This window comes from Phaenicophaeus curvirostris, chromosome 7 (genome assembly GCF_032191515.1).
Source record: "Phaenicophaeus curvirostris isolate KB17595 chromosome 7, BPBGC_Pcur_1.0, whole genome shotgun sequence".
NCBI lineage: Eukaryota > Metazoa > Chordata > Aves > Cuculiformes > Cuculidae > Phaenicophaeus > Phaenicophaeus curvirostris.
This window is the reverse complement of record NC_091398.1, coordinates 25,296,596-25,364,982: the sequence shown is the minus strand read 5'-3', so window position 1 is coordinate 25,364,982 and position 68,387 is coordinate 25,296,596. Positions and strand designations below refer to the sequence as shown.

General features: G+C 57.9%; 4 protein-coding genes across 5 annotated transcripts in view; 2 read left to right on the top strand and 2 right to left on the bottom strand.

The window, feature by feature from the left end:
- The window catches only part of WNT10A (Wnt family member 10A), a 16,998-nt gene extending 6,260 nt beyond the window's left edge, over positions 1-10,738 (top strand). Inside the window, 2 exon segments of the mRNA XM_069861320.1 lie at positions 4,887-5,263; positions 9,931-10,738. Of these exon segments, the coding sequence (XP_069717421.1) occupies positions 4,887-5,263; positions 9,931-10,398 (845 nt within the window). The 3' untranslated portion in view covers positions 10,399-10,738.
- Positions 10,739-40,271: 29,533 nt separating this feature from the next.
- CDK5R2 (cyclin dependent kinase 5 regulatory subunit 2) lies at positions 40,272-41,693 on the top strand. The gene has a single exon (XM_069861331.1). The coding sequence runs from the start codon at positions 40,440-40,442 to the stop codon at positions 41,397-41,399; it is 960 nt and encodes a 319-aa protein (XP_069717432.1). The 5' UTR covers positions 40,272-40,439; the 3' UTR covers positions 41,400-41,693.
- Positions 41,694-50,182: 8,489 nt separating this feature from the next.
- FEV (FEV transcription factor, ETS family member) lies at positions 50,183-54,080 on the bottom strand. The gene is made up of 3 exons (XM_069861093.1): positions 54,029-54,080; positions 52,954-53,109; positions 50,183-50,714 (listed from the first exon to the last, which is right to left on the bottom strand). Exons 1-3 carry the CDS (start codon positions 54,078-54,080, stop codon positions 50,203-50,205), a joined length of 720 nt encoding a protein of 239 aa, XP_069717194.1. The 3' UTR covers positions 50,183-50,202.
- A 4,008-nt stretch (positions 54,081-58,088) lies between these two features.
- Positions 58,089-61,077, bottom strand: CRYBA2 (crystallin beta A2). Of its 2 annotated transcripts, none has more exons than XM_069861334.1 (5): positions 60,996-61,077; positions 60,294-60,467; positions 59,758-59,899; positions 58,559-58,701; positions 58,089-58,303 (listed from the first exon to the last, which is right to left on the bottom strand). In XM_069861334.1, exons 2-5 carry the CDS (start codon positions 60,452-60,454, stop codon positions 58,156-58,158), a joined length of 594 nt encoding a protein of 197 aa, XP_069717435.1. In that variant the 5' UTR covers positions 60,455-60,467; positions 60,996-61,077; the 3' UTR covers positions 58,089-58,155. The 2 variants fall into 2 exon arrangements, with proteins under 2 accessions (XP_069717435.1, XP_069717436.1); XM_069861335.1 differs by having other exon boundaries at positions 60,294-60,470; positions 60,996-61,035.
- Between the last annotated feature and the right edge of the window lie 7,310 nt (positions 61,078-68,387).

Below are 68,387 nucleotides of genomic sequence, written 5' to 3'. Positions count from 1 at the left end.
GGGACAGTGGCAAACAAGTGCCTGACTCCTCATCCCACTGCTCTACCCCCAGAAGTTTTAGTGAAAGCCCTGGGGAGTCAGGAAGGAGCAAGGAGGGTTCAAATCAGGCAGGGCTGGGGATCTGGCAGGGCTTCTGGGTGGGGATAGGGATCCTGACAGCATCTTGGGCAGAGCAGGGGTGCAGGACATGGTGGCTGTGAGGCACAGTGACAGGTTAGCAGAGGGCGAGCAGAGGGAGTTCCCAGGGATTTACTGCCGCTGCTCTTTTTCCTTCTTTTTTATATTATTTTTTTCAGATATCTCCCATGGGCTGCGGGTTTTTTTCTGGTTTTGCCTTTTGGTGCTGCAGCCTTGGGGTATGGAGTGTCCCTTGTGCCCCTCACTGAGCCCCCAGTGTCATCTGCACTGCCCCCATCCCCCTTGGCCCTCATCCACTCCAGGTGATCCAGGCTCAGCATTTCCACTGGAAATCCTCCTCCTCTCCTCCCTGGCTGGCTGCTTATGTCCTTGCTACCCATTCCATGGCACTGTCACCCCTGCCAACACCCTCTCCCCAGTTCTGTCCCTGGTCCCATCTCTCTCTGCTGTCCCTCCCTCTCCTTTCAAGTGCCCACAGAGACATCCTTTCCTGGCCCTGGAGCTATATGTAGGAGAAGTGAAGTGGAGGTAGGTGGCTGTGTTAGCTGAGGGATCCCTCTTCCCTGAGCATTCCACTTGGGTCAACTCAACCCCATCTATATCAAGCTCTGAAAGAAATGGGACCCTCACGGAGGGGCTGGTGTCCTCGGAGGCCCCAAAGGTGCAGGGATGGACGGGACATGGCTCTGGACTGCAGCATCTCACTGTTCCTTTTGCAGCCTTTTGAGGGAGGAATGATGTCTGCATGCCCCGTGCCCTCTACTTACAAGGGCTCCCTGGTGCCAAAGGGTCTGTGTGGCCACGACCAAACCTTGATTTTGTACAGCAAGGAGACGGGAACTCCCTGCAAGGCAGGAAACGCCAGGTGCTGGGGCTCGGCCAGCTACAAGCTGGAACTTGGGGAATCTTTGCCATGCAGTGAGGGAGGCAGGTGCTGTTACATCTGTCCAGGGAGATGCTGCTGAGCTCAGGACCTCGATGCCCAGCTTGGCAGAGCCCCAGCCAAGCTCTGGTGCCTGTAGACCACAGCACCTGGCCTGGCACAGCTGCATCTGGACTGGTGGCAGGGTTTTGGGTACCCCCAGGCAAGCCAAAGGCTTTGTCCACCTGGCCTCAAAGCGCGTGTGGGTGCTTCAGATGCTCAACTGCATCCCTGTGGGTGCCCCCTGGACCTTCTTCCAGCTGATGGGTGCAAGTGAGGCCCTAGGGGCAGGTCAGCATCTCTGGAGGTGCGAGCCGCAGCCCGGCTCCCTGCAGCCCACAGAGCAGCTCCGACTCCTGGCTTGGAGAACCGTGGGCGGACAGGGAGCAAGGGCTGCGGGCTGTCCCCGGCACGCTCAAGGTGGTGCAGGGAGGCAAGTCAGGATCTGCAGGGAGGCGTTTAGTGCCTGGCGCAGGGCCAGACCCTGGCAGGTTCACCTGCAGTTTAATTAGGGAGAGGGAAGTGGAGGGAGCGGGGCTGGGGGAGAGGCAGCATGTTGGGACTGGCCGTCTCCACGGGCCTTGCAGGAGGCAGCAGGGGAAGCTCTCCTCCACCTTGCCAGCCAGCAGGGCCGGGGCAATGTGCCCGTGGCTGGTGGCAGCTGCCTAGCACTCCTGGGAGTGCTGACCATGGACAGGGCTGCTGAGCATCCCTGGGCTACTCCAGGGTGTTCCCGGACCAGACTGTACTGCCTGCTCCCTTGGCGCAACACAGACCCTGTGGTGGTGGTTACTGGAAGAGTGTCACCACCCAGGTGCGACCATGAGCTGTGGAGGAAGGCCATGACTCCAATTCTCTCTGCCCCAGCAGACTATGGATCCCACAGCTGCACTTGAGCCAGATCTGCTACCTTGCATCCACATGAGAGACAGAAACTGCAGCATCCATGGCAAAGCCAGTGGCAGCGGGAGCTTCGAGTCCTACAGAGTAGTCCTCCATCTCCTAGGTGTACCTTGACAGGGAAAATTTTCTCCTGCTAAGAAAGCTGTTTTGGGATCTGATCTAGGGCTGACATTTCAGATCCATCCTCCTCATCCAGCACAGTCCTTTAATATACAGCAGGCTGGATACCAGCAGTGGTGTTGGGGTGGTGTCATCCATTCCCTCTTCCCTGCAGGATGCAAAACTTGTGGCACATCCCACAGCTACAAGCTCTTCTGTGGTCTCTGGAGGGATCTGGTGACTCAAACATCACCACTGAGGTCTTAGGTGGCTGGAGTAGCCGGAGAGCCTCCCTCCAAAAGGCTCGGGGCTGGCTGCCACACGCCACACGTGCTGTGGTTCCTGGAAGCTCCCACCCTCACCAAGCCCATGAGGCCAGTGGTTGTCGCCTGCAGCCACATTGTTTGCTGCTTTGCTGCAATCCTCTGGGCTCTGGCTTGGCCAGGGTAGAGCGAGGAATGTAAACTGAACCTCCAAGCAGAACCACACTGGCATGGCTGTTGCGGTCCCAGCAATGCCCTGGCCCTACGCAACCCGTTGCTCACAGCTCCTCATCAGCGTGGGGCAAAGGAAGGAGGTGAGAAGGCAGGGAGGAGCAGTGGGGCCAGGCAGGCTGATACTGAGCAGGGAGATGACCACAGTGAGATGAGGACAAGACTTCCAGAGAGCTGGGATGTGAAGTCCTGGCAACCAGACCCTTCCCTGCCCGCAGCCAGGGGGATGGCAGCTCCAGGGCCAAGGACTCATGCCTTATCCATCTGCTTGCATGTGGCTCTAGAGCAGCAGAGGAAGGAGGAGGGCTGGGGATTGACCGCAGAGATTTCCCAGCCATGGAGGGCACCTGATGAACCTGGGCTCTTTACCTGTATGGCGATGGGCTTACTAAATGGACTAGGTGGGGTAGAGTTTGTTTGTGCTCCAGAATGGATTTTTAAGGAGGTGCTGCATGGGAAGCTATTAGTTAGGCTGGGAAAATGTGTGAGAGAGGCTAACAGAAAGACAGGGCCAACAGGAGAGTGTTGTACCAGGTGGAGGGTTTGCTGCTGCCATCCCCAGGCACCAGCTATATGAGAAGCTGGGGGTGCCAAGCAAGGAGGCAGCGACAGATCCCTGTTCTTGGGCTGTGCCTGGCCTTGGCTCCTGAAGGGCCCATATTGTGGGGACAGAGAACTGATAGGAGGGGATTTGGGGATCATGGAGACCTCGCAGTGCTGGTTCTCCATTCTGCATCCCTCACTGGGGTGCTGAATTCCCCAGATTTGGGCTGTCCTGCTTTAACAGGGTGTGTTGCAGGCACTGCCTGCCAGCACTCTCCCTGGGGAGGCTGTGCAGCGTACACAGCAGCAGCCCCATTACCTGCCCACTGAAAAATGTTGTTCAACTTGTGCATTGAAAGACGCAAGCTTGTCCCACACTGAGGGGAAGCTGGGAGAGGCTCCCACTGGCTTTTAAGCAGTGCCTCGTTAATTTTTTAAATGCACTAGTGTCAAATTAACACACAAAAGAACAGAGTGACTTTAAATGCAGGTTTCTGAGCTGCATTTCATTTCCCTTTAATAAGATCATAGCGTTTGCTTGGCGGGCAGCAGCGAACCACCGAGGAGACATGCGTGATGGGCAGCATTGCCGAGGATGGGCGACAGATGTGGGGAGCGGTTGTGCTCTCACCTCTCGTGACTCTGTAACGCAGGCAGGGAGCTGGCAGAGCCCCTGCCTAGGATCTGTGCTTTAGGGTTCTTGATGGCATAGATCTGCTGGAGAAAACGCCCCAAAACCTCTCATTTGCTCAGCTGTAGTAAACCAAGGCTGATCAAGTTGCTCTTGTCCAACAAAGGGAGAGAAGCCTGTGAATACTGCCTATGTATTTATTCACGTGTGAAGTCACAGCAGAAAATCTGGCTCTCCCTCTTTCCTCTCCTTGTGCTGAGACCGGTCACTGCACACCAAAGCAAAGGGCACTGTGAGTTCCCTGCTTGGCCTGGCATCCACAAAGATAAATATTAATTTGTGTTTAAAATAAAATAGGATTTCCTGGGGAGGGGGGAGGCTCATCTCATGCCTGGCTGCACAGGAAACGAAGCCAAGCAGCCCTCGGAAAGACCCCTCTGGCAGCCCTGTGGAGCCCCTGCTGCAGGACTCATCCTTGTCCCTGTCCACCCCATCCCCAGCTAATGACACTTGTGGACATCCTCGCTTCCTGGCGTGTAATGACAACCAGCTGCCGGCCCTGGCAGTGCACAATGCGGTCACAGCATGCTCTAACTAACTAGAGATGCTCAATTTTTCCAGCACCGTATCACATTTAGAGGAGGTTTCAGGGACTTGCGGGAGCTGGCAGGGCTTGGGGAGGGACAGGGTACTGGCAGATGGATCGGGCTGGACAGGCAGCACTGCCTGCTCCTGTTATTGCCTGATCCTGCACCCTGTGGATAAGCAGGAATGGGCCATTCCTCAGCAGAAATATTCCTCAGCCAGTTTTATATTTAATATACTGGGCAACTCTGAGTGGAGGAGGGAGGAGATACTGCCTTTCCCATCAGCCCCATAATGCTGACTCCAGAGCAATGCTGTGTTGGCGTCTCCCAAGGCAATGTGAGAGCAGGGTGAAGGTGGGAGCTAGGACCCTGGCCAGGGTAGGGACAGGGATGGAGGGCACCGGGTGGAGATTTGCTTATGGTCCAGGTGGCATCTGGTGTATCAGGATGAGGCAAGCAAGTCACAAGCTGAACCTCAGGCTCCCTGCACCCTGGCATGGTGCTTGGCTTATCCAGGTACCCATGGGGGTTGACCACCAGACTAAGCCCTGCTTTCTCCTTCCTCACAGGCTTTCGGGAGAGCGCCTTTGCCTACGCCATCGCGGCTGCTGGTGTGGTGCACGCCGTCTCCAACGCCTGCGCTCTTGGCAAGCTGCAGGCCTGTGGCTGTGACCAGAAACGCCGGGGCGATGAGGAAGCTTTTCGGCGCAAGCTGCATCGTCTCCAGCTGGAGGCCATGAACCGCGGCAAAGGAATGGTGCACGGGGTGCACATGGAGCACATGCCAGCTGAGACCCCCGGCCTTCAGGACTCCTGGGAGTGGGGAGGCTGCAGCCCCGATGTGGACTATGGGGAGAAGTTTTCCAAGGATTTCCTCGATTCCCGGGAAACCTACAGGGATATTCACTCGCGCATGAGGCTTCACAACAACCGCGTGGGTCGGCAGGTGAGCAGGGTTCTGGGCAGGGGTGCAGGGTGATAGTGGTGATGGTGGCAGGGACAAGGTCCCTGGGACGCATGTGGGAGGGCTCTGAAGGGCTCATGCTGGCTGGGTGAGAGAGGCTGGTATTGCTTTCAAGGCACTCCCTCCCCCCAGTACTGTAAAGACAGTGTCTCAGCCCTGCGGCTGAGCCTCTCTGCTGAGGAGGGCAACTCTGAGCATCATTGCTGTCCCCCTGCCAAGGGACACTTCCCTGTCACCTACCTGTGCTGCGACAGTGCAGGTGAGGTAGCGTGGCAATGAGTTTCTGCTCCTGCCTCTCAGGAACTGGGTGAACTGGAGTCAGGGAGCTGCAGTGGGAGGAAGGCATGGACAGGCAGGAGAAAGTCACTGGCATCATGGGGACACAGCACAGGCTCCACAGCACCCAGCTGTGTCTCTGCCTCTCTGGAGAGGGAGATAGTGACCTGGTGAGGTGGATGTGAGCAGGACTGAGCCAGACAGCATGTGCCCACGGCTGCTGGGAAGTATGGCATCCCCTTGGGAGTGGAGGTGACAGCCCACAGCCTCATCCTCTGGCTCTGAGGGGGTACCGGATCTTGCCTGGGTGAGCAGGGCAGCCTCCCCTCCGTTCTCATGATGTCAGGATTTGTTAAAGGTGCTAATTAGTAGCTCACTCTGTCTGGACGCCAGTGTTTAAAAGCAGACTGATATTACAGACAAGAAGCGTGCAGGCAGGAGGGGCTGGGAGGATAGCTGCACTTCCCTGCCTGGCTTTGCTCCCAGCAGGTGCCAGGGAGACCCCATCCCATGGATCCAGTGGGATGTTTGTCCCCAAGACCCTGGTCACACACTTCCAGGACACTTCCAGGAGAGCGTGTAGTGGCTGCAGGAGTATGTAATGCAAGATCAGGATTCCACAGCAAGTGTTTCCCTGGGCTGGCTCAGACATTTGGGTGTGCTTTGAGTATATTTAAAGCCAGTCAAGAGATGGGGATGCTGCAAAGCAGGACCTTGATGTGTGCCCTTCCCTGGTGCTGGAGCTGAGCTTTACTGCCCACCACAGCCATCCCAGCTTAGCCAGGCTGTAAATGCCTGGGGAAAGCCAGAGGTTTTTGCTTGTTTGGCTTTGCTTCTGCATGGTGAAGTCTCGCTCAGTGTTAGGTAGCTAAATTCCCAGGCTGTTCTGCCCCAAGCCAGGCAAGACCCACCATTCCAATTCTGTCTGCAGGACTCATCCTGGCTCTAGCTTTGTGTGCCCCAAACCACTGGGACTCTTGGCAGTGCTCAAAAATATGGGGTCTGTTTTGCTCATTTCCCAAGGGAAGCCCCGTGCAGAAGGAGGGGAAGGTGAGAAACGAATATTTGTGTGGGGGGAATGTCACCAGGTGGTGCCTGTGGGATCCAGCAACAGCAAAAACATCTGGGGTTTGCTCGTCCTCAAGGGCAGGCAGGCATGGGACTGGCAATGTCAACTCTTTGTGGCCTCAGGGACAAGAGCTGGACTGACAGAAGATGCCTGGGAGCTGGAAGCAGAGGTAGGAGAGGACTGAAGGGATATATGAGGCTGTGGTACCAGTGCAGGTGGGGAAGCAATGGCTGGACAGGCTGCCCAGCTCAAGGACTCTGTTGAGATAAGGGGTGAGCCCATGTGTGGGGTAGGTTTTCGTGGTTGTGGGTGCCATGCATTGGAGCAAGGAGATCTTGTACCTGGTGTGTGCCTGTTGGTGCTATGCTTTCTGCCAGGGCTGTACCTGGCTGTCCACATTGCCTGGGGATGAGTTCTCCAGTTCCCTGCCTGCTCTTTTAGTAATGATGTGGGTCCCACCACCCATCCAAGCCCTCCTCACAGCCAGGACCATCTTTCTGTTGTAATAAAGAGCAATCTGCCGGGATTTCCTGGGAAAGAAGTGGCCACGCTGGATGCAGCAGCTCTGTGGTCCTGCCCTCCAAGTCCCAAGGCTTGAACCCCTTGAGCAGAGCAGTGATGTGGAAACCCACACCATGTACCATGCCCTGCCACACATCGTTGCTCTCTGTGCACCAAGCAGGTGTGGCACCAAGTGCTCTCCAGCATTTTGCTGATACCGAGCATCCTTTCCGTGGTCCCTGTGCGTCCCAGGTGTGGTCTGCATGTGGGTAAGACTGACTCCAAGCTCAGACCCCCACAGTGCCCAGGGGAGATGACAATTCCATCAGTGGACACATCCAGCAACAATGGGATGTGGGTTTCTGTACTGTAGTGGTTATCACGTTCACCTGACATGCAGAAGATCCCTGGTTCAAAACCAGGCAGAAACATGCTGATTTTTCCCTCTTGCACCCAGCTACAAAGCTGGGAAGGGGATTGCAGCTGCAGAGGATGCACAGCAGTGGTCATCTTACTCTTGACTTGGAATAGGAAGCCCTGGGGCAACCATTGCCCTGAGTGTCCTGAGTCCCTGGGAGGGAGCAAGTTCCCCAGCTAGACTTTGCAAGTCCTCCTAACCCAGATCAGAGAGCAAGAGAGGATGAAAGGAAGCCAGGAACTACCTATTACCCTCACAACAAAGACCTACGATAAAGCTCTTATGGTCTGGGAGGAGCTGGGAATGTGCGAAAGAAAGCACCAGCGAGTCCAGGCATGTGCTGAACCGTGTGTCTGTGAGACATGGGAAGGACAATTGGGTAGAGGTGCGTGGAGGAGATCTCATGGCAAAAGCACAGGCGCCACGGTTCAGATAGGTCTTTCTCAGGTCGCTTAGTTCTGACAGGACTCTGTCCCCCCTGAGCTGTCCATGCAGGAGGAGGAACAAGCTGTCCCTGGGAAGGGATGGATTGATGCCCTGGGGCTTGGAATGGTCAGTACTGATGGCTTGGGTGACAATGACAGCACACACATGCTGCCTTCTCCAGCCCCTGCTGTGACCAGCTGTAATCCCAAGTGAGCCCCTGCCTGGCTGTCATGCCACTGCCCCCTCCATCGTGGTGTTGACTACCTCAGCCACAGCCCTGTAGACAGATTTTCCATGGTCCAGCCAAGGGAGCAGGGAGGGGATGCGGGAAAGGATGGGGTCCTGGTGCCAGCATATTCCCATGGATGATGGTGAGCAGCAGGTGTTCCCGGCCGGCACACCCAGGGCATGGCAGAGAGGCCGGGCAGCTCATTACCTGCGAGGCAGAGGCTGTTCCCAGCAGGAGACAGGACTTTCAGCAAGATGAAAGCCAAACTCCAGCCCAGCCCAGACCTTTCTGCTGTGTGCCCTGAGCTCCAGGCGTGTTTCCCTGACCTGCCTTCATTACCATAACTGCTTAGCAATGGGGAGATGTACTCAAACACAAGATGACAAGGAGTAAAAACTACCCACCTCTACCAAAACAAGGTATTCCTCACACACGTGCTTCCCTGGGAGGGGGCGGGAACAGGCAGTGTGTGTCAGGTGTGAGGCCAGCCAGCCAGGCTGGCATCGTGGGACAGGACCTCATGTGGGACCATGTATCCTGTGGGCTCCTCCCGAGCCCTGCAGAGTGGTTCTGAGTGGGGTGGTCAGCTTGAAATAGTCTTGCAAGCGTCAGCCCAGCTCCTAGCAGGGCTTGGGTGGCCCCATGGGAAGGGGAGTTGCTGGATCCTATGCAAGCATGTGGGCATGGGGGCATGTGACTCAGTAGGGAGTCCCCGTTGGGACAGAGCAGGGGACAGTATAAACCGTGTCTTTGCGAGCTGTGTGGTGATGTGTGGCCATTCCGTGCCCCTGGAGATTGCTGGGCATGAGCTGTTTGCCTTGGCACAGCCACAGCAGCATCTCTTGCAGGGATGTGGAACCTAGGGGCACCCCAGCACACAGTCTGTGGGCTCAGCAGTATTGCTCAGGGAGCCTAAGGTTCTCCTTGCACCAGCACTGGCCTCTGGTCCCTGCACAAACTGTAGTGCTCAGCCAGCCCCAACCACAGCAGCAGCCCAAACCACACACCCTGGCTCTCGTCAGAGGTGGACATGTGGCACTGGCCTCACTCTGGGCTCCTCAAACCACATGTCAGGGCTCTGAGCATCTCCGATCCCTGCTTGAAATTTAGGTGATGGTGGGAAGCAGTGCCTCAGACCCCCTGTGCTGAGCCCAGACCTCCGAGAAGGAAGCAGGTGAGAGCTGAGAGCAGAGCTGCTCCCAGGGCTCCCAGAGCGAGGACTTTATGGGAGGAAAGCCCCGGGGAGGGGAAAGCATCCCTCCTACCTGCTCCACCTGCAGTGCTTCTGGCCAGTGAGGTGCGTGGGGGACCCCTGCACTGGGAGGTCACAGTGGGGCTGCAAAGATGCATCCATGCTGGTTTTAACTGGGGTCTGTGGTCAGGTTGATAATGCTAGAGCCAAGCAGCAGTGGAAGGTGAGATCCAGGATTTTTCTCCTCAACATGGTCAGGTAGCTCACCCTCTCCTTTTGATGCCAGTCGCCTGCTGGAGTGTAAAAGCCAGTTGGTACTGCCAGGATTGGAAGAGACAGGGTGCAGGACATGGGTGACCCTGGGCACAGCAACAGAATGCAGCCTCGCTGGCTTTGCAGCTCCAGGCTCTGATGGCTGCTCATGCCAGCCCTTGGTGTTCCCACAGTGCCGACTCACAGAGAGCTCCATGACGGCTTCTCTGGTCCCCAAAGCACATCTCCTCCATGCTAACCCCTCTGTCCTTCCCTTCCTGTCCAGGTGGTGATGGACAACATGAGGAGGAAGTGCAAATGCCACGGCACCTCGGGGAGCTGCCAGCTGAAGACGTGCTGGCAGGTGACACCCGAGTTTCGCCTGGTGGGGTCCCTGCTCAAGGACCGCTTCTACGGAGCCACCCTCATCCGGCCCCACAACCGCAACGCTGGGCAGCTGGAGCCCGGCCACGCTCGGCATCGCCGCCGGGCTGGCATCAGTGAGCTCGTTTACTTTGAGAAGTCACCCGATTTCTGTGAGCGGGAACCAGCTCTGGACTCGTTGGGCACCCAAGGGCGCCTGTGCAACAAGACCAGCCCAGGCATGGACAACTGCGAGAGCCTGTGCTGCGGCCGTGGGCACAACATCCTGCGGCAGACCCGCAGCGAGCGCTGCAACTGCAAGTTCCACTGGTGCTGCTTTGTGGCCTGTGAGGAGTGTCGCATCACCGAGTGGGTCAGCGTCTGCAAGTAGCTGGGCAGGGACGGGTGCCCACCCCAGAGTGCCAGGGACAAGCACGCCTGCCCGTGGGGAGGGGAGAGGGACGGGGATTGGCGCTGGGGGGGTAGATGGAGCCACGGGACCCACTTACCTTCACTCTGTGGGGAGGAGGAGATGAGATGCTCGGCACCTTCTGAAATCAGCACTTTGTTATCACCTGGGGGGGGGAGGGCAGGGCTGCCCGCTGCCCGCTGCCCACCCCACACAAGAGCACCAAGGCTCCCAGCCCTAGGGAGCTCACGGCCATACTGTACAGACCGCCGACACCGGCACTGCTCGGGGAGGCAGAGGGTGGGCACGGGGGTGGGGGAGAGCCCACTGGCACCCAGCGGGACGGGGCAGGGTGGGGTGGGGGACAGCAGGGCATGGGGAGCCCAGGGTGGGAGGGGAGGTGGGGAACACACACTGGCACCGTGCACAGGTTCCTCTGGCTACATGCGAGGCTGTGCTCTGAGCAGGATGGGGATGGAGCATCCCATGGGATGGAGCGGGGAGCACAGCTCCCCAGGCTGGGGCTCACCTCTGCTGGGGCAGAGCTCAGGCTGGCTTAGGCTGTAGCATCACAGCCAGAGGGGAGGGTGCCCAGGGCTGTGCTGTGCGTGCCTGTGTTATTGTATGGTAAGTTATTTTCTGATTGTGAATAAAAGAAGATTGGTGACAGCATGGGGTATTTTAGGGTGCACCACCCTGCTCTTCTTGCTGCCTGGGTCTCTTTGCTCCTGCAGGGTGCCAGAAGGGTGGAGGGGGACGCTCGGGACTGCCTACTCACTTGTGCTAGATTTTCTCCTTGGTGCTCTGCTGCGGTCCCACAATAACAGCCCTAGGAGCTGTTTGTAGACTGGTAGGAGACCCTTTTCCTGCACCACAAATCCTTGCAAGGTGGATGCTGGGAGGCTCCTGCCCAGCCAGACACATGCTGGACATCATCCATCCATGGGAATCCCAGCTGCTGCTCCCATGCTCGTGTCCATGCTGGTGCTGGGGACTGTGCTGCTGCCCCCACGGTCCTGGGCAGGGATGGTAGGGCTTGAGCGCAGGGAGAGAGGAAGGCAGTGAGAATGGGCCAGGCGATGGGTGTTCGCCAGAGGCACCTCACTGCAGTGGTGAGGAGGGCACCCATCTGGCTGCAGCAGCCTGCGGGGGCCAGGCAGTGAATCATGCTGCTGGTATCTCCCGGCTGATAACTTCCCTGCTCCTCCCACAGCTGCACACCCCTTGCGGCTACAGAAAAAAAAAATAAGTGAATTAAAAAAATGCACAACAAATTGAGGAGGAAAATACCAGGCTGGAAGGAAGTGAGCACCACGGGCCCAGTGGGGAGCGGCCCGTGTCCCTGTTTCATAACACCCCTGCAGGCACTGGGGATCTAGGTCAGCTGGGATGGATGCTCTGCCCTTTGCTGCCCCTGGGAGTGCCAACTTTGCCCCTCCAGGAGGGATCAGGTGGATGGGGTTCTTGCCCCCGGAGCCAGCTGTGTTTAGGGGCTGAGGGGCTGCTGCAGGTGATGCAGGGAAGTGTGGGAGCTTCTGTGACGTTTGTCTGCCAGTACAGCAGGGACAGCAGGGCATGTGGCCACTGTGGTGGCTCCTGGCAGCAAAGATCTGTGGCTGATGACCTCACAGGATCAAGATCTCTGCTTGGGGCTCAGGTCACTCAGGCTCACCCTGTGGGGTGTGAAAGCAGCAGTAGGGTGAATTTGCTTTGGCAGGATGTGCTCCAGCAGTTCATTTTCCCTCCTGAGGTCCTGCTTCTCCATCTCTAATATCCATCTCCATCATTGTGGCCCTTTTTGCAAATTCCCAAGCTTTTTGTCCTTTGCCCAAAACACTAGTCAAACCCCCTTATGTCCCCTGGCCACCCTGTCTCAGACCTTCCTCCCAGATGGGCCAAACACCCATGTCTCCATAGTAGTGGAGCTTTGCACATCCATCATACTTCAGCACTTTGTAGGTAGCATTGTCTTCCCACCTCTCATGGGCTGCTTTGCAGGCGCCTGTGATCTCAGGCTGCCTGGGGTGATGACTGATTCACCACCGAGCTCTCCACGCACTGCACCAGCCCCTTTGCTCCTCTTGCTAATCCCAGGCCACCTGTGCTGTGGATTCCAGCACACGGCTCCCCTGGCAAGGCAGAGCTGGGGAGGTGACCAGTGTGGGGACAAGGTGCATTAAGAGAGGGCACGCAGAGAGGGGATGGTAGGCAAAGCTGTTCCCCCCAGGCACATCTCACATCCCCAAGTGAGGAACCAGGCTCTGAATGTCCTGATGCTACAAAGACAGCAGCTTGCTCTTCCCTCATTCCCCTGTTTTGGGAACACAGCATTGTGAAATGGCACAGCAGTGATGCCAACGTAGCCAGGGGGAGACCCCAGCACGGCCCGGCCACCGAGCCTTGCAAGACACAGTGCCCGGTGCTGTTTGGTTCTGCAGAGACCTTGTCAGAGCTTGGGACCCTGGGACATTCAGGTGAAAACATAAAAATATCCCTTGATCTTGGTGGGTCTGCGGGCAGCATGAGCAGAGGTGCAAGTGCTGTGCTGCAGAGGTGCTTTGGGCTGCAGGCAGCTCCAGGGCATAAGCTCCCTGGTCGCAGGAACACCTTCCATCCTGCGGCCAGCTGGCTCCCAATACAATACCAGCCTTCAAGTTCTGCTCTGTGGCTTCCCTCACTGAGTGTCTGGGAGCCACAGGCAAGACACTGGTGTGCCCGTGGTTACAAAAACTGTGTCCCCATGCTTCCCTAACTGGGAACCAGCCTCCAGGCAGGCATCCTAATAACTAAACTGCTGGGCACAGAGAGCATGCAGGACACCTCCTCTCCCCATGGCCACTGCTGAGTCTCCAGAACCAGTTGCCGCTGAGGGTTTGGCTCTCCAAGATCTGGGCATCCCAAACCTTTCCTCCTCCATAAGCCTGAGTGCAGCCTCCTTGATGCACACGGGATCTGTCCTAGTCCCACCAAAGAGTCGTGTTTCTTCACAGGGAGGGAGTATCTGAACCTGCTGAGCTGCTCCAGTCTTGCACCATCTGGTGCACAGCCCCCTGCATCGTGAGGGACACCTCCACTCTGCGGGGTGCCACACAGGCCTGGGCTGGAATGAAGTTTTAAGGTGCTTCACCAAAAAAAAGAGGAATGACCATCAGCGTAGAAGAGGCCAGGCAGATGATGAGGTGATTTTCAGCAGAGGGGACCAGACTTCCCCAACACTTTTCCGTCATCCCCCCACAAAGGCAAATCACTAAGGAAGTTCTAAAACTAAAAAAAAAATAAATAAACGGCCATTTCTTTTACATGTATGTCATGAAAAGGACAGTGAAGGCTTCTAAAAATGGCAGCAAGTCCATGCTGGCAAATCCAGGTGGAACTTACTCCAGTTTCATCAAGTAGTTTTGGCCCAAGCTCTAGAGATTCCTCCATCCCTGAGGGTCCCTGCTAGGGAGGAGACTGGTGGCTTTGCTAGATCTCAGTGAAGTCCAGTGGTTTTCTTTAAAGTTTGAACTTCCCGGTCCCAGGACCATGAAAGCTTCTCAGCTTCTTCCAGCAAACCAAAAGTAAATCTCACTTCTTGCCCCTGCGGTTGTGGAGAGTGATGAGAAAATCTGACCCGAGTGTGACCGCCAAAAAGGCAATAGGGACACCTGAGCTGGTCCAATAGGTTTGCACTTCTGCCAGGTCTGAAGCCAGGTAAGTGGCTATCCAGGTGTGGTTACCCCAGGGAGGTGCCATCACCAGATATAGTGTGGAAGAGCCGAGAGGACAGTAGATTCCCTCCAGCATGACAGGTTGCTCTGGTCCCTTCTCCTCTCACCCAAAGCCCCAGCTCATCTCCTGCTTCTGGAAAGCTCCAGCAAGGGTAGGGAAGGTCTCTGGGGGTGGCAGAGGGAGAGTTGCAGTGGGGGGGGTGGGGGCTGGGACTTTCCCCAGGAGATCATAGGAGGAACTTTGGCTGGAGGGTGGGGGTAACCGTGTGGAGTTGCTACATCATGCCCCAGTGAGCTGTGAGTAACTCCTCTGGTATTTCTTCCCCAAGCAGAACAGTCTTCAGAGCCAGATCCTGCCCCAGGGAATCGCTACATGGGGAACGCCCAGCCCCATCCAAATTCCATTCCTGCTCCCAGCAGAGCTGATGTGAAGCAGAGACATGAGGGGATGGTTACCTATTAGCCCCTGTCCCACACCATCCACTGAGGTGGCACAAGCACGGCCACGGGCAGTGCTGGCTCCACAGAACCTAGTGAACTGCTGATCCCCGAGAGCAGCCAGATGCAACTAGGCTACTGGAAGTCATTGGAGAGCAAAGCCTTCTTGTATCTGCTGATCCAAGGGGAGCAGAGGGCAGACCCTTGCTTGCATTGGTCTGGGCAAGTGGCCTCCATGCTTCTTCTGGTTGAGAAGCAGGTGGCCATAGCTTAAGACCTTTCCCGAGAGCTTGGCTGGCATCATGCTACAACCTGAGCTGCAGAGAGGCGCTCTGAGGCATTCCTGAAGTCCAGCCCCAACATGTCACACTTGGCACCATCACTCATGCAAGCCCCTAAAAAAGTAAAAAAAGCATTTGGCCCTAGCTGAGCTGCTTGGCAAGGTGAGGTACCTACAGGGAGGCAGCACCTGGCTTGGGAAAGGAACCCTTGAGTTCTGTGTTGCCCTGGCCAGGCTCAGCTCCTGCCCATCACTCCCTGACACAATATCCTGGTGGCATTGCCCTCCACGAAGAGGGGAGGGTCACCTACCTTGTGAGGAGCCTGCAGCCCCCACTGTATTGAGCTCATTGAGTGACTAGACATGTCAGCAGCAGTTTAGCTTCCCAGGAGTGCCCCCACTGCCTGGGAGGACTGCAGGATCCTTGCTCAGCTGAAGCTGCACCTGGTGCCCCAGGACAGGGGCTGCCATGCACCTGACTGGAAATGGGTGGAGTGTGGAGACAGAGAGGAGAGGGAGGGCTTGGGCTGAAAGCTGTGGTGGAGCCAGGGCAGCTCCAGGGGTTAGGATAGGGAGAACTCCTGAGGAAGGCTGGACAAGGGATGGAGAAGGTAGGGGCTGAGCAAGCTGGGGACAGAATTTAGAGTGCATGGAGCCCCTTAGACAGAAGATCTGAGCAGAGGCAGTGGGTGCAGAGGAACAGGGTGGGCAGGCATTGGAGTGAGAGCTGGCTGGGGAGACATGCTAGAAAGGATGTTGATAGTGTGTCTGTGAAGGGGATGACGTGGAGGTCCTCCACAGCCCAAACTCCAATAGATGAGATCCTTGCTAAGCAGATGGGCACCAAGTCTCACCAGGGAGCCTGTGGACTCAGAGGGAATACTTTAACCATTAGACCACCTTGCTCATGATGTGCCCCCTGCTGCGACGGCTGTAGGTAGCTTTGGACCCAAATATTCTTTTCTATCTTGATCCTGCATGTGCTCCCCTGTCCTAGAAAACACCAGGGACACCCCCAGGCATTTTGGGGAGTGTCTGAGGGACACTGGCCCCCGTCACAAGTCTGTGACCCACAAGAATAGGGCATCTACCACTTTCCTTTGTCCCTTGACCTTTCACAAGGAGTGCCCAACACTGGCTGCTGCATGAACGGATGGCTTTTCTTTGTTTCCTCCCTGGAGCTGAAGAAAAGGAAGGTGTGTGCCAGCAACAGGGAGGTACATTGGGGTCCATCAACATCCCCAGCTCATTGCTTCCATGGGGCAGATGAAGGAGGCAGGACAATGTCTGGCTGTGACAATGCAGGGCACAGCCTGGAAGGGGGGGACCTTGGAAGCAGCCTGGAGGGAACAACAGGCCCGATGGGAGAAAGGGGGAAAAACTTTTGTACGTGGATGGAGAATACCTGCAGGGACTTTGTGCCACACCTCTTCTTTCCCCCATGGCAACGGGAGGTTTTGGGCTGGGGAGGGAATTGACAGAGGCGCAGAGCCGGCGTGGGGGCAGGACGCCCATACAAGGGAGGTGGGAGCAGGTGGCTGGGGTCGGGGGATCAAAGCACAGGGTGTTGGGGTGGGGGGCGACAGGGGCGATGTAGAGGCAGCCAGCACAGCCAGGTGCAGCGGGAAGGCAGGGAAAAGAGGCCAAGTGCAAAGAGAGCAAAAGGAGTGGAGGAAAAGAAAGCGTGGCCAGAGAGGCAGACATGAAAGGGGGAGTGAGGCAGGGGAGAGATGAAAGAGCCATGGCACGGGTGCTCCTGCCTCCTCCCCAGGCTCCTGGGGCTCTGTAATCCCCGGGGAGCTGGCTCCTCTCATGTGGTGGCCCGCAGCTGTGTGCGGTCGGCTCAGCCCCGCTGCTCTGCACTGGGACTTTCCAGGAGAGGGAGAAACCCAACATAAAACACATGACTTAGCCAGCCCCTGCCAGGCCCCTGCACATGTGGGGTCTGGGGGCACCCGCTATGCAGCACACGCCAGGATGCTGCAACCCTCTGGGACCAGGGCCAGCTGGCGGGCACGATCCCTTCTGCTCCAGGGAGAGGTGGCCTAAAGCAGAGTAAAAGGAGTATGAGCCTGGAGGGCTGATGTGCAGAGCTCCAAGGTGGTTACGCACATATATATGCAAGAGCCAGGTTGAGCTGGGGAGAGCCTGGGTCAAACAGCACCCACAACAGCATGGGGCTGGCCCCTCAGGAGCACCCCCTGAGAGCATGAAGGTGGGCAGCGCAGGGACCATAGGGACTTGGTCTCTCTCCTTTCTTCCCCTGCTGAGTGCCATAACCCCACCTCCTGCCTGCTGGGCTTGGCTCTGGGTACCAGGGATGCAGCAGGACTTGGCAGACAAAGTTGGCACCCGATTTGATAGGTCCCTGGTTCACTTATTTTACTGCTTAAAAGCAAACCAAGAGCCCAGGCCGCAGCAGATGCTGAACTGGTTCTTTGAAGACACTTGTGACTTGGGATATCTCCGTTATCCGCGCCCACTGCAGGTCAGCTTTGGGGCAGGTGGGGCAGCAAGTCTGGACCCATGGCTGGTCCTCTGTATGTCATACTTCTTCCTCATCTCAGTTCTGCCCATGACAAACTTCTCCTGTGTGACTACGTGAATCTGGTGAACTCAGATAGAATTGACTCTGAGCTTCAACAGCACCAGAAGCTGCCTTTGTCCTCCTGTCTCAGGGGTTTTCCTATCTCCAGTGCCACTTTCAAGACAAAACAGCGCTTGGCAGCATGGCCAGGGAGCTCCTCCAAGTCCCTGGCGAGAGTGTCACTCTGTAGGACCTTCTCCTTCCAAAGGCTTTCACAGAGCAGGGTCATGTCAGATCCACAGGTATCACCCCTCTGGGAGATCCCGTCTGACTCAGTTTCTTCACCTACACCTGGAAGTGCTCTGAATCCCTCCAGAACACCCCATCCTGCCCATAGTCTCATCCACCCTCAGCAAGGAGCTGGAAGGGGAGTCCTTGTAGGGCAAAGAAATCCCAGTGTTAATGCACTATCCCTGCGCCTGCCATGTCTGGCTCCCACTCTGCACCAGTCAGGGAAGGTCGCAACACCTTCAGCCGTACACACATGAAAGAAGGGGTGCAGTCATCCCAAACTGCTCCCTATGCCTGCATAGCAGCCCTGAAATTGCTCCTGGGAACATCTCTCTGTACTGGCTGGGAGCGCTGCCTCCATGCTCGCAGTTGGGCTCTCGCTGAAGGGACCGAGCTGAAGAGGTCATGAAGGTGCTGTGGTGGGGAAGTGCCCAGCGCACTTGGGGAGCAGGGGGACAGCCATCTGCAGCCCCCCAGCCCTCCCAGTCCAAGCCAGCCCTCCCCAGAGGAATGCTCCAGCACAGCTGCAGCTGCAGGGAGGGGAGGAGCGTGTCGAGCACCATGGCATGAAGGCATGATAGGGCATGCTCCGCCGGACCATGAATACCTGTCCCAGGCGGTTAGAGGCACCCAAGGCGTGTATGGGTGGCTCAGTAGCACACGCCTCATCAAGTCTGGGTGGTGGTGCTCCACCAGGAGAGGAGGCTTTTTCCAGTTCACCCTCCCACTCATGCCGGTGAATGGCAAGCTCCCCCCTGGCAGCGACCCGCTTCCCCATCACACCCTGCACGTAGCGCACGGGTCCTGCAGGGGGGAATACCCCTTTTCTCCCTGGCAAAGGGGATGTGAGTGGGCCTGGTCTGAGGCTGGAGGTGGGCTGGGTGGCTTTGCTGGGTCCCTCTAGCCTTAGTGTCACTGCTTGTATGAGCTGCCAAGGGAGCTACTGAGTGAGGATGAGAAACTGGGAGATGTGCAAGGCACTGAAAGAATGAAAAAAACAAGTAGCAGTGTTTGGTGACTTGCTCTCATTTATTGCTTGCACGGATATGGACAGCATGCCTGTCACATGTATGGTGACATGTCCATGTGAGATGTGTCCATTCTCCTTACACACAGCTCACTGTGCCCCTGCTGTTGCAGAATCCTATTGCTCAGGGCAGGCTGAACCCCTCTGCCACTCTGTTGATCACACTGTCTGCACCAGAGCAGGAGGACTTGTCATCCCAAGAAGGCAACTCTGTTTGCTTGTGCTCTCAGCTGAGGTACTGATGCATATGGCCCCAGAAGTATCCTAAAGGACTGACTCCAAGTAGAGAATAAGGGAAAAAGTCGAAGCCAGAAACTCCAGCTGTTTGCAACAGCTCCCTAAAAATAAGGATGCACCACATCATGATGCTGCCATCACAAGAAATCCTCTGCCTAGAACAGCTGGGGTAAATACCTGTTGAAGGATGGGACTTTTGCTGAGCAATGCCTCAGAGCAAAGCTAGGTCTGGGCTGGTGTTGGTAGCCCTGTGCTGACTAGAGGTGCACTCCAAACCTCCTGGGAGCCAAGGGCTGGGCATTCACACTCTGGACATTTGGGCTAGATAGTAGCCACAAATCCAACAGCTAGAACACTAAAGTGTTTTTGGCCAGGACCTGGGAATCTGCAGTGCTGGAGATGTTTGAGCCAGGCGGGTCGGGAACCTTTGAGGACACTTGTCCTCAGGAGGTGGGGACTGTGACAGGAGTTGCAAAATCAGCAGAAGACTTCTGCCATATTCCTCCAGCTGTAGGACCCAAAGCACGCCCAAGGTGGCTGTGAAGTGGAAGGAGTCAGCGCAGTTGTTTCTCCCCTACTCAGCCTGCTCACACTGTCAGCTCAGCTATACAAAGAGAAGAAACCTGTGCTGTCATGATGTGTCATGATCACTGTTCATGGGTGCCAAAGCCTGTGGTGGAATGGAGTGTCCTGAACTGGCTTTGATGTGTCTGTCTGCTAAAACTTCTCCTGCAAAGTCCCTGGGCAGCAGCCCTGGCTGTCTGGCAGATATCACAGATACTGCAGGGGCTCCCCTTTAGCTGGTGTTGGTTGGGCTGAAAAAGGAGACTGGCAGCAATAGGAAATGCAGGATGTGCTGGATGACAAGGAGTCTTTCTCTGCAAACATTTTTCAGCCAGCAGCTCAGCTGTACAACCTGTCTGAAAGACAGATGCTGTCAGCTGCTGTGCCAGCACACATGAGCTCCTGTGGGTAACACAGCAAGAAACAGCCAGGATGGGAATAGGACCCAGAAGTCCCGTTCCTGGTGCCATTTCCATGTCACATTTCACCCAAACTTAGAGCAACTCTGGTTCTTGTGCTGTCTCTGTAGCCTAGTGCTGCTGCTGGAGGGAGCCAGAAGAGATGCCCTGAAGAGATGTCCTGGAGGCATCTCAGGATGTGAATCCCCCACAACTGATAAGGCCTGTGGCAAAGCATAGCACTAAATCAAGACTTAAGGGAGGCAGGGATGTGAGGCACTTCTGTCACTTGAAGTGGGGACCAGAATCTGGAGAGGGGATGAGAGAAGAAGATTGTTCCTGCTCAGCCCTTGCACACTAAAGGGGATGCTCAGGCTGCGAGCAGAGTTGCAGCCATGATCAGTTTGTGCTGGCTGTGGTTCATGGAGCTTCTTGACCTCCTATGGCTGCTGTAGGCTTCCTGGTGCTGCAGTCACAGCGCTTTAGGATTGAGGATTCATCTCCATCCCTGCCCTTCTGGGGAGATGCCCTTTCCCACCAGGCAGCTTTCTCCCCTGTGCTGCTGCAAAGCCTGGGTCTGGCCTGGACCACGCTCCCCAGGCACCACAGCAACCCCTGGCCAGGCAGCTAGGCTCGGCAGCAGCCCAGCTCTCCAGCTGCGGGCAGAGCAGCCTTCCCTCACCAGCTGCCCCATGCTGGGGTTGCAAACAAACAAGCAAACACCCTAGAACCAAGCCCCAGCAACTCATTCCCTCCTTAAGACTGTAATTACAGTGAGGCAGCTGGTAAGCAGAGCTTGAAACCTGGTGTGTAAACATGGCTTTCTCCTCCACCGCGGAGGCAGAAGCAACCTCCTTAAGGGAAGCAGTAATTTCAGGAGTGGGGGTCCATGTTGTTGCGGTGAGATTTGTGGCTGGACACTTTCATCTCGGCCTTTTGATGCAGGGCAGGAATAATAGATGGCAGCCTGCAACACCCCACCTCACTGCACTACCTGCTCCAGGCCATTTTCCACCTCCTGGTGGGTAGCTGAGTCTCCTTGTCCTTCCCAGGCCCTAGGCCAGCTGGCTCCCTTTCCTTCACCATGACAGGTGAGGTCACAGAGAATATCAAAGACCCAGACCAAGGCTGGCACCAGCCATCCAGGAGCTAATAGAGCCATCTCATGCCTAGGAGGGCTGGTAGCAGGAAACACGGAGCCTCATCACTGTCCTGGACCATATCACCACTCATCTCACTCCCTTGCACCACCACTTCCAGGGCTGTGGCTGCTCCAGAATCAATGGACCAAGAGCAAGTGCTCAGACACCTCGGTGACTGGCATCTTTTGAAGCCAATCAGAGGGATGTGGCTGCCATCAAGAAGAGGTGACCAGAAGATCCCAGGTGATGTCACCTCTTGCAGAGCAAGCCCAGACTATCATATGTGGGATGTCCCACTGTGCACAAGGATGCCCCATCCTTGTAGTGTTCCCCAATCCTCTGCCCTGTTCCTGTCTCTCAGCCCTACCCAGAGGTCCTTTGGGTACTGCTGAAGAGGAGAGGAGATGCATGGGGAGCAATGGGCAGCAGAGGGTGTGGGTGGAAGAAGGTTGCAAAAGGTGATGGAGCGAAGGAGGATTGTCCCAGTGGGAGAGGTGAATGCAGGAGACCCTCACTCCCTGCCTCACCTCCCAGCCCTTCCAGTGCTCCCTGATATGCAGCTCTGAACACAGATGCTCCCAAGCTTTGGGCCCCTCTGCCCAAGCACTGGCTCACCGTCACCGCGTGCCTCCTCAGTTCCTCTCCATGTCCTGTTCTTGCTGCTCAATCAGCTCGGTGTCACTAGAAAGCCTCCTGTGCCACGCCTGGCCCAGCCAGGTCCCTCTGTGGAAAGAGGTGGTTCATGTCCTGCTGGCGCTGGGAGCAGTGCCGCTCTCTCCCATCGTGCCAGCACCAGCGTGGTGTCTGTGTAGGGAGAGGGGAAGATGGGACAGCTGATGTGGTCACTCCATGGGGATGCCTGGCTGAGCACTGGCAAGTCCAGCGCTGTGGCATGCCAGCTGAGCACAGGTCCGGGCATGGCTTTCCCAGGACACGCTGTGACAATGCTTTGAGAGGCACTTGGTTTTGTGGGAGTGATTCCTGCTGGCTGTAACGCCCAGCTACCACGTGCCGAGCTGTGCATGCCAGCAGCAAAGGGACAGTGCTGGGCACATGGGTGGTGGCTTCCAGGCACCTCCTTCACAGTGCCAGGCTGTTAGCCGAGGCAGGCATGCAATGGCTGGGTAGACTGCCTCAGCTCACTTTGGCGAGGGTACTGACCAGTGTTGGGGTCATTAATAGAGACATTGGACACAAAATTATGCCTTATGTCCTGATGGCTTGATGATTTCCTACACCCAGAGCCAGGGTGTTAAATCCGCCACCCTGGATCACTTCCAGGTTAAGTAACTTCACCTGGTAGAACCCCCTTCCCTGCAATTCTAGGGCAGGGCATCATCTTTCCATTGCTGGGGGAGAGCAGGGATGCTGTTGCCTCTTGGGGGTTCTCGGCCAATGCTCAGCATCAGCTCTGGGAGGCCCAGGGGAGGTGCTGGCTGCCACACTGTCAGGTGCTGCATGGAGGATGCACGTGGTCCAACTCCCTGCTGACGTAACTCCTGGGAGGCAGCCGGGTGTTGCCAGCGGGGAATTGGCCCACACAGCTCAGAGCACTTGGGGAGCTGTGTTGGGAGGAGGTAATTGTTAAATGTGGGCTGAGATAGGCTAAGCGGGGAGGGCAGGAGGCCAGGGAGATGGCAGACACCATACCAGGTCTGGCTGGGTTTACACAAGTTGGGCTTTGTTCAGTATCTCCCCAGGGTTTCGCGGCTGGGAGGTACCAGCTCATGCTGTTCTGATGACAGGGAGCCAGGTGTCTGCTTTACGGAGCCTTGCAAAACTTTTCTCAGCAGCCGTGCCTCAGCAGCACACAGAAAGGGGAGAGGAGCACTGTCGGCTGGCATCAGGTCTACCCCAAATGCTGATGCCAGCCCCCCCTGTGAAACAGTGGCCTTGAAAACCCAAGGGAAAGCAGTGCATGGTGTAGGGGGTATGGAAGGGGTGAAGCCCCCTGAACTGGAGCCTATCTGTGTCCTGGATGGTGTTTGCCTGGAAATCAGGCTGAGGCAGCAGCAGTGGGCTGGAAGCTGTAACCCCCACATCTTGATCACAGTCCTGACTACCTGCAAAAGCATCACCTGGCACGGAAGTTTTGGTCCATGTTGGCTTCACACCCAGGGCACAGGGCTGCTGAGAGCTAATAGCATCCACTGTGGCATCCCACAGTCCCCACAGTCCCTTGGAAGAACACTGGGCAGGTGAAAGATGCCCCTAGTCTGGCAGGAGACTGGCGCTGGCTACTGGGACAAGATCCTTTGGCTTTCAAGCCTCAGTGTGCATGCCCATGCCCAGTAGAGATGATGGTAACGATGCTGAGACATAGCCCCTCCCTGCTAGGGGAAAATATTGCTGCCTGCAATGCCACCAGCCAAGAAGGGAAGACCCACTTCTGCCTTGGACAAACAGATCAAGGTCTCTCTTGTGTCAAATCTCCTTGGCACTGGGGTCTAGCAGACACTGGGATTATGCACCAAAGCACAACTGTTCCCTGTGGGCATCCTTAGCTCCCCTGAGTGTGCCCCAGCCAAGTCTGTGGGGTACCCATAGTTCAGAGCTTGTTCCTGGGCACCCATAGCCCCTTCCACCATCACACGTCACCAAAGCAGAGCCTCCTGTCCTGCAGGTATAACCTGCCCTTGTCCTTATCCCAGTGCTGCCTTGCACATGCTATGCTCAGACACACAGACAGGCTCTGCGTTGCTCACTGCCAGCACCTTCAGTCTGTGCGTCACCTGCAGACCTGGTCAGCAGTGATGCCATCACCCTGTTTGCCAGTGCCCCAGTCAAACCAGCAAGTGTCTTCAAGACTCACCAGCAGGTCCCTTGCTCACACTGCCCTGCCTTTTGCATTGCTGGCCTCGCTCTGTGAGCTCTCTTGCATCACCCTGCCTCATTCTCAACACATCCCCTGCCACCAATCAGACACAGCAGTTGCCTCTGCACTAAAACCCCGCAAAACAGGCAAGGACCTGGCCTGCTTACATGCTCACCCCTACAAAGTCGGACTGGGGCTCAGGTTCACGGCAGCATGGCTCCTCTCTCAGCCTGGGTCTGTGCCCACCAGTCTCCATCTGCTCCTCAGCTGTGCCTGCACAGGAGAGGTCCCTGACAGAGAGATGCCCCTGGGCTCCTCTGCTGAGCAGGGTCCTGTGCTCAAAGCCAGCCTGAGACAGGCTCCTAACTTGGCTGGCAGGGAGTACATCAGCTCCTCCAAGCTCACCTGCCCCAAAGCTTTGCTAGCTTGTGGAGTGGAGGAGAAGCACAATGGTGTGGCTCAGGCTGTGCAACGGCCTCATGGGTTGCAAGAGGCCACACAGCATCTCAGGGCATCCAGACACCTCCCCAAACTGCTGTCGTGAGCCCAGTGGTCTCTGATCATCCTCACTTCTTCAGGCACAGCCCCTTGGCCTCTTCACTGCCTGCTGCTCATCTCTGCCTGGCCCCCAGAGCTGGTCCGTGAGCAGGATGGGCTGTTCTGCAGGTCTCCTGCCTGCTGGTCCTTCACAACACATCCAGCCTCTGGCTTTTGGGTTCATTGCAGTGGTGAGCAGGTCTCCCCCAGCCCACAATCCTGTGCTCCCCCTAGTAAGTGCTTCCAATTCAGGACAATCTCCCCACTACTGAAATGCCCTCCATGCAAGTCACAGGGGAAAAAAATTACATTTGAGGCTGGAAGTGCCTCGCACTTTCCACAGCCAAATACCACCTGGCAGAGTGGGGAGCCTGAGAGAGGCAGTTCCATGCCTGTTCACTTCCTCGGCCACGGCTCCGTGGCCAAGCTGGCTCCTCAGCACCTGCCTCCCCCCAGCCTGCAAGCCCTGGGGCAGAGTGCAAGGAGTGACAGGTGAGTTGGCAGCAACCCGGCTCCAGCATCCCTCGGCGCTACTTCAAAACCAAGCCTTTTGCATGCCGTGTTTCTGACATGACGAACCAGCAGACATCAAGGAGAAGTAATTTGCTGGGATTCTTCTGGCCAGGTGTGTCCCAACACCCACACGCTGCTCTCACCCGTGCGGACAGGAGACACGTGCTCTCATGTTTCCCGACACCCAGCATCACTGCTGGCTTGTGGTTGCTGGAAACACTGGCAGGAGGGTTGGGTTGGTTTCTCTCTGAGACCTTGGAGTCCATGGATGGGTATCACTTCAGGGTTTGACCTTTCCAAGACACACATCATGAAACACCAAACACGCACGGTTTTTGCAAAGATTACAAAGGTATCTTTACTCTGGACAAGACAAAACCAGCTCCAAAGGGATCAGTGATGATTTGTCCTTCTGATGACAAATGGAGCATCCTTTGACTTTAGACAAGTCCTGTTGTAAACCCAAGCTCTTGTTTCCCTGAATCACTGAGTCTGCCTCCTGCTGCTGCTCTGGCAGCTGCTAGCCTCCCTCAGCAGAGCCAGGAACAAACCCTTTGGCCTTCTTTTCAGGTTTCCCTGGTCTCTACAAATCCCTCTGAACTCTTAATTTCTATCTCTGAAGCCAAATTGTTCTGTCCCGTATCTGGCATCCCATGCACCATCTCATGGCAGGACTGTGGGTGAGCTCTGGGCAGGGCTTGGAAAGGAGGACCGTGATCAGGGCTGGTGGGATGGCTTGGTTCCCCTGCATCATGGTCTCTTAGTAGGGAAATAATTCTTGGAGGCTTGGTGTCATCTGTGCCCCTTGCAGAGCTGGGCTGGTGTGCGATACCCTGGGGACTGGGACATGCCTAGCTCTTGCTGGCGTAGCAGGAGCTCTGCTGGGCAGTAAGCAGAGAGAGAGGACATCCCATTCCCAGCATGGAGTGTCTTGATGCCATGGCACAGCTGGGGTCTCTTCCACTCAGCTAAAGTCTCAAAGCCTTGGGCTAGGGCAGGGACATCTCCCAGGAGGTTTTCCCAAGGAAGGGAAGCTCCTCAAACCTGGCCTCTCCCAGCAAGGCAGGCAGCAGCCTCTGCTGGGATGGGAATATCTTCCAGCTGGCGCTGCCATAAGCTTCCCCATCACCCAGGAAAACCAAGAGAGGATGGCCCGTGAAAGCACACGTACCACAGCATCTGCTGAGGTTCTGGCATGCTCAGTTGTAGCCTGGGCTCGATGACAGCCGGGCTCAACCCAAAGTGCTGAGTTGGCTGAATCCAGGCCAGGATGGCTCCTGCCCTAGCAGCGAGCCAAGAGGATGAGAGTAACCCAGATTCAGAGATCGGATGGCAAAAGCTTTATCCCACAAGCCCCTTGCTCCCTGCCCAAATCCCACCACCCTTCCTGAGGTCAGCCTGGCCCATGGGAGGGGGGCTGGGGGCTGGGAACACCCTCCCTGTGGCTTTCCTCCTAATAATGAGGGGATGACGCCATGTGCACAAGCTCTTTCCTAAGGGAAGAATGTCCTTTCTTCCCGTGCCACGTTGTGGCCAGATAAGTACAGGCCTCCAGCTCAGCAGCCTCTGCACGGCTTGCCATTGCAAAGTGTACCTTTCACATCTGGCCTGAATGTTCCACATCTGCCAGGGCTGCTCCCTCCCTCCCCCCAGCACATCTGGGCCAGGCAGCACTGAGGTGGTGAGGCTGGAGATACTGGGAGAGGCTGGGATGCATGGGGAGGGGACGGTGCTTCATCTTCCACAGGGAGGGAGACCTGCGGACCCCCTTGCACCTAGAGGTGGGGGTCCCACAGCTGTCTCTCGTGTGTTTTATACCACTATAGTAGTCCTGCTTATACAGTTATAGTGTCCCTGCTAATTTAACTACAGGGACCCCCACTTACACAGCTATAGGAGACCCCTATAGACTGCCTCAGGGAGCACTCTGACCTGGGGGACTGCCCAAGTGCGTGCAGGCACTTCTTCCCCTCCTGCTGCCCAGTGATAGAGATGATGTCAAAGTCTAACAGACCACAGCATGGCATGGACACTTACCCCAGGTGGCTCTGTGAGGGCCTGGCTTTACCTCTCTCCATACCAGGCTGCTGGGGTAATGTGACCTTTCAGCTCTCATTGGGTGCTATTTTCTGACTCCAGTCCACCGAACCCTGGCTCTGAGGTCTTGTCCCCAAGCCAAGAGGTTCCCAGCTGCTCCCTATTTCCCCTTTCACATTATTTGCTGGGGTTGTATGCAGTTACCCAGCCACTTTTTATTTGCCCCAGCCAAGCAGATCCATATGAATTAATAACCAGAAGCTGAGAGGCACCTAAGAGCCTGCTGTCAGCAGCTGGGTGCAGTGGGACAGCACTGTACCTGCCCCATCTGGCCATGCTGAATGGTGTCAGAGCTGCCTCCAGTAGCCGTGCTTCCCTGCACCCTGTCCCAGAGGTGTGGAATACCTCTTCTCTGCCCTTGCCCAACTGATTTGGCAGCTGACTGCAAAAATCAGCAGGATCTAGCCAGGTATGGCCCCCATGTGGTGCCAAAACAGGCAGGAAGATACCAGCAAGGTGGGATCCAGCTTCTCTCTGCAGCACCTCTATATTCCTGGGTGGCTACAAGCAAATGCAGCCTGGAGGGTCTCTGGTGGGTTTGGGGGTACATTATGCTGCTAAATGTGTTGGGAAGGAGCTGCTCCCCCTCCCCACTTGCCACCTATTCCCTTGCTGCCTGTCTGTAAACAGGCCACTTAATTCAAAGCCTCCAGTGGAAAGTAGGGGGGGAATCTCTGGTTATGTCTGCGCTTGTAAAACAAACAATCCCAGGGCATTCCCAGACACAGGAACAGGGCTGTTCCCATGGGAATTTCTAGCGCTACCCTGGTGTCATTTTGGCTTGGGCCAGCTCACAATGATCCAGGAAAATTTTCCTTGCCGGTTTAGGAGTTAGCCTGGGTCAGGGACAGTCCCAGCAGGATTTGGCACATAGGCTGCCCCTTTGCACTATGTGTTTCACAGCCTGGAGGTGGGCTGGTCCATGTCAGAGATCTCAGGGCCAGAGAACAGCCCTACATTTGTATAACTCACTGTGGGGCTTTACAGCATCCTTCTCAGATAGCCTGGTGACGGGCACTTTGGAAATACAGTCCCACTGACCCTGGCATGTTTGCTCTAGGCATGTGGAAGGGGCTATGGTTAGAGGAGCTTCCAGGCAGAGGACAGCATTGGGACTTTTTACTGCAGATCTCATGCAGTCAGGGCGGGGATGAAGGTTAAGGAGAGTTTCAAGGGCTGGGCTGTGGGACAGCAGGCAGGGGAAGGGCTTGGGACAGACCCAGTGGGCCGGATGCTCTCCCACAGCATGGGAGATCCACACATTTACTGAAACACAGCAATGACCCTAAAGCGCTTCCACCCCAGGACCTCGCCGGGCACCACTTGCCCTCTCTCACCACAGCTGCGCTGTACAGGCTGCGTTTGCACAACCGCCAGGCCCGATGATGGGGAAAGGACGCACGCACACGTGTGTACATGTGTGTGCAAGTGTGTGCACGCACATGCCGGTACCAGGCAAGCACCCTTGGCACGCCATACACCTGTGTTTGCACTGCGCTTGCCATGTGTGTTCCAGGGCACGTGTGGGATCTGGCAGCCTGGCACAGGCGCTTTGCGTGGGCAGGGGGTGTTTTGCTCAACACATGCCTTCATCTACAGTTGCGGTTTTGATGCAGAGAAAGGCCGGGCTTTTGATGTCTCTGTGCATGTGCGTGTGCTCTGCGGGTATTTCATACACACTGTGTGCAGCCCGCATGGCTGGGTGTGTGGTTTTGCACACACGTGTGTGCTTGCACATGTGTGAACTGTGAGATCAGTGTCTCAGCCGGCTGCTGCTCTGGCTGCTGGAATCCCTGCCTCCCAGGCCATGTTATAGATGAATACACTTGAAAGCATTTTCCCCACCTTAGCCACCAGATTTCACTGGGAGAAGAAAAGGAACCAGGCACTTTATCTTCATTAGCAGCTGGGAGCCTCATGGGGCGGCTTTTGTCTGGGTGATGCTCCCCCCGCCCCTGCTCTTATCCCCTGTCCTCACTCATTAGCCTTTTCCAGAGGGGAAATGGGCTGGCTGGCAAGGTCCTGTGGCTCTGCTGCGACCCGTATCTACTGGCCACCATGTCCCCCAGCCCTGTGTCCTCCTGCAGCCCCTTCTAGGCAGCAGAGTTGTGAGGGGAAGGGACAGGTCCCCTTCCTGAACTGCTCTGGGAGACCCCAGAGTCATTTTAGGCTCTAAGAGCCCCTTTAGTTGCAAGCTGCTGCCACCTCTGTGTTTGCAGTGGTCTCTGGTTAATGCTGGATCACGGTCTGGAGGGGCTGGGGATGGGGGTGGAGGTGGGTCCTCGGCCAAGCCTCCTTGGAAAGACTGGAGCTGGATGGGCTGAGGGCAGCCCTTCCCTTCTGGAGCTGCTCATCACCGGGAAGCGCTCATGCCTACATCCGTTAATACCCAGTAACCATGACAACTGCCATGGATCCATCATCCTGTCCCCAGGCCACCACAGGAGTCCTCGCAGAGAGGAGCAGAGGGGTCTCGGAGTAGAAGCTTTCCTTGAAGTGCTGCTATGTGCAGGGTGACACGTGGGCTGCACATCGCCCTGCTGCTGAGGTCTGGGGCTGTCTGGAGGGGGTGCAGCACCGGTTCCCCAGTGTGAACAAGCATTCCTGGACTGCTGCTGCCAGGAATGGGGAGAAAAGCTGGGGCCACCTTTGGCTCTGGGGAAGGTTTCATGGGAAGATGGGGGCACAGACAATCTCTGCTCCCCCTCTGCTAGCCCAGATGCTGGGGGTTCAGCGAGACAACAAGGCGGGGATGTCGGGGGCAGACTGCCTTAGGTAACATTCCTTCACACTTAAAAGGAGCCATAAATCACTCACTCTTTATTAAAAGCTCTGCGCGACTGGGAGAGAAATGTCAGGAGCATAAATCACCTCCACCACTCTCTTGCAAGGGTCCTGGTTCGTCCAGGGCTGCTCTCTCCACCGTCCTCAAGCAGGGAGCAGCACGGCCACAGGGTTTGCATCCATCCCCACGGAGGAGGGACAGGGATGCAGGTCAGGGTCCGCTGATGGGAGCTCCTGAAAATCCAGCCTCCCAGTGCAAATCCTCGCCCCGCGGGGTAGTAAGGAGCAAAAGCAGGGCCTCTGCTTCTGATCCAAGTCTTCGGCTTCGCCCTGCACCCAGGGCTGGGGGAGAGGAGCAGCGCCCAGGCCAGCCGGGTGCGCGGATGCGGGGGAGGCGCCGGCGAGGGCTCATCGCAGCCGCAGGCGCAGAGCACCCTCTCCTGGAGTCGCCGGGAAGGAGACCACCTTCTCCCTCGGCCCTCCCTCGCTGACCTTCCCCAAACGCTCACCTTTCGCTCAGGAACTCCAGCTGAAGCCAAACACCCCCCTGCAAAGCACCTGATATCCTTGCTGCCAGCAAGGGGTTTGCCCTAAAATGTAGGGACTGGCCCCATTTTGCAGTTCCTACTAATTGCAGGAGCAGGGCTGGGGGATGGGGGCTGCAGCAGGTGGGAAAACACGCCACTGTAGTACCCTGTCCCAAAAGCTAAGGGCTGACTGTGCATTGCAGGGTGCCCATCCCTCCCACAGGGCTGGACCGGGCACGGGGACGGAGGTTGAAGAGAGTCTGAGCAGAAGGACTCGCTTACAGAGCTGGCACTGAGGTAGCTGTGCTTGCCTCGCGGTCTCCTGTTTTTCCAGTTAGATGCGTGGTTTAATATAGCAGCACTTATGTTGTAAAACATCACTCATAAAACACAGAGGATGTGCTGTGTGGGAGCGTTTGCAAGCCAATCCCCAGCTGCTTTTTGATGTTGGGTTGGAAATCGCAGCATCCTGGCAACGGCTGCTTGCTGGGGTTTGTGTGCAGCTGGGGCAGACCTTCCCTGGTCATAAGCCTGCGGAGATCTCCAGGCTCTGGTCAAGTTTTGAGGATTTCTATCCACTCCAAGATTCCTGTCCAGAGTGTAGTGGATGGGAGCTACTGGGAGGTGCTGGGGCACGCGTACAAACCACCCACAGATCTCAGCCCATGCCTGGTACCACAGAGCTGGTCTCACAGCAGCCTTTCCCTAGTGAGAAATCACAGGTACAGCAAACCCTGGGGGATGGACAGTGACCAGTGGCACCCGTTGGTGCTGACAACACCATCTGTGCATACTTGAGGATGCAACAAGTGTTTCTGCAATGGTGCTGGCATGCTCAGCTCCATCAGCTGTGTCAGAGGGAGAAACCACTGCCTTGGCTGCTCCTGACAGCACTGGCCTTTCTCAAACAACTTCCCTAGAGAGGAAGCAGGCAGATAAAGAAAATTGCTAGGGCAAAATCGGGCCAGGCTCAGGCAGTTTGCTTGAAGCCAGGCATCCCCATGGAGGAAGGCTGAGCACCAGAGCGGGGGTGTCATCCTGCATGGAGGGGAGGTCTTGGCTCTGTGGCATGCCACCAGGCTGCAAGAGGCAGCCAAGGATAGCTCATCTTCCTATCTGAACCCAAGCCTCAGCTGGAGAGAGAATGGGCTGTGGGAGAAATAAAGGGGGCAAGGGGAAAGGAGCCAGAATCTTCTTGCTAGGGAAGCCACTGGGGCTGCTTCATCAAAGGGAAAGAAGCCCTAGGCGCAGGGCCGCAGGCTTTCATGAACAGCTTGCTGCAAACCCCGGCCCCCATGGGTCTGTTTATCCTGGCATGGAAGAGCTCATAAACTGCAGCCCTGAGGCAGGCAGCGGAGCACGGCTTTCCTCCTCACTGCAGCCGCAGTGGCAGGGCTGGGACAGCCTGTCAGGGGCACAGAGGGAGGTCACTACCTGGGCATGGTCGCCAAGCTTGGCTGGTGCGTGGCCACTGCCCAGCTGGGCTGTGAAGGCACCGCCATCCCCATTTTCCCAGAGCCACCAGCAAGCCCTTCTTCTCCCATCAGCTCTCCAAGGCCACAGTCGGTCCCCACTCAGCATCCCTGGGGCAGCTGAGTGTCACCAGGGCACAGGGGTCTTGGGGGTCTCATCTCAGCTACTCCCAGACCTGAAGGCAGGTCCCAGTCCAAGGGCAATGGGCCACAAGCAGTGTTGGGAGCTTGTCACCACAGCTGGCTGGCACCCCCAGCAGGTCTGCCCCGTCAAGTGTCTCTCCCAGCTAGGCTGACCCAAGGTGCCCTGTAGTTTCCCACGTTCCCTCCTGCCTGCCCGTCATATTTTGCATTTCTCCCTCTATCTTATCTCCCTACTGGCTCACCCCTTTGCAGCTGGTCTCTTGTATTCCCTCTACCCTCTCCCTTGCTCCTTGGCCCCACCTGCTCCAGCTCCAGCCTGACTCCTGTGCTGAAGGACCTCAAGGCAGGTCCGAGATAAGGGCCAGACCAAACAAGAACCTTTTGTGCTGAGCGTATCCAGAGGAACTGGGTGAAGACCTGGTCTGGGTAGAGCAAGAGGAATGCACGGAGAGACCAAGCAGTTCAGTGCCTCCATGCGATGTCATACACGCAGCACAATCCTGCCTCAGCTTCCCCACTTCTCAGAAAGATTCCCTCTCTGCCCCTGCTCGCAGCAGCATCGCATCCCTCCCTCAAGCAGGGGAGGGAGAGGGTCCCACACAGCGGGCTGAGTCAGGGAGGGAGGGCACATGCCCTGCTGAGAGATGCTGTCAGCACTGAGCCCTGTGTGCACAGTGGGCCTGGCAGTCAGAAAGTGCAGGGAATAAAACTCTCCCTCCCTCCCGGCCTGCTGCTGGGTTAATATTCCTTCTAACGACAGAAGGCTCCTTTTATCCTCTCTCACACTCCCGCCAGTGATTTAATCTTGGAACAAGCCATGATTATTTCCTGTACAGCTGCCTCTCTTGCTTCCACCACAGACCAGACTTGACAGCATCCCACCAGGCAAGGAGCAGACCCTCCTCTGGAGCCCCATCTTGGCCACAACCAAGGACAGGGATACTCTCTCCAACTCCCTGTCTGCCCAGTCCCCTTTCCCTGCTTGTCAAACACTGGGGGTGCCGTAGGGAAAGGAGGGATTGTCTGTGATGGGACAATAGTGCTTCCCCCTGCATGTGGCTGGCAAACTTCAGGGGTAGTCAGAAGATGATGGATGGCTCGACCAGGGCATCTTCCAAGTCTCAGCTTCATGGGTCAGGTCTAGGGTTGTGAGAGGAGGCTGGTGGCTCCCTGGAGATATCATGATATCAGCATAGAAACACCTACCACTGGATCCCTCCGAGTCAAGGTACAGAGCAGCTGGATCTCAGGCAGACAGTCCTCAGCAGCCCTGAGCCAAGGCCCATGGAGGCAATGAGAAGGCAGGTGAAGGATTTACCCTCATGGCCCTTTGCATCTCACAGAGCTGCAGTGCTTCAGGAGATGTACTCAAGCTCGGGACTACGGAACACACAGACTGGGATCCCATGAACGGCCATGGCAGAGCTGGTGGCATGGCCTGCAGCATCTCCAGAGGGTCAGGGGCCCTTGGGGGTTCACAGGCAAGATCTGCTTTACCTGGAGAGTGTCGTAGGGCCTGGGACTGACCCCATCCTCATCTGCGCAGTGGATGCAGTCAGCCCCAAGCACCAGAAAAAAGCGAGTCGTGTGCTCAGCACCCACTGAGAACGATCTCCCGGGTTTCCCCTTGTGTGGCTGTTGAGGAAGGCTTCCAAAATACCAGGTCAATATCTACTGTCTACCTGCAAGTGGGCAACTTCCCCGTGCTGCTGGGCTAGGGGGGTCAGCACTTGTGTGTACAGGATGCACATGCGTGTCCTTCACATGTGGACTAGATGGAGGGCTGGGGAAGGCCAGGATCCCTGCTTTGCCAGGTCAGGGAAAAGCAGGAGGAGATCACGGCTGGCCCAGGGCAGCCCCAGCAACAGCAAAACATGGGGTGCAGCTCCACCTGGTGGGCAGTAACTCCCCCGCCCCCCAAATGTGTGTCACCAGGTCCTTTTGGCGACCACATCGGGACAAGGTGCCCCAAGAACTGGAGCCGATGGCCCTGCCTTCCCTGTCACTACTAGGAAGAGGGGCAGCCTCGCCACCGGGGTGCAATCCGTGCCAGCGCTCAGGGATGCTGAGGCAGCGTCAGCCTGTGGATGCACACGCTGCTGCACACGCACACATGCATCTCTGCAGCAGGTGCAGACAGCAGGTGCAGAGCCCCCACAAACAGGCCTTCGCGTGCTGGAGCTCCCGTGTGCCTTCAGGAGGAGGTTAAATGTATCATAGAATCACAGAATCACTAGGTTGGAAAAGACCCACCGGATCACTGAGTCCAACCATTCCTATCAAACACTAAACCATGCCCCTTAGCACCTCATCCACCCGTCCTTTAAACACCTCCAGGGAAGGTGACTCAACCACCTCCCTGGGCAGCCTGTTCCAGTGCCCAATGACCCTTTCTGTGAAAAATTTTTTCCTGATGTCCAGCTTGAACCTCCCCTGGCAGAGCTTGAGGCCATTCCCCCTTGTCCTGTCCCCTGTCACTTGAGAGAAGAGGCCAGCACCCTCCTCTCTACAACCTCCTTTCTGGTAGTTGTAGAGAGCAATAAGGTCTCCCCTCAGCCTCCTCTTCTCCAGGCTAAACAACCCCAGCTCTCTCAGCCGCTCCTCATAAGGCCTGTTCTCCAGCCCCCTCACCAGCTTTGTTGCTCTTCTCTGGACTCGCTCCAGAGCCTCAACATCCTTCTTGTGGTGAGGGGCCCAGAACTGAACACAGGATTCGAGGTGCAGTCTCACCAGTGCCGAGTACAGAGGGAGAATAACCTCCCTGGACCTGAAGGGAGCTGCCTCACTCTCAGATGGAAGCAATCTTGAGGGGCTCAACTGCTCAGTTCCTGCCCGCCAGGGAGGTGCAGGAAGAGTATGACCTGGAAACCAGGAGTCATGGGCTCAGCAACCCGCATCCTACATGGTCCTGGAAAATCCTTGCTGCTTGCCACGGAGAAGCACTTGTGCAGGCCTTTTCCTCATCCTGTGCTTTCCTCTTCCCCCTTCTCCCTGCTCTGGGATGCTCCTTGGACACACTACCCTGTGACATCCCTTCCATCCCTTCACCCACAACCCGTCCACTGCCAGGAGGCTCGGAGGCTACAGAGATGCCCCCAGCTTCTGCACAGGCTGCAGGCTGGGAGGTGCTGGGTCTTCACAGGTGGGTAACAGACAGCAGGGAGGAACCTCTTCTGGCCTCTTCTCCCAAGTGACAGGGGACAGGACAAGATGGAATGTTCTCAAGCTCCACCAGGGGAGGTTCAGGCTTGACATCAGGAAAAAATTTTTCACTGAAAGAGTCATTGGGCATTGGCAGAGGCTGCCCAGGGAGGTGGTTGAGTCATGTTCCTTGGAGGTGTTTAAAGGATGGGTGGATGAGGTGCTGAGGGGCATGGTTTAAGGGTTGATGGGAATGGTTGGACTCAACGATCCTATGAGTCTTTTCCAACCTAGTGATTCTGTGAATAAGACAGCCTCATTCTAAGGCCATTTTGAAACCAAAAACTGTCAGTAAGGTCTCTCTCTGACTCCATTTTCCAAGGAAAAGAATCTGCTGAGGAACCACCACCATGAGCACAGCAACCACTTTTTCTCAGATAAGTGGCAGCTTCCTCCAGCTATGCCAGTGCCCCTGACAGCTTGGGGGGTGGGGGGGGGGGAAAGTTGCTGTGATGGGCTGGTCATGGAGCTGCTGGTGCAAGTCTGTGCCCTGCTCCAGTCAAGCTGGAGATGGAGAGGGGATGCAGACTGTCTGGGGAGCTTGGGGGTGGCCAAGACAGGGCACAGCCCGGCCCAGGACCCCGCACCCAGGCCCAGGACCCCGCACCCACTGCAGCCCCCCGGGCTCATACAACCCCTTCATCATCCCCTTCATCAACCCCTATCAGCCTGTGATTGTGTGGGTTTCCTTTTGCCATGAGACTGCAGGGATGTGCTGGCAGGCATTCAAGTGGCCCATGGCTATGCTTGGGACTACCCAGTTATACCTTCCTGTCCCACTCAGATTTGAGACTTTCTTCTCTTAAAGGTTTTAATGGCAGCAGCTCTGGGATGCATTTGGGCTGTAAGCATAGTGCTAACGGCAGTCTCCGTACTTGCCTCCGTGCCAGTGAGCAGTACCTGCCTCCCCACCAGAAACCGGGGGCTGCCCAGTGCCAGGACCCCTCTCTGCCCACAGATCAGGAAACAGAGATGTGTTTCCACGTCGATTCAAGGCTTGGCTCTGCCTTGCACGGTTTCCACCCAGAGGAGCTGTGTTTCTCTGGCTCTCTGAGCCATCCCCAGCACCGCCATTCAGCAAACGGCAAGACAAAAATAGCCTCTCTCCAGGGGCTGCAACAGGGCTGCTCGATTCAGCTCTCCTCTTCTCCACTCTGCTGCATGAACCCAGGGCAGATCTCAGAGCAGGGACTGCACAAGCTCCTCCAGCCATTTAGGTAGGCACTGCCCCCCACCCCGAGCCACACTGAGGGGGTGTTGCAGGGTGACCCCAGATCAGCTTCAGTGTCTGTGGAGCCACAGCTGCAGCTTCTCTCCCTTGAGAACCGGGAAGGGGAAAGGTGTAGGGGGACCAAGGCGAGAAAAGGGAGAGGTGATTGTGCTGGGGCACTTGGAAGCACAAGCAGGTTTCTTCTCTCTGGGCGCTTCAGACAACCTGCCAGCCAGGTCCTCTGAGGCTTCCCGGCTCTGGCAGGAGCTCTGCCAGAGGCTGACAGCCTGCTGCACAGGCTTGGGAGGGGGAGCACCCGAGCTGTCAGACCCGCTCACTGAGAGATGTCCCCAACCTGTGAGCTCTGTCTCCGTGGGCAAAGCAGCATAGCACAGGAGCTGGCTGGTCAGCCACTGCCACGGAGACTGTCCTTTTCCCTGCCTGTCTTTGCCAGTGCAGACAGACCACAGCACAGCAAGAGAGCTATTAAAAAACAGCTCCAGCCAGCCAACAAACATGTTCATTCATCATTCTGGAGCAGGTAGGGGGACGTGCCAGCTGCTTTCACCCAGGACCCCTCAAAAGGCCCATGCCCAATAGCTTGGCAATTTGTAGGGAAACTGGGATCAGACTGGGAGGCAGGACCCTCCAAAATGTCTTTTCCTGTACCTGGTGGTGCTGGGGAAGCTGCCCTGGCTCAAACTGGAAGCTTGTGCATTTCTGAGGCACAGTCCCACCACGGCAGCATCAAGCAGACACAGCTTGGAGAAAACATGACAGTTGGCATGGGCTTTATCAAGGCTTGACCTGCATCCATGCTCCCACCTGCACCAGGCAGGCAGAGCAGCACAGGTTTGTGCAGTGAGAGGATCAACTCTGGTGGAGCAAAGTGGGAGACTGGCTGCCAGACACCTGCAGGGAACTGTGTCGTTTCTGCAGGTCAACGCTGGCTCTTTGAGAGCTTTTGCACAGTACTGCCTGGTTTTATTCCTGCTTCTCTCCCCTGGTGCTGCTGCCTCCCTGCCTGTGCTGGATACCAGAGTGCTCTATCTCCTCATCTGGAACACCTCGGATTCAGGACAGGGATATCCCTTTACACAGCCCAAATTAGGTACCTGGACAGGAAAGCATCCCTTTGTTGGTGCTAGCATGTAGCTGAGGTACACATTGTCCTGGCTAAAGTGACCCGTAGCAGCAGGGGATTTGTGTGTCCCGACAGTGCCCTAACAAAGCCACACCACAAGCAGCTGAAGATGTGGCCAAAGACAGGAGGCTGAGAGCAGCTTTGAGACTCACAGTGCCTGGAGCCTTATTCCATTTCTCCCTTGCATTCAAGAGCATGCCATTCCAGCTGCCTGGGGTGGGCACGCCAGTTCCCTGGGGAAGGGAAGTGCTGCCCTCTCCTCCTGCTTTGTGCCTTTCCCTGCCAGCTGAACATTTCAACCACCACCTAGAGGAAGAGCCAAGCAGAAATGGCCCCAAGAACATAGCTTGTGCTGCAGCATAGCCTGCCAGGCCTAGGGCTGGAGCCTGAAGCATAAACTAAAGAGGGAGGAAAAGATCCTCCTCTTTCACGTGGAACGGCGGCTGCCTCCCGAGTAAGCTGCAAAGCTCCTTTTTTACCTGCATAAGGAACATCCTGCTGCTCTTGTAGGACTTGGGTAATTCCCTAGTGCTTGCAGGAAGCAGTGCTGACTTGGGGAAAGGCTATAGGCTCACAGACCTCTACCCCAGAGCTGCTCCTGCAGTGGAACACTGGCAGCTGCAGGCAAGAAGGAAATAACTGGCCCTGGAGATCTTCTGCTGGTCATAGCTGAGGCCTCAAGCTACACCACTGAACAGCCCTGGGCTGGATTTGTAAACAGGCTTCAGCCAAATCTCCCCTCCTGGGCGTAGTAGGAGGTGCTCACACACTGAGCTGCTCAGTGCTGGGATCCACAAGCTCGGCTGGGGAGAGGCAGGGGAGGCCTCTGGCTTGCTCCTCTGCATAAAAGGCTGCAAAGCCCAGCTCATCACTGCCTAATACAAATGCCCCTTCTTAATGAGTTCAGGGAAGCCAGTTTAGGAGAGCTCACACAGGGCGGGGCAGCTTCATGTGTTTCAGATGAAGCGATCTAAGAGCAATTTTGCTCCAGCAGGAGTAAGCAGTATGCAGGAAGTTCTCTGCTTCCTCACCTGTAAAATTCAGCTGTGCATTTCTGATGACACCACGATTGCACACCAGAAAATCAGTCCTCAAACATGCAAAGAAAGCAAAGACCACAAGCTCCTTCCCATCCCCTCCTTAGGGCTCCATCTTCTTGGCTAGATTGAAGCCAGCTCTGTATATCTAAAGGTGCTGACTTTTTCTTCATCGGGAAACTTGTCCTGATTTTCTTCTTCTGTATTTGTACCCCTTTACCAAATCCTCCTTGTTTCTACAACCCAGCGTAAGCTGCCCTTGGGTAGCTGATGCTGGCCCAGCTCCACTTTGATTCTGAACACTCCCAAAGCAAACATCGGTGTCTAGGGGTCTGTGTGCACATATGCATGTTCTTTGCAGACCTACCACAGCCTCCTGCAAGGAAATGACAGGACATGGCTGGCCACAGCGCAGCATATGTGGGAATGGGACTTCGGACCTCTTCCCTGCTATGCCACAGAGGGCACAGCGTCTGCCCTGCTCCTAGATGTGTCTTGTCAGCCCCAGGCAGTGGGAGGCCCGGCTGGAAGTCTGAAACCCAGCTCTGAGCCTGCGCTTTCATTGCAAACACCTCCAGCACTAGCAGTACCGGAGAAAGCGGGGATGGGGGAGGCTGGCTTAGCTCCTCCCGGTTGATCATTCATTACCGCCTGTTAGCTGTGATCCATCCGGCAACAGCGACATCCCGGCACTGACATGTGTTCATTTCACACATAAAATGCTGTATCAAAATGCATCATTGAAACATTCTCCCTAAATCTTTCCCGGCTACCTCTCCTGGTGCTTTACATACAGGAATAGTCCTGGCATGTGGGGCATTTTGTTCCTAATGGATGCCTGGCACCTACCGTAGCAATCAGACCTGCAGGATTCCAGCTCATGAGAAAAACAAGGGGGAATCTTGCTGCAGAGTGCAGGGAGGCAGCAAGTAATGGCTGCAGGTTCCATCCACAGTGTGCTTGGATCCGGAGGGGGAGAAGCAGCCTGTGTGCATACGGCTGGTTTATCACATAGCATATTGCAATGATGCAGAAGCGCAGCATCTCTTCCCTCCTCCACTGAGGGCTCTGGGAGCCCTGGGCGGCAGGGCTGGCTGGTCTTGCCTTGAAGACCTGACCCCCTTCTCCAAGGTCCCTGACTTTGGAGGGCTGCTGGTGACCGTCAGCATGGTGGTAAATTTCCCCTCCAGGGCTGCTTAGGAAGAGGTAGGGCCAGCGAGGGACTCAGTGTTCACAGTACAGAGCGATGCCCGGGCTCAGGCTCGTTCTCATGAGAGCTGGGGCTCTCCCATGAAACCTTCGTGGCAGCTGCTGAGCCACAGCCAGCCTTTACCCACCCCCAAGCCTTTTCCAGCTGTCACCTCCCAGCTACACGCTCGCAGTACCCTTGACCTTCACCCCTCCTCCTCATCCCCTCTGGCATTTCCAAGGCTCTGTGTCCCCCAGCACCGCTCTGCTGGTTTGGATGGTTGATCTCTGCCTTGTAGGTAAGAACACAGAGCGGGACCCAGGTGAGAGCGGCCAGATTCAGAAGCCCCCCCCGCCCCTTCTCGTGCCCCCTGTCCTTCGGGCTCCCACCGGGACAGCCCCGCGGGTCTCACCCCCCGCCCCGGCCGGAGCCCCCGGTGAAGGTCACGGCAGGGCGGCGGCCACCCGGTGGAGCCGCTCCGGGCTGCCCCCTCCCCACCGCCCCCCGGCGAGGGGCGGGCCGGCCCGGGGCGCCGTGCGGCGGCGATTGGCTGGCGGCGGGGGGGGGGGCGGGGAGCGGCGGCTGAGCTGCAGCGGCGGGCGCGGCGCCCAGAGCGGGCGCGGCGGAGCATCCTCGGGCACCGCGGCCCCGGTGCGGGCCGCCTTCCCCGCAGCCCCCGGCCTCCTATGGGCGGTGCCGGCGCTCCGGCCCCCGCAAGCCCGTCCGGCTCGGCGCTAGCATGGGCACGGTGCTCTCGCTCTCCCCCGCCGCCTCCTCGGGCAAGGGCGGCGGCGGCGGCGGGGGGCTGCTGGCCGACAAGGCGCCGGGTAGGCTGCCGGGCAAGGGCGAGAGCCGGCTGAAGCGCCCCGGCGTGCTCATCTCGGCGCTCACCTGGAAGCGGCTGGTGGCCGCCTCGGCCAAGAAGAAGAAGAGCACCAAGAAGGTGACGCCGAAGCCCGGCGGAGGGGCCCCGGGGGGGGGCCCGGGCCAGCCCGACCCGCTGGTGGTGCAGCGCAACCGCGAGAACTTGCGCAAGTCGGCGGTGGGGCCGGCCGAAGGCACCAAGCAGGGCCCGCTGGCCGTGCCGGTGCCCACCGTGCCCTCGGCGCCGCAGGAGCTGCACCCTGGCTCCGGAGGGGGAAAGCCGCCGCCGCCGCCCGCCGGCAGCCGCGCCCCGGGCTCCCCGCGCAGAGTGGTGGTGCAGGCGTCCACCGGAGAGCTGCTCCGCTGCCTCGGGGACTTCGTGTGCCGCCGCTGCTACCGCCTGAAGGAGCTGAGCCCCGGCGAGCTTATCTCCTGGTTCCGCAGCGTGGACCGCTCGCTGCTGCTGCAGGGCTGGCAGGACCAGGGCTTCATCACCCCGGCCAACCTGGTGTTCGTCTACCTGCTGTGCCGGGAAGCGCTGCGAGGCGAAGACATCGGGACCCAGGCCGAGCTGCAGGCCGCCTTCCTCACCTGCCTCTATCTCGCCTACTCCTACATGGGCAACGAGATCTCTTACCCGCTCAAGCCCTTCCTGGTGGAGGGCGACAAGGGGCGCTTCTGGGAGCGCTGCTTGGGCATCATCCAGCGCCTCAGCGCCAAGATGCTGCGAATCAACGCGGACCCGCACTACTTCACGCAACTCTTCCAGGACCTCAAGAGCGAGGGCGAGGGCGGAGACGGGTCCAAGCACTGGACGATCAGCCTGGACCGCTAGGGAGGTACCGGGCCTCCAGCTCCGGGGTCGGAAGGGGCCGCGCACCGAGGGGCGGGGGAGGCGAAGGACTGCTGGATCTCCCCCTCCCCCCCCCCCCCGCCAATCCCCGCATCCTCCTCGCCTTCCCCTACTCCCCGGCCATCAGCTCCACAGAGACACTGCCTGGACCCTCCCTGCTCCGGATCAGGCCGCTCCCCCGTTTCCGACCCCGGCTGGGGGCTGCGCTCCGGGACACCGAGACGCCGGAAAAGACCGGGGGGGTGGACAGGGTCCCTCCCGCCTCTGCGCGAGGGAGGGGAGCAGTGGAGGCTCTTGGATGCGTTTTCCCTATAAAAAAAAAAGGAGAGGAATGGAGCTGGGGGTCGGGGGCAGGGGGTACGGGGGTGGGGGGGGAGGTCTCCTAGGTTCTGGGGGTCCCGGGCAGACGGTGCATGCGAACGAACTGCCCCCCGACTCCCCCGCCGCCCCGGAGCTGTCCGTGGTTCTGGCGCTGTCCGCGGTGCTGAAGCCGCCGCGCCCCAGCAGACAAAGGCGGGCGGGCAGGGCTGGTGGGGGCGCGGGATTTCGTGTCGTGGGCGCTGCCTCCCCCACCCCCCCCGGCATGGGAGCCGCCCTCTTACCCCTTTGTTTGAGCCCCTTTGGGCGGGGGGGGTGGGGTGGGTGCACACCCTGTCTCCCCGCGGGTAACACCCCCACCCCATCCTCCCTGAAACAGGGCCCTGGTGGGGTGAGCGCCCCCTTCGCCCCGCTTTTCTGCCTTGGCTTGCTGCGGGGAAAGAGGAGGCCTAGGGAGCCCATGGGGAAGGGGCCTGCTATTGGGGGAGGGGGTGTCCCTCTCCTCTTGCTTTGCTTCACTGGAGAATAAAGAGGCGGCCTGGACAGGCCTGGCGGTGGCTCCCTGGACTTGCTGGGTGCTGGGATGCAGGGAGGTTGTGGGGGGCACCCCAAGCTCTCAGTCATGCTGCCTGTCCTCCCCAAGAGGGATTGGGTGGGGTCAGGTCCACAGAGGTGTTTTTACTTCACAGTATGAGTTGGGAGTCAGAATTTCACCCCTGTTTGTGGTGCCCAAGGCCAGTCCTAGTCCACCTAAGTGCCCCTTGGCTCCCTGTGAGCTCTCCTGGCCTCCTCCATTCCAGCTGGAAATGCCTGATGCCTGTCTGCTGCACTGGATCTATCTAGATCCCACAGCCCATGTCACCTCCATTTCCCTCACATTTCTCCCCCTTCTCACTTCCTTCCTCCCTATCTCTGCTCTGTAGGGCTGGTCTCCCTTCCCCAGCAGCAGCAGGCTATATGAGCTGTGTTGCTAGCCCAGTTACCAGCCCTGTGCTTCTGCAGACTCCCAGGGAGAGGGATGGAGAAGGGGAAGGCTTTGGCTTTCTCATAGCTGGTTGCTGTGCTTCAGGCTACTGAATTTGCTGGGGCTTCTATAGCAGGATCCAGAGCATGTGCTTTCCTATTGAGGTCTGCATCCAGTGCTCCCCAATTCCTCTAAGCCAAGCAGTCGGGCTACTCTGAGCCAAGAAGAGCTGTGCTGGCTCTGCAGGTCATGGAGGGTAAGCTGGATTCTCTCTACCTTTGTGTGCATCAGCAGAGCTGCTAATTAGGCCCAATCTGGCTCATTCAGGCAAAGCTGTGCTGCTAGGAAGACAGCACAGATGTCCCTGTGACGGCGGCTGACCTGGCAGGGTGCTGTGCAAGGCTTTTCTTTGGCTGCATAAACCCACCTAGACCTGTGCTGCTCCCCACCTCCCTGTCCCTACTGGGTGTTCTTCTCCCTGCCTTTAGATTGATATTTGAGTGACCTTGTGGTGAGCTGTCTGGTCCAAAACACACTTCCTTTCCCCACCCCCAAATCTGACCTTACCGATGTCTTGTGCTGGGGAAGGCAGTAGCTCTGACTTAATCTGGGTTAAACAGGGGTAGAATTGGACCTTTAGATCTCCTATGGGGCTACTGGGTGAGCCCTGACTCTTCCCTATCGGCATTTTGCAGAGGGAACTGAGGCAGAGGGAGATGAAGCAGCATGCCACGATCCAGCAAGAAACATCTGCAGCATCACAGAGTAACATCCAAGACATTGGTACCAGCTGTCTCCACCTTGAGCCAGGGGTGTTTGTCTAGTGACCCCGTACCCCCCACCATGGAGCTTTATAGAGTCTCGTCTCCAGAGCTGAACAGCGCACCAGCACTGGTGGAGGTTTCCCACCACACAGATCCCCATACAGACACTTTGAGGGCCCTTCCAGCCTCAAGCTGCAGCCTTTTAAAATGCTTCCAGCTGCAGCAAGGCCATGTCCTTCCCCTCCTCCCTTGTGTTTCATTGATTAAGAGTGCTAGGCCTCATTGGGGGATTTAGGAAGAGCTAATTGCAGACTGGTAATTGAAGACAGCTTGGAGTCTCTGGAAATGTCAAGGAATGAGACACAAGCTTAGATGCTCCCATGCATTTAAATATGCATTGTCGGATCAGCCAGAGCCTTACTGAGGAGTGGGGGGATGTCTGTTTTTCTGTGCCCCAGAGGACCTTGTACGCATCAGGGCAGTGGGAGCACCAACCTTACCTTCCCTCCTCCTGCTCCCCACAAGGGAAAGAAGGGGGGGCCACGACACAGGCTGGGGTAGGGAGGGTATGAAGGGTGGGAATCCTCAAACAGGCTTGAGAGCTTGATGTTTCCGCCTCTCAAAAGCTGTGTGCTTTAATCTGCTGGACCCCTGTGCCTCTGCATGATGCCGTGGGGGCTGGGCTCAGGGGCCAGATAGGGGCAGCATTAGGAGGATGGATGGAGCTTGTCTCTAAACTTGTGGCCCCTGCAGCTACTCAGTGCTCCCTGAGGAGCAGATGAGGGGCCAAGACCCTCTTGTGAGGGGCTGGGAAGCCTCCCTCAGTGGCAGCTGCAGGATCCAGGGGTGTCTGGGGTTGCAGAGATGGGGAATTCACATTGGGTTTGGGGCTTAAATGTAGAGCAGCATGACCGAGTCAGGAATTCATCACCACGGGGCCTTGATGAAGGATTCTAGCTCTTCCCTGTTTTGAAAGGCCTCCAGGAGCAACACTTCTCTCTGTGCCTCACAGTGGATGCTTCATCTGCTCCACATTGCAGCAGGGGAGGTGGGCACAAGTTTCATGATGCAGCCTGCAGTGAGTTCAGACCCTTCTGCCACAGGGACATCTATTTTCAGGCCATAACCTCCTTCTCTTGCTTCCCAAGGGTATGTGGGGCTGCTGGAGGCACACTGGGTGACAGAAGGTCCTCAGGATGTGTAATCACCTGTGAATAGAAGGGGGTTCTGCCTGGAGCTCATGGAGCACCAGCTCTGTGGGACTTCTGTTGCCCTGCTGCTCTGTCTGCAGAGCAAATTCTGTGCACTGGACATGCTGGCCAAGACACTGGAACACGGAGAAGCAATAGGTGGCTGGAGCAGCCAGCCTGGCAAGCCATGCCTCCTCCTGCCAGACGAGTGGAAGGGAAGCAGTGCTCTTGCTATTAAGAGTTGGCAGCATCCCCTAGAGTGACTCGGAACTGCTCCATGGGGATGAAAGTGCTCCGAATGATGCAGACCTGGCACCCATGTGGCTGGTAAAGGACCTGCCTCAGCTTAGCTTTTTACGTGAGCTCTTCTCCTTCATTCGGCTGTGAGGATGATGGATAACATGTTTCTCAAGGCAGATGGAAGTGAGAGGTCTCTGTTCTGCCTCTGTGGGAGGTACTTGGACACTGGCTCCATTACAGCTTCAGGCTGTTGCTGCTTTGCTAAATCGAGGATGACTGTGTGCAGATTTCTGGTCCCCTCCCTGCTCCATTGCACTTTGGTCACAGCTGCTGGCGGGGTGTCTAAGGGGAAAGATGTAGACAAAGTGACCCAGAGAGATGGCAACAAATGGCAGAGAGAGGGTCTAGACTAAATTGGTTGATGGGATGTTTTTACCCAGGGAGGGGCAGAACAGCTGCCACAGGGTCTCAGCTGATGGGTGACACATCTAGGCTGGGGTGGGGAACCTGCAAGAGGCTTTGAGCTCTGCCTGTGCCCAGGGTAGCCCAGTGGCAGGCGTGAGATGAAGGGAGGTGGAACAGGAGACAGTTTGGTCCCCACTGTAGCCAAAACATGACCGGTGGCATTGGTTGGCTGAAGGGTATGGGACTGAGGAGCACAGACTGGGTGCAGATTTGTGCTAAGGAGCTGGAGCAGGTGGAGAAGGGAAGCCAGATGCCTTGGAGCCCTGCTGTGGTGGTTAATTCTTTTGCCATGGGACCTGGCAGAGTGGAGGGCTGCAGCTGCCTTGGCTGGGGAGTTACCTGCAGCCCACCGAGAGCTGAGCATGGAGCTTACCCTGTGCTGAGTCCCCTGCCTGTTTCATGGTCCTGTGTCACCCCTGAGCACCAAGCTTCTTGGGGGACCTTGGCCTGGGGCAGTCATGAGGAGCCCACCCCAAGGAGTGAGTGCCCCCCAGGCCGGACTGGGTGCAGCTCCCTCATCACAAGTCCTGCATTAGAGCGTAATCTGGCATTAGCGCATTAATCCAGTCCTCCTCGCTGCCCAGCCCCTGCCCTCAGCAGTGTCCAGCCCAAGGTCTCAGTGTACAGCTGGGCTGGAGCAGCCCCAGGACATGGTCTCTCCAGAAGCTGTTTCCTGGGCAGTAGAGAGCAGGCAGCAGCAAGGGCAAGGTTTGGGGATCCACCCAGAGCATCCCTGTGTCTAGAGAGGGCAGCGAGCAGGGAAGAAACCAGAAATGCACAAAGCTTCCCCACCGATGCATCCAAGAGCTGGGGAAAAGAGAAGTCCTGGCTGGTGGGAGGGTGCGTAGTGACTGCGGCAGCACGGCCCCAGCCCCGAGCGGGTTAGCAAGGGCATCTTTTGGAAGCATCACGGTTGGTTCCTTGGAGTTTCAGGAGGGGTTTTGGACCCCAGCTGCCTGCACCTGTGGGCTCAGGCTGAGCCACGCTAAGTCACGAAGCGCCTTGCAGGGAGCCAGGCCAAGGGAAGGTGGCGTCTGGAGAGAGAATGTGAGTCAGCAGCTTGGGGGGGAGGGGCAAGCCGAGGATCCAGCACAGCGGGGATGCAGAGAGGAGAAAATAGGTGGGAATTTGGAGAGCTGGAGAGGGAACTGGGGTGGGCAGGGGCGCAGCCCACATCCCCTGGGGCAGACATGACCTGACTGTGCCTTGAAGGCTCTTTCCAGCAAGAGAAATGAAGCAAGTGGGGATGTGTGCCCGCTGAAATAGGAGAGGGGCTACACCATCCCTCCTCTGATCCCTTAGTGTGGGGCTGGAAAGAGTTGGAGAGGTCCGCCCCCTATCTTGGCAAGAGGCTGAGGCTAGGGCTCAATCCTGTCCTCCTACTGGTTAAGCAAAACCAGACCCAAATATTTATTATTTTATTTTTAAGTAGGAAAAAAACCTTCTGCCTTTAATCCCAAGGCAGCAGAAATCTGCCAGGACACATGCTCTGCTCCCTTGCTGTTTGCAGTGCAAACTGAGGCCCTTTGGGACCACATTCCCCCATCTCACCGTGGGCAGAGCACCTGAGGAGTCCCACCAGGTAGGTCTGGAGCCCAAGGATGCACTGGGCTCATCCACCCTGCTGCTAGGCACCTGGGATGGGTTCCCCACCCAACCAGGACATCCCACTGCCAGGGACAGTGCTCCCCCAGCAGCCCCCCAGGCTGGGCACCCCTGGTCAAGGCTGGGGACGATGCTCTGCTGGGAACCGTGCCGGGCTCGGCCCTGCTTTCCCATTGGCAGGATTTTGCTGCAGTCTGCTCCCAGCCAGTGGTTTTAGTGACTGAAGAAAGTGGCGCTGTTGGCGGGCTGGGTCAGATGGGGCTCTGGGGAGGGGGAGGATGGGTTGAGGGGGTAAGTGTGTGATTTTCTGTCTCCCACCCCCATCAGGTAAGCAAACACAGGGTGGGGGGCCTGTGGATGGGAGCATCCCGAGTTGCCATGGTGACACTGGCTGCATCCTCAGGCAGGCGAGAGCATCACTGGTGCAGTCCTGCACGGGTGTCCCCCACTTTCTCCCTTGGCTGCTGTCTAGGGGGAGGCCAGGGCTGTTTCCTGGCTTTTGGGGTGGCACTCCAGGGACAGAGCAAGAGGATTGTGCCAGGTGAGCTCAGAGCAGAGTGAAGCAAGCCCTCAGTTGCAGCCTGTTGCGCTGTGGGGTTGAGGGGATGGTAATCCTCTATCTCCCCAGTAGGTAACTCCCCGCTGTCGCCAGCATGTCCAGCCTCTGATCCAGCTGGGGCTTGGATTGCAGGGCTGGGAATGAGAAGGGAACTGGGCTCACCTGAACTTCCCTGGTGCACATACTGGCAGAGGGACACGGGGGATAGGAGGGGGATGATGGAGGGGGAGCTTTTAGTGACCCACATTCCTTAATCCATGTCCTACCCTGCATCGTGCAGTTACCTAAGACCCAGTGCCAGCTCCCACAGCAGAGGCACAGCTCCCTGGTCCAGCTCTGAGGGAGACAGCTGTAGGCAATCCCCTGATTTTGGCCTTGCAAGGCCAAGCTTTGGGGGGGATCTCCAGCCTGAGTGTTGGTTGCATGGGGTAACTACTTCTCCCCCACATGTTACCCTCCTGCTGTCCTTGGGGACCACGCTGTTCGAGGCTCAAGGACCGTGGAGAAGGAACAGCCCCCTGGGAGGGACCCTCACAGCTCCTTTCAAATACGTGGGCTCCCCACTGGCAGGATCAGCCGCCTCCTGACACACACCTTACAGCCTGAGCCAACCGCAGAGGAGATGCTGACATCAGATCCCCCTCCCTTAAGCTGATTAGGGCAGTGAGGACATGTCCAAGCAGATGCCACCAAGGCTATGAGAGTGACCAGACCCTGGAGGGACACAGAGAAGGCCATAGGGAGCCCACAGATGTGGGGGCTGCTCTGATCTGGAGGATGAAGGAAGAGGGGCTGAGGGCTGGACAACCCCTCCATGGCCTGGGTAATTGCGTGCCACTCCTTTGTGCAGCCACTTGAATCCCTGCTGTAAACCTGGCCCCCAGCCCTGGTGCCCCAGACCCCTGATAGGGTTGGGATGGGAAGCATAGCCCCAAGGAGAGGCAAGCAGAGAGCAGCCTTGAGCCCACACCAGCCACTGCAGGCACCAGTAGATCTGTGGGTGTGTTCCTGAGCCAGACAAGCAGTTTGTCTCTCACTCCAACATCAATCACACGTGGTCCAGGTCCCACAGCTCAGGACCTCCCCACTCCTGGCATAGTACAGCCCAACAGGGACACCTGCTACAGGATCAGGTTGTGCTAGGCCCAGTACATTGCCCCAGACTGGTTCCACGGGGTTCTATGAGTTACGAGAGGCTCCTAGCCTCCCAAGCTACCATGGAGGATGGCAGGTGTCCTGCCAGGCTAACTGCATCTTCTCACTGCCTCCAGCTGCCGCATTCCCTTGCCAGCCTGGGAACAGGGTAAGTGGCTTCCTTGGAGAAGTGTTTCAAGAATCCCAGAGGTTTCCAGCTCTTTCCTATCTCTTGTGGGGGCTGTAAGAGCCAGAGGTTATCCTCAGAGTAAAAAGGGTGTGCAGGATAAGGCAGGGTGGCTGCATCCTCCCCATCAGAGCCCTGGAGGTGCTCTCACTCGGATGGGTGGGTGGGTTGCTCTGTGGTTTCCTCTCTCACCAGACCCCTGCAGACATGAGAGGACACAGGTCACAGCACCTCTCTGTTTTATTGAAGACCAATCCCTCCCCCAGCCAGCACAGAGCCCAGCATGCCCAGCATTTCTGTATCCATTGGGCCAAAGTCCTGCTTCAGAGGATGGAGGTAACCCCTTGGACGCAGAGGGAGAGACCCAGGGCTGCTCGTTGGTGCCTGGGGCTTCCATCCCTGCTATCATCCTTTCCCCAGCTCCATCTCCCATCCAGCCTTGCCCCTGGGGACGTCCGCACCTGTGGAAGGTGTCGCACCAAGCCCTGCATGCAGTGGGCTAGAGCCACAGTAAAACTGGAGCATTAAAACTTCAAAGTGATCAACAGGTCATGGGCTCATGTGCAGCATGTTGAGGACTGTCCTGCTCTGTGGCGTGGTCCTCAGGGCCTGGAGAGAGGGCAGAGCTGCAAGACCAAGCTCTGCTCCCTCCGGGCTCTGCCTTTGCCCTGAAGGCTGGCAGTGCCCCCACCTGCCCCTGGCACCTCCAACCTCAGAGCTCTGCCCTGGGCAGGAGTTAACCTATGCAGGGCACCTGCTCTTCGGACCAAGGCTTCTCCTGAGGTCTGGAGGAGGCCACTGTCAGCTGGAGGTGTAGGAGGGATGGAGGAAAGGAAAACTTTGGAGACAAAGGTGAATGACCAAGGAGTGGCAAGGAGGGTCCTCTTTCCTTATCTCTGCCCAGTGGGACCCTTACCCATGGTCACAGCTGCCCTGGGACTCCAGCTCCCGACTCCTCTCTGTGGGGAGAGGGGATGACAGGCACAGACTTAGGGCAGAGCTAAGGACATTCATGGGCTGGGTGGCACGTTGCAAAAGAAAGCGGAGGCATGGTCCCTGACAGGAGGAAAGCCCATGGATTTTCCTTCCATTCACACCCTGCTTTAGGTATCCACGTGTGTTTTCAGGACCATGGATTCATCCTCACCCTAAATTAAGACAGCTTCTGTCCTACAGCCACCCACATTGGGGTATCAACCCAGCCACCTGGCAAGTACCCTGCAGCCCCTACGCTACTCTCCAAATCTAAAAAGGAGTAACAGAGAGCACAGCATGATCCCACCCCCCCATCCCTCCCTGTCAAGCTCCACAGACTCACACCACCAGGGACAGGGAGGTCTGCCTGGTGCGGCCAAGCCTCTAGTGGTAATGGTTATTCATGTTGTTGAGGTGGGAGGCTGCCATGGCACTGAATGGAGCAGAGGGCTGGAGCCCATGCCCAGGGTAGAGGGACGGGCTGGAGCCAGGCCAGTAGGAGAAGCTGGCCGGTGTCACCCCCGAGGTCATGAGGTTGAGTTTAGAGATGCCTGAGAAGGGCAGTGGGGCCAGGTTGCCCTGAAATTTGTAGAGAGTGTGATCAGGGGCGGCTGGCTGGCACACCTGGGCCAGCCCATGGAAGTCGAACTTGTAGGCGTAGCGCTTGCCATGGACCTTGGTCATGATGTTCTTGTCATAGTAGTAGCGCAGCGCCCGGCTCAGCTTGTCATAATTCATGTTGGGTTTGCTCTTCCGCTCGCCCCAGCGCCGCGCCACCTCATCAGGATCGATCAGCTTGAACTCCCCATTCGTGCCTTCCCAGGCGATGCAGTTCAGGTTGGCCCGGTCTGAGAGCAGCTCCAGCAGGAATTGCCACAGCTGGATCTGCCCGCTGCCTGAAAGGCCAGGCCCCAGAGAGGTTAAAGCTCCCTTTCAGGGCACAAGGAGAGGGTCAGGATGTGACCCAGTCTCCCTGACACCACGCTATGCTGCGCCCTCCCAGACCCAGGTTTCAGAAGCACCTCATTGCATCTCCCCTGCTTTAGAGACATGGAAGATGGTAATGAGTCATGGCTTCTTTGCAGCAGTCCTGCTCCATCCTGCCCCCAAAGCAAGAGGAAGTTAGGATGCCACTGCACCTTGGGACAGGGGTAGGAGTGCTCAGAGGTCAGTGCAGGATCCAGTGGGTCTGGATCCAGGGTTCCCGCGATCCTTATGCCCTCATTCACACCTCATTGAAGCTGAATGCCTGCTCATTTGCTTTGGTGCGGGGATCTGGCTTGGTTGTTTCACCTGCAGGCCCAGGAAGGAGGTATCTTGGCAGTATCCCAGATCCATCCCAGCACCTGTATTCCCCGCTGCTACCTCTGCTTGGAACTGGGCTAGTGACACAGCACAGCCCCTGCCCATCTCTACGGGCACTGTGCCCTGCAAGGATGTCTCCATGGTGAGTGGAAGTCAGGGTGCAGATGCAGGCAGGTATGAGGAAAGGAGAGACCAGGACAGGGCAGGACGTGCTGTGCATTTTACTCAGGCACAAATGTTCCTTGTTTCTGGCTCTCTGAGCCATGGCCACTGCACCTGCAGCTTGCACTGAGGAGCACCCGTGGTGGTTGCCCAAGATGCCTCTGCACCAGGCTTGTTGCATGCACAGGAGCCTGGCACACCTGGGCATGCCCATGGTGAAGCACAAGGACAGGGTCCACTCAGTCTGGTCCAAGGTCAAGAGAGGAGAATGTTCCTGGACATTAGGGTGGCAAGCAGTGCCACCTCTGGGACCCAGCCACCCTTCAGGGCAGCCCTGCACTTACTCAGACCCCCCCAACCCCACCACACTCCCTCCCAAGCAGGATCCCTTGCACATCTCTACTCCTAACCCCACTCCTTGCAGTACAGGCTCTTCCCGCGGCAGAGAGTGTCTTTGCATTTCATCCTCCTCCCTGCGCTCTTCTGCCACTGTTGTGTCTAAAAGTGCTTGGATCCCATACAGAGGTTTAGCACCCACGAACCTCTGCAGCTGTCCCACAGCTCAGCTGTTTCCCACAAATTCTACCTTGTCCTGCTTGGTTTGTACCCATCTATTTTGTTTGCCACCCACCCACCCCTCAGTTCTCACTCTGGAAGAAGCAGGGAACAGCCGTTCCCCATCCATCCCCATTCCACCAAACCTTGCACAGACATCTCTGTCCAGGCAGATTCCAAGGTATTTTATTTCCAGATCCCCCATCCTGGGAACAAAGTGGGGGATTTCTCCCCTCTAGATTACCTCGACAGCCCTTGCCTCTTCTCCATCCCCACAGACCCCACCCTAGGCTCTTGCTACCCTCTATGGGCTCCCCCAGCCTATGCAAGGAGGGCAGGGAGGTGTTCGGGAGTGCACCTGGGTGGGGTGGTGAGGCTCAATCCTGCCTGCTGCAGAGTGCTGTGCTCGGCACCTCCTCAAGAAAGCCTCCAGAGATCCAAAAATGCCCTTCTTGCTGCAGCACAGAGGGCTGCTTGGGCAGAGTCCGCAGTGCAGAGACGAAAGCATCCCCCACCCCTCACCCCCTGCCTCGAGTCCCACCTTTGTCCCCATCCTACTCACAAACCAGAGCTTCCCTTTTCTTGCTCAGAGCACCCCCTGACCCCTGTCTCCTTGGCTGGCAGGCAAGGTACATGGCCCAAATGCCACAGCGCTGGCCCCGTGTCTGCCCAACAACCAACCCTGCTAGCTCCCCAGCAGGCTCCAGGATGCTCCTTGGCCAGCCCTTGACCGCTCCCGGGGATCCCTGGATGGCTTTACCCTGTCGGACGGCTCCAGCTGCCGCTATCCGCCGTGTCCCAGCCGACCCCTGCCCTGCCCCGGCCGCTCCCTCCTGGACGGTCTCTCACCTCATACCCCCCCCTCCCCGTCCCCGGAGCACGGGAGAGAACCCGAGCTGGGACCCCATCGCGGGGCTCGGCGGGGACGCCGGGCACCCGGCTCCCCTCCGCTTCACCGGAACGGCGCCTCCCGGCCGTCGGGGCTCCGCCGCTTTCCCTGGGATGCTCCCAGCCCGACCCCTCCGTGCCCGGCGGGCGGGATTCCCGACGGCTGCCGTGTTGGGAAAGGGAGCGGGGCCGGTCCCGGGGAAAAAGGGGGAGCGATGCTCTTACCTTTCTGCACGCCGGGGCTGAGAGACCCCCACGTCTGGCTCTTGCCGTCTTTGAACAAAGTTTCCCCGACTGGATCTGGGAGGGGAGGGAAAAGGGGCGCGGGTGGGGGTGGACGGGGGGGACCGCGACCCGCAGCCCCCAGTCGCTCCCCCTCGCCTGCCCCGCCGCCGTCGCCAAGCCAGGAAACGCGTCCAGGAAAAAGGAAATCCGATTTCCGACCGAGCCGGGGAAGCTTTTAAATAGGAATAGAGAATCCCGCGGGCTGGGGGAGAGAGGAGAGACAGAGAGAGAGAGGGAGAGAGCTGCGGGGCAGGGGGAGATGGAGAAGAGGAGGGTGGGGTGGAAGGATGATGGGTGGCAGGAGCGGCGGGTGGAAGGCAGGACGAGTGTCGGTGTTTGGGGAGTAGACAGATGGGAAAAGGGGACAGAGATGGAGAAGAGGATGGAAAGAAGGAAGGAGAGACAGGTGGATGGATGCGAGGACAGAAAGGACAACGGGTGAATGGATGGGTAGATGGAGGGAAGTATAAGAGGAAGGAAGGAAGGGTAAGACTGGAAGAATGGGCAGATGAAAAGGACGCATCGTAGATAGAAGGGATGGCGGGTAGCGGGGATAGAAAGAGGGACAGAGGGATGGGTGGGTGTGGTGGAAGGATGGATGGGAGCATTGGGGATGGGTGGTGGGTGGAAGGATGGGTTGGAAGGATGGAAGAGTGGATGGAGGGATGGAAGAGCAGGGGATGGGTGCATGGGTGGAAGGATGGGTTGGAAGGATGGAAAGGTGGATGGAGGGATGGAAGCACAAGGAGATGGTGGGCGGATGAAGGATGGAAGGGAGGATGGGTGTGCGGGCGTGGAAGGCTGTGAGGGTGGCTGAAAGGAAGGAAGGAGGGATGGATGGGATGCTGGAAGGCAGGAAGGACGGACGGAGGGAGAGGTGAAGTCAGGGTGGGATCTGGAGGGAGACGAGGCAGAGAAGGGCCCCAGGGCAGCGGTGGGGCAGGGCAGGTGGGGGCCAGGTGCTGCGCAGCGCACGGCGCTGCGGCGGGGCAGTGGCTGGGGGGTCCGCCCGTACCTGGCAGGTACATGTTGAGCAGCAGTGGCACCGCTCCGGCACCGTGTCTCATGGCAGCTGTGGGGGCGGCCCGCGGGCTGCATGTTTTAATATTCCTGCCCCTATTATTATTATTATTATTCCACTTTATCAGGGAGCAGCTGATGGCGAATAAATGGCAGCGGGACGGGCAGGGGACGGGGGAGGCGGGGTGGGGGGGGAGTTTCCAGGCAACTCGCAGGGGCTCGGGGCCCCGGCTCCAGCAATTTCCTCCGCTGTAATTAAAGCGGGCGCTGCCCCCCCGCCACCCCCACCCCCCCCCCTCCCGCTATCGGCCCGCATCAGACTTTAATCACGGCCGCGGGTTTCTATGGAGAGCGGCTCGGGCCGCTTCCTGCCTCTTCCGCCTCCTTAACTCTTCGCAAACACGACGCTGCCATCCCAGCTGGGAGCAGGGCTCGGACACTGCCTGGAGACCGCCTGGGCTTGGCCTCCCGTCGCTGCCACCAGCATCCCGCTCCCTGGTCCTCGGCCGGCTGGTCCCCACATTGCCAGCATCACCTGGGCTCTCAGCATCTTCCCACCTGCCTCGTCCTTCCCAGCCACCCAAGTTCCCTCCCTGCCCCTTCCCCAGAGCCCTGGGGCTGGTCATTTGGATCCCCACTGTGTCCCTGCAGTTTCAGAACAGTGGTGATGGGATTCCTTCGCAGTCTGAGGTCTCTGAGCAGCGGCTGGAGGCACCAGGACATACCACAGCTTGGCCACCTCCCTGGCTTCTTGGTGCCGTTCTGGGGAGTCCTTGCCTCAGGAACAGTTCAGCCTGTGATCATCCTGGTCTCCCCAGCCCTATCCCCATCCCTGACCCATCTTTATTAGGACCTGTAGAAGCTGGGTGGCCCCCCAACAACCAGCTAAACCTGAATGGCCTCATCTCCATCAGCTTATCCTGAACAGCCCTGGGGGTTGAGAAGGTGGGAGGGTGATTTGGGGACGAACTTGTAACCGGAAAAGGGTCTGGGGTGATCTTGTCTCCCAAAAGGCACATCTGACCCGGTTTATCCCCATCAATTGTGGCTCCAGCTGTTCGTGCAGCTGTGGGTTGCTGACAGCTCAAGGTGGCCAGGTAGCATGCCAGCGGTGGACACAAACATTTCCAACCAGCCCTGCTTCACGTGAGCCCAGTGCCATACAGCCAAGCCACCCATCAGCCCACAACCTCTCCTGCGGTGTTTCTTTGATGTCTAGTAAAAGGATGAGCTCTCACGCTGGACGTGGATGAATTTCTTGAAAATGGTCATCATGAGACGTGAATCCAATGGAAACCAGGATACGGCCATGCCAGACCCATGGTTATTATTTATACTGCTGTCAAAATGTGCCCTGCATAATAAGAAGCTGTGTCTCACAAGGAGCAACGCCCAGCTGGAGTGCCTAGGAATGTTGGGGTGCCACAGCCCAATGGGGCTGGCAGCTCCTCTTGGATGGGGGTGTCCAAAGAGTTTAGGAAACAGGGGGATCCAGTAGTGCAGAGCTGGGCTCCAGGTGCTCCACCCTTGCTGCCCATTTCCATTGGCGTCAGAGAGCAGATGCTGACGGGGAGGTGGGGGCAGACATGAGCAGAGCCCACGTTACTCCCCCACCAATTCTGTTTGGACATAACAGCCCTTAAAGTTTCTCTTCCACCAGCTTGTCCCCTGAGCTCCCCTGAATCCCACTGTGGGGTACTCCAGCTCATACAGCCCAAGAGCCCTTGCTTCTCCCCCCCATCCTTCTCCTCCCCAGCTCCCCACCCGTTATGCAGCTCTCTCGGCGGCAGCTCCACAGCCTCCCAGACTTGCTTTCGCTGCCTGAGTCACTGGAACAAACCGCAGGCAACGGAAAACAAGCCCCGGAAACAGTGGGGTGAGGTGGGGAGGGGGCCAGACCCACTGAACCCCTCTCCCCAGGCAGCCCTGGTGACCAGGATCCTCTTCCAAGGACACCTGCATGGTGGAGGGCATGGAGTGAGGGGTCTGGGCTGAGGGATCCCACATCAGCCCAGAGTGGGGGGAGCAGTTAGTTTGGGATCAGTATGAGGAACAGGGTCGGGGCTGTGGGATCTGGAGATGGCGGGGGGGAGGTAGTGCAGGGGGCTCTGGGCATGGGGACTCCTGGGTCCCTGGAAAAGCAGTGGGTGAATGTGGGTGTGCACTGTTGGGTTTGAGGGGACTGGCTTTGGGTGACCTGGGGGCTGGGGGGTGTGGAGGGGCAGGGAATGTGAGCCCTTGGGGATGGAGAGCCCTGTGCCCACGGGGAGCTTTGGGGACCTGAGAGACGTGGCCACAGCCTGCGACCCACAGGATGGGAGGGGCAGGGTACACGATGATTCCAGGGAATGAGGGGCCAGGTCCATAGGGAAACCAGGGGATGGGTCTTCGGGTCCATGGGGGGTCTAGGAGGTGAGGGCTCAGGTCTGTAGCGCTCCAGAGAACAGAGTCCAGACACGTGGAGCACACAGCTGGCAGCAGCACAACATCCCCTTGGCTGCAAGCAGCCAGTTTGTCCCCTGTATCCCAACCCAGAGCCTCCGCCCCACTCCAAGACAGAGCAGTAAAGACCCCACATTGTGCCGTGACCCCCAGACCACCTCCCCCCCACTGCAGCCCTGTGCGCAGGTGCCCAGGAGAACTTCACCTGTGTGCCGGTGGCGTGGAGCGGAGCTGAGCTGACGTGGCCTTGTGCTGACTGCTACCCGGCCGGGTGTGCAGGAATGTGTTTGTGCAGGGGGAGAGGCCGCTGCCGTGGGGCCAGCGGGGTGGGGCCACGGAGGGCACAGAGGAGGCGAGGGGGGGGAGCCCCACAGCAGGGAAACCTTGCAGGATGGGGATGCCCAAGGTGCTGGGGCGTTGGCACAGGCACAAAGAGGGAGAGAGCAGGGCCATGTGGCTCATGCATGGGCACGCTTGTGTGCGTACTTGTGTGGGCACTCGCACGCGTGCCAGGGCTGGGGGTCTCTGTGCAGCCCTGGGTGATGGGTGTGCACACACTGACCTTGCAACACAAGCCTTCGCAGTCTCCCACTAGCCCAGTACCTTTCTGGGGCACCCACAGCCACAGGCTTGGAACAGGGTGGGCAGGCAGGGACCCAGGCATGCAAGCCACCCAGCACTGTTCCACTGTTCTGCAGCTTTAGAGAGAATGTCCTGGGTGTGGGGGGCACCTCGGGGTGATGACTGGAGCCTGCATGCCAGGAGGGCTGGGGTGCTGCAGGAGGATGGAAGAGGAGTAGACCGGGAAAGGGCGCTGGATGAGGAGGAGGAGGCTGGGTGGGGCTCCCGGTGTGCCCGGGAGGAGCTGGAGCCGGATGCTGGTGCGGATGTGCTGGCGTGGCTAGGCTGGGGGTGGGGGGACCCAGACTCTAAGGGTGCTGGGACCAGTGAGCCGAGCACCCTGACAGGTGCAGGAAAGTTGCCCAGGGAGCTCCTGCCCCTGTCCTCAGCACCCTTACACCTCCCCTGCACACCACCTTTATAAGCCAGTGCTCCTAGCCCTGGCCACTTCATTTCTGGCAGCTCCCCCCACTCCAGATGACCCCAATGCACCCCTTTCACAGGTCCAAAGGGGCCAAAGTCCCCTCTCCCTTTTCCAAATCAGGGTGCAGAGAGACCTCATGATCACAGGCTTTGTGCCAATCACTTGCCCTGGCACTAAGCCTCAGAGGAGGACCTAGGGCACAACCCCCCTGGATGTCCCCTCCTGGCTCCAGCCACTCTTTGCCCAATAAGCCCAGTCAGTTCCCAGTAAGTTACCATCTCCCCAGCTGGAGCACTATGGCAATGGGAATTGTTCTGCATCCCCGCTTTTCAGGGTGCATGGCCTTGAGGTGGAGTGCAGAGATCTCACCCATGGTGGAAAGTAGCCATGGGTCCAAGCCCACTTGGGGAAGGGGAAACCCTTTCCAGCTGCAGAGATCTGTGCAGCAGTAGGGCTGGGGCAGGCACCCTGCCTCCCTCCCCACAGAGGGGCCCTTGGGCCTGGCAGCCCCACGAGGAGAAGAGCAGGAGGACCCCCCATTTTTTTTTTTTTTGACAAATGCCTTTATTTGCTACCGGATAGAGGTCTATTGCACAGCAGCCTGGAGGCTGTGGGGCACATGGTCCTGCCCCTGCTCAGTGCTGGACGCGGCGGATGGATTGGATCTGGTTGGTGTGGGCCTGGCTGCTGTATTCATTGTACTTCTTGAACTCGCCGTTCTGTCTGTCCCGCTCCAGCACATACTGGTATCCCCTGTATCCTGGGTACTGGTACGCCACCCACCTGCAGGCAGACCCCTGCCTCAGAGCCCTGGGACATATCCCCACCCCCATCCCATGCCACCCTATCCCATCCCTCTTCTTGCCCTGAGAAGGAAGGGACAGAAAACACCCCACAATTTCCAAGGGAAGGGGACCAGCTGACACCCTTTCTTTTTGGGGTCCCCCCTCCCCATCCCTGGAGCTGTGCAGGAGGGAAGTGCTCACTGAGCCCCTGCTCTCGGCCGCTTCTGCCCTCCTCCCCACTGGTGGGACTCACGCTCCGGCGTTCACTTTGATGGATGCCACCTCCTTGTTGCCCCAGCCCATGGCCTGCAGTGAGGGGTAGTCATCGCTCAGCTCAAACTTATGGCCCTGGAAGTTCTCCGCTTCATAGAGGATGGCTTTGCTGTCATTGTGGTTCTGTAGAGGGAGAGCGCTGGGGGTCAGGGTGGTGAGGGGGTGGTGTGGCTCAGGCAGGGATAGGGGATATGGCATCAGAGGGACACATGCCAAGGCACAATGGGAGGCCTGAGACCACGTCTGGCTTCAGTGCAAGGCCTGGGGGTGTCATTCAGCCTGGCACCCCCTCACTGGGACATGCCAGAGGTGCCCAGAAGATGCTGGTCTGGTGTCCCTGTGGTCCCCCTGCACAGCTGCAGGGAGAGTGACAGTGGGCACATCCTCTGCAGCCACACAGGCTCCTGCCCTCAGTATCTCGCACTCCCAGAGGCTGCAGGAAGGGTGCCGGGCAAGGCAGGCTGATGAGAGCAGTACCCTTGGCTCTGCGGGGCTTTGCTGGGTGCTGGACATCGAGGGGTTAATTGCCGGGACACTGAGCGATGCGGCACTGTCCCCCGTGCCCAGCCCCCACACGCATCTATCTGCACCGAGGAGCGTCCTGCCAGTAAGGAGTGATCTTATCGCATCCCCTTTATTAAAGCCCGAGCATATCTGCCTGGTGATTATTAAAAGTTTGGGGGGGGGGACTCCCACTCGGAGGCGCAGACGTGCCGCTATTGCAAGCACCAGTGTCTCTGCAGATGGAGCGATAGAGGCTGCATCTGCCTGGGCACGGCTGAGAACCCCAGGCAGGCGGGGGACGGACCCCGCACCCCAAGCGTCCCTGTGGTCTTGCAGGCTCCCCTCAGCTCTCCCCATCCCTGGGTATCTGAGACAGGGGTACAAGGCCTGGGGACCCCAGCCTGAGAGGTGGCTCTCCGAGGCACAAGCAGAATGAGCTGGAACACTGTCTCAGGCTCAACTTTTAGCCTAAAGAACATCCCAGGATCCTTGGAGGGCGGTGGGAGCCAGTGGGTGCAGCTACCCCTCCACCCATGGCACCACCTTACCCCTCCATAATGCATCCCATGTAACTCGTCCTCCTGTCTGTCCCTCCTCTGCCCTCCATCGCTGTTCTCCCTCTGTGCCAGGCTGCTGGGACGAGGCTATGCCTGCAGTGGGGTCCCCGTAACTCACCGCACACTTGACGGGCCGGAAAGAGAGAAGGTGCTCCGTCCGATAGCCGCTGTTCCCGCTCCAGGCCTCCCACCGGGGATAGTCACCCTTCTCCAGGATAAACTGCTGCCCCTGGTACTCGGGGTACTCGAAGCCCACCCAGCTGGAGGGGAGAGGAGAAAAGCTCTCAGGGATGTACAGCACAGCCCCAGCGCTCAGTCCAGGGCTGGCTTCTCCCCTCGTGCAGGGGATGGAGATGTCCTGGCAGGGTGTGGGTTTGTCACAGAGGTCAGGGTCCTTGCTAGCAGCAAATGTCCCTCTTCCAAGCAGGACCCCTCTCCCCTGAGCCACAACATTGCCTCTGACCCATGCCTCGGCTGGGACGGATCTGCCTGCTTTACAGATTGGGAAACTGAGGAACCCCATAAGGGTACAGGGTGGGAGATCTCATGGTGAGCTGTGGCAGAGCTGAGGAAGGACCCAGATGTCCTGGCTCCTGAGCAGCTCCTGATAGTCCCCTGGGAACAGCAGGAACATGGGGCTGGCAGGGCACTTACGGGCCGGACTCCACCTTGATGGAGCGGATCTTGCGGAAGCCACGCTCCATGATGCTGGGGCACTCCATGAGGAACTCGCAGCGCTTGCCCTGGAAGCTCTCCTCTTCCCATACTGTGATCTTGTACTGCCCCAGGGTGTCCATGGCTTCGCTGCTGGTCATGCGGGTTGCTCAGCTGCTGGCAGAGCCCCACACATCACCCCAGGCAGGTGCCCACCACCAGCCCCCAGCCTCCCCGCTGCCTGCCACTGAGCCTGGAGTGCCAGTGGTGCTCCCTCCCAGGCTGGCATGGGGGACACTTCCCATTCCCTTTCCCTCAGTGCTGTGGGATGACTGCCCAGTGATCCCCAAGTCACAAGGTGCACCTACAATGCCCCATCTCACCTCGTGATGTACCCAGGGCTGCCTCAATATCTCTGCTCCCAAGCTCCGTGCCACAACTCCCGGGGTCGGGCAGGAGCGGTAGCACTGTACCCGGGGTAGGGGGGCTACAGCGACCCTGGCTCAGACATGGGTGTGGGGTGCAGCCCTGGGGCAGACCAGCCAGCTCTCGCAAAGCTGGGTGCCAGCATCCACACGGGGTCACCCTGCTGTGCCACACAGCACCCCACAGCTTGCCCTGCCCCAGAGTGTGCGTTGGCAGGGGAGGGCTTGGTGTAGGGGGCGCGTGGGGAGGCTTGGGGGCTCACAGCCTGGTACTTACTTGGTCGGCAGGGCACAGAGGCGAAGGTGGTGGTGCCGGTGCCGGCTTTGCCCCTCGCCCTTTATAGGCGGGCACCGAAGTGCCGATGGTGCAGGCGAGCAGGGTGCTGTGTCAGCAAGCAGGGGATGGGGGGGGAACTGGGTGCGCACCCATCCCAGACTCCGGCTGTCCATTCCAGTTAGGCAGTGTGGCGAGAGCGGCCCCCCCGTGTCCCACAGGGCTGACAATGAAAGTGCTGGGCTGTGTTTGCGCAGGGGCTCAGGGCATAATGGGCAAAGGGCCTGACGCGACGCTTTCCTTTCTGCCCCCGGACAATGTCCCTGCTTGGGCATGGATTAGGGAACCAGCCTTTCCCAGGGCACTCACAGCCTTTGCCAGGGTTGAGGCTGCCGAGAAGGAGGTGCCAGGGTGAAGTGGGGATTTTCCAGGTGCTATCTGCAAGGGTCGTCCTGGGGCTGGGATGCAGGGCTCCCTGGGGCTGCATCTGCCCCTCTGCCTGTGGCTCTGCCACTCCAGATGCCTCCTCTGGTCAGGCTCTGCCTTGCATGTCTCAAGCTGCCAGGGCAGGGCAGGGACTCAGGCTGCACGGACAGGGCGGCAAGTGGGGTGGGAGAAGGATGAACAAGAGGAGTGGAGGAAATTTTGATGTAGCCACTGCTTGGTCAGTCTGGGCTCTGGGAGATGTGCAGCACCCTTTGGAGGTCCTTGTTGGCTCCAGAGCAAACGCTGATGGATCCCAGCATTTCATATGTTCCTTGCTTGCAATGCTCTGGGCACATCCCTCCACCTGGTACAGGGCTCCTCACGCTCCTCACACACACCAGCTCTGGGGCACAGTTCCGTACTTCACCTGGGCAACAGGACTGGCCCTACCTGGGACTGCACCATGCCACGCAGACATCCCCAGAGTCCCCCACCCACTTGTCCGGATGAGGCCAACACAGGCTGGAAAGAAAGAACAAAGAGTGCCCAGCTCAGCTGTGAAATGCCGGGTCTCTTGGCAGCAGCGTTTCTTGCAGCAACCCTATGTAGCCCACGGTGAAGCTGGGCATTCCTCACCCTCAGCCGGCCAGGAACCACCCTGGGCAAGGATTGTCCCAGAGCACCCCAAACCTTCCCAGGAGGACCTCAGGTCCTGAGCGGGGACTGAGGGGGTGACAGCGGGGAGGGGTTTGGGGCAGGGGTCGTGGGTCTCCTTCGGGCAGCGTTTCTCTCCCAGCTCTGCGGTTCGTTTGCGGGGCCGCGCCGATGCCGGCAGGTCCCAGCAGAGGGTGCACCCTGGCAGCGGTTGGAGCTGTCTCGAGAAGGGACATGGGTGGCCTTGGCCGGGGACAGGCGCTGGGGAGGGGACCCTCCGCTTGAGACGCTCGAGGTGCTCGTAGCAACGGAGGAGAGCCCCGAGATACCGAGGGGAACAGAGGATGGAAGGAGGAATGAAGATTCTGCCCGAGGAGGGAAGGGGATGCATGCGATTAAGCAGATCCTGGGATGCAGCGCTCAAGCCCCAACCCAGCACCTCGATGGGGCTGGAGAGGACACAGCGTGGCTTCATCCATCTGCCTGGCTCAATACGAATCTCCCTTCTGTCCAGCTTCCCATCCCATCCTCCTTCTGCTCATCTGTCCACCTGTCCCCATTTGTCCCCATCATTACCAGTTGCATTCTGTGGCACTGCCATGGCCTCTTATTTTCAGAGGCACAAAAAACCCCCGAGTCACACGTCTGTGTGGGATGTGACACGGTGACACTGTCCTGCTTGCTGGCTAGAGAGGTGCTTGCTCATGGTGGCCTGGGGACATCCCTCAGAATGCCAGGGGACAGGGTTGGGCAGCCATTGGGAAGCTGGAGCAAGATGCAGAGCGAGGACACTGCAGAGCCCCCCGTGCTGCTGCTGCCTGTTGTCTGAGCTCTGTGAGTAGAGGCATGCAGCACTGGTGAGTTTGGGGTACTGTGAGTTGTGAGGGCAGCCTGGGGCTGTGGGATGCAGGGCACTGTTAGGTGTATTACAGAACCCCAGGGCGTGGGGCACCTCAGGATGTGTGGAATGCTGTGGGCTGTTATGGGCGTATGCGGGACGTGAGGCACTGAGTAGCGCGCTACAAGATCTGTCGGGCACCAGTGCTGTGGATGCAGGCAGCTCAGTCACCTCCATACAACCCTTTGGATAGATGCAGGGAGGGGTACAGGAAAGAAACCCACTCCCAGGTGCGGTTTGTGCCCCTTCCTCACTTTTCAGCTGTGTCCCGCTCATTGGGACGTGTCTCGCTTCCCCCAGCCTGGCATATTTGGAGCAGGCACATGGTAGCCACAGCAGTGTCTGAGGACAGTGGCTCTGAGGGCCACCTATGTGGCGCCATGCCAAGGGTGCTGCCCTGCTGCACCCCAGGTGCTGATGCATCCTGGTCTTCTAGGGAATCCCTCAGTTGCCTTCAAGTGGTCCCTGTCACCAGCCAGTATCCCCATGGATGGGTCACCTGCCAGCCCCCAGCCATACCTGCCCAGCTGGGAACAGGGGCAGGGAGGCTGCTGTGGGGGCAGGCAGAGACTCTGCTCAAGGGCAGCTGCTAATATTGGCTCTGGGAGCTGGTTCACGCTCGCCCAGGTCCTCCTGCATAGGCTAATTTCATAAGGGCCCCATGTCGCTCTGTCCCAGCCAGTTCCCTACGCTAGCAAAACAGATCGAGTTTCTCCATGCCACCCAGTACAGAGGGGACAGCCAGCAGCCCTTGAGCACAGTGGGAGGGCAAGTTCGCCTGAGTGCTCCATGCCAAGCCCAGATCGTGCCATCTGTGGTCCCCAGCCGTGGGGTTCTATCCCATGACTTCTGCAGGCACTGGCCCAGGACGGTGCACGGCTTGGGGAGCTGAGCAGGCTGAAAGGCAGCCCCGAGGGAGGTGACACAGGTGCTACTCGGGCATCTTGATGCTGACGCCACATCTGGGGAACATCTAGGGCTCACGGCAGCACGCTGTCTTTCCCCCTGCTCTTATGAGTATCCAGGCAGGCTGACCAGGCCAGCACAGCTGTGTGCGTTCCTGCATCTGGGTGATTCCATGGTCTGAGCCCTGGCCATCCCACTGAACCCTGCTAGCTCCTCTCTCCTCGCCCTCAGCCCTGCTGGGAGCTGCACTGCTACCCCAAGTGGCTGGAGATCAGGGGCTGGGCCAAGTGGGAGCAGATGGAGCTGGTGCCAGCCCCTGTTTGTCTTTCTCCCAGTTGCCTGGTGTTCTGTTTATTCTGGGGATGGCTTCCTGTTGCCAGGGCTGAAACAGGTGGCTTTTATTTGCAGGGTCTGGCTGATTAGATCAGGGGCAGCACGTCATTCCCCCCAGCCAACCCCACTACTCCTTTTTGCTCCCCTTTCTCCCCTAGCCTCATTTCCCTGGGAAATTATCCTCACTGGCAGGGATGCAAACACTCTTCTTTCCTCCCCATCTCCTCTTTGGGGCTGCTTTGAACATGGTCATACCAGCACTGGCAAATCCCAGCCATAACTCCCACTTCTACCTGCCGGCTCCCCAAACCTCAGAGTTGAGGGTTTTGCTAGGGTGCCCAGTGTCACTTGTCCCCTCCTGGAGACTTGCTAGTGGCAAAGGACACGTGTGCAGGCAGACGCCCGCTACTGAAGCCCCTTGCACAGGCACTGCCTTGCACGGGGTGTCCCCGTGCACACCAGCCGCCTCGTGCGCACGTGTCCCCCGCACACCCGGCCATCTCCTCCCTGCAGCCGGAAACTCCCGGGATCGCAAACAGCCTGGCAGATGTTGCTGGGATTAACTCCCACACAGGCACACACACACGAGCGCTGCCAGCTGCTCTCTGCCCAGAGGGGCCGCAGAGATCCCAGGCACTTGGGCTCTCCCGGGGCAGAGTTCCGTGGGTACCTGCCCCAGCAGCAGGAGCTGGGGCAGGATGATTACCCAGGGAGAGCAGACAGTGGGGCAGGGATCTCGATGGGAATTGTGGGCCAAGATGCTGACTGGCCTCTGAGTTATGTCACCAATGGCTGGAGAAGGACAGGGATGTCGTGGAGAGCACAGCGCAAGGGTTACCCATGTGTTGTGCCTGCTAAGAGCTGGGGCTCGCAAACAGCCTGCTGAGTGGTCTTCAACATAGCACCCTCTTCACTTTCCCTGTGCACACGTGGCCCTCAGCCATCGGTAATCCTGCTGGGACCTGCTCTCCAGACCTGCCTGCCCACTGCCCCCACAATAGGCACCCTGGCCACCCCAGTCACACTGCTCACCCCCTCCCTGTGAGACTCTGGGTGCACGCTCTGCTGTGTGGCACCCACAGTTCCAGAGATGCATCCACAAATACCCACCAAGACAATGATATCTCTAGGGGACACATGCTCATCCCTGCCCACTGGGAGGAGGTGCTTGCCAAACCCCTTTCTATCATCTACCAGTAGTCCTGGCTGACTGGGGATGTTCCATCAGACTGGAGGCTGGCAGACATTATATCCATTTACAAGAAGGCCCAGAAAGAGGATCCAGGAAACTACAGACCTGTCGGTCTGACCCCAGTGCCAGGGAAGGTCATGGAGCAGGTCATCTTGGATGCCATCTCACAGCACATACAGGATAAGCGGGTGATCAGGCCCACTCAGCTTGGGTTTATGATAGGCAGGTCCTGCCAAACTAACATGATTGCCTTCTATGACAAGGTGACCCGCTTGATGGATGAGGGGAAGGCTGTGGATGTAGCATACCTGGGCTTTAGTAAAGCCTTTGACACAGTATCTCACAGTATCCTCCTTGAGAAACTGGCTGCCACTGGCCTGGACGGGCATAGACTCTGCTGGGTAAAAAAACTGGCTGGATGGCTGGGCCCAAAGAGTGGTGGTAAATGAAGTTAAATCCAGCTGGAGGCCAGTTGAGTGCACCCTTAGCAAGTTCGCGATGACACTAAACTGGGAGGAAGCATCAATCTGCTGGAGGGTAAGGAGGCTCTACAGAGGGAGCTGAACAGGCTGGATCACTGGGCTGAGACTAGTGGGATGAGGTTTAACAAGATCAAGTGCTGAGTCCTGCACTAAGGGCTTGGGGAAGAACGGCTAGAAAGCTGCCTGGCAGAGAAAGACCCGGGGTGTTGGTCGAGAGCCAACTGAACATGATCCAGCAGTGTGCTCAGGTGGCCAAGAAGGCCAGCAGCATCTTGGCTTGTATCAGAAACGGTGCAGCCAGAAGGACCAGAGAAGTGATTCTTCCCCCCGTACTCTGTACTAGTGAGGCCACTCCTTGAATACTGTGTTCAATTTTGGGATCCTCACTACAAGAAAGATGTTGTAGTCCTGGGATGTTTCCAGAGAAAAGTGACGAAGGTGGTGGAGGGGCTGGAGAACAAATGTTACAAGGAGCAGCAGAGGGAATTGGGGTTGTTCAGCCTGGAGAAGAGGAGGCTGAGGGGAGACCTTATTGCCCTCTACAACTGCCTGAAAGGAGGTTGCAGAGTGGGGTGTAGGCCTCTTCTCCCAAGTGATGGGTGATAGGACAAGAGGGAATGTCCTCAAGCTGCATCAGGGGAAGTCTAGATTGGACATTAGGAAAAAATTCTTCACAGAAAGGGTCATTGGGCACTGGATCAGGCTGCCCAGGGAGTTGGTTGAGTCCCCATCCCTGGAGGTGTTTAAAAGGAGGGTAGATAAGGTCCTCAGGGACATGTTTTAGTAGTAGACAGGTAGGGTTGGAGTTGATGATCTCTAAGGTGTTTTCCAACCTAACGATTCTATGATTCTATGATCCTGCGCTGCCTGGGCCCATCCTGGCCCTGGCTGTGGGCTGCCCCCGCTGTGGGGGTGTGCTCAGTCCCTTGCCTCTGCCAGGCTTGCTAGATCCCCAGGAGCTGCCGGGGGAGCTCTGGCCTCATGCCTGCTCCCCACTGTTCCCATGGGGACTAATCCCACCTGAAGGTCAGGGAGGCTCCACCAGCTGCTCACCTCCTGCCTGTGGATTACAGCCTGGGTGTGAGCAGGTGGCAACTGCCACATCCCCAGGCTGGCCCGGCCCTGGTGCGGGACTGACAGTGGGACAAAACCCAGCCAGGCTGCTCCAAAAGGGACCCCAGTGTGGCTGACCCCTTGCAGCCTCATATGTGTCCCCTACACCCTCTTCAACCCTGCCCAGGTGGGGATGCCAGGCACCAGGGCAGAGGAGCTTGTATCTGGTCCTCACGTGCAGATCCTGACCTGAAATGGAGTCCGCTGGTACCAGCCACTGCGACCTCCTGCCTGTTACCCCAGATAATCCTAGCCTGGCACCCCATAACTACAGCATCCTGGAGGAATCTGTCAATCACAGTGCCCAGTGCAGACGGGTCCCAAGAAAGCAGCAACAGAGACAGGAAAACACATCCAACTCAGCACCCCTCCCAACCTAGTTGCAGGCACATCCCCTCCAGTACGCTGCATCATATTTGGAGGAGCACCATGGGGCAAGCACAACTTCCCAGGTCCCAGCTTTACCTACAGCACTTGGGCTGTTGCCATGAGGGTGCAGGACTCAAGGACAGGGCTGGGACACCCCCTCAGACCCACAGCCAGGGTTTGCAAGCTCAGCCAGTGCCTGGCCAAGGTCCCATTCAGGCCTGGTGCTCCTCCACTCCCCCATTGGCAACATCTGTAGTGCCAGGCACCCAGAGCCAGAGTGATGCTCATCCAGAAGGCAGGTGAAAATGCTGGCAGCGGCAGCTCCCCTCCTCCAGCAGCTGTAAGGAGGCAGCGCAGGCGGGGGCAGAGCCAGACACTGCAGCAAGAACAGAACATCCTGCCTCGGGCTCCCAAAGCCAGCAACAGCTGCGCAAGGAGTAGCGGCCCTGGCACCTTGCTCAACATGCATCGGCCGGGCAGGCTGCCCACACACTCCGCGGGGCCACTGGTTAGGAGGGGGGATCCCCATCGCTCACCCCTTCCCTGGAGGCCCCATGGGTGGATGGGGCTGACATACTCGGAGATGTAGGACTTGTGCAAGCTCTGGGTCTGTCCCCCTCCAGCACCTTGAGTCACTCAGCAGTGCCTTTCCCTTGTCCCCTTCTCTCATGGGGGTTTAGAGCCCTTTCCTGGGGCAGTGGAAAAACCCATCCCCTCACTTTGTTGGCCTGTGGGTGCAGGCGGGTGGTTGTCAGGCTGTATCCACTCTATGCCCCGTGCTCCCCACAGATAGGAAGGGGCCGGAGGTGGGCAGAGCTTCTTGTTGTTTCACCTTGGCAGGATTCAGCTCCATGCCTGGGATCCACTTTTCCCTTCCACTCTCCTTGTCAAATAGCAGCAAGCTTGTCCCAGAGCAAGCTGGGCTGAAGGCTGCCTCTCCCCATGGACTTACATGAGGGCAATGTGCGGGATGGACCCCGTGTCTAGGGTATCTGAAGGGTATATGTCTAGGGTATATGCCT

Bases quoted from the DNA above. Each gene is read 5' to 3' on its own strand.
- CDK5R2 (XM_069861331.1), top strand. From the start codon at position 40,440: ATGGGCACGGTGCTCTCGCTCTCCCCCGCCGCCTCCTCGGGCAAGGGC.
- FEV (XM_069861093.1), bottom strand. From the start codon at position 54,080: ATGAGACACGGTGCCGGAGCGGTGCCACTGCTGCTCAACATGTACCTG. The intron at 53,110-54,028 runs GTACGGGCGGAC...GCGGCGGGGCAG, and splicing joins GCTCAACATGTACCTGCCAG to GCGAGGGGGAGCGACTGGGG. The intron at 50,715-52,953 runs GTAAGAGCATCG...CTGGCCTTTCAG, and splicing joins CAGCCCCGGCGTGCAGAAAG to GCAGCGGGCAGATCCAGCTG.
- CRYBA2 (XM_069861334.1), bottom strand. From the start codon at position 60,454: ATGACCAGCAGCGAAGCCATGGACACCCTGGGGCAGTACAAGATCACA. The intron at 59,900-60,293 runs GTAAGTGCCCTG...TCTCCCCTCCAG, and splicing joins ATCAAGGTGGAGTCCGGCCC to CTGGGTGGGCTTCGAGTACC. The intron at 58,304-58,558 runs GTGAGTCCCACC...GTCTGCCTGCAG, and splicing joins ATCAAAGTGAACGCCGGAGC to GTGGGTGGCGTACCAGTACC.